The sequence below is a fragment of the Nelumbo lutea genome, chromosome 1, assembly GCF_056320005.1.
Source record: "Nelumbo lutea isolate HS-2025 chromosome 1, American lotus-T2T, whole genome shotgun sequence".
NCBI lineage: Eukaryota > Viridiplantae > Streptophyta > Magnoliopsida > Proteales > Nelumbonaceae > Nelumbo > Nelumbo lutea.
Window position 1 is genome coordinate 130446228 of NC_142684.1, and position 72089 is coordinate 130518316.

Sequence of the window (72089 nt, forward strand, 5' to 3'; positions counted from 1 at the left end):
CCATTATTTGTTTGTTGCGACTGTGGTAGGGATCCGATGTTCACCAGAATCAATTGGAAATATATTGTTCATTTTCCCCGACATTTCAATAGCAGCACTGACAATCCCCACTCCTCCGGCCACTACTTCTCCCCTTTCCCTCTTTATCTTCATCCTCCTTCCCTTTCTCTTCTTCTTCCCCTCTTTCCTTCTCACCAATGTCTGTTCCAAGATTACTTTCTACCCCTTTTATCCGACAAGGATTTGATTTTGTTGATGCATCTACTTGAGCCCATTTTCAAATGGCAAGCATCAACACAACCCTCATGTTTTAAAGCAAGAACATGTTCAAATGGCAGGCACCAACAACCCCATATTTCAAACGACAAGTGATGAGAGCGGATTTGGCCCTCCAATGACATTATGACATCTGGCACCTCAGAACAACTAGGTGACACCCGGTACCACTTTGGCAACAATTTGCCTTTGCTAAGTTGATGGTGTCCCACCGGGGGTAGCCTGTGCGCGACCTGGCATAGGCGCAGCCTGGCACAGGCGCGACCTGGTGGCCTGGAATGGCGCGACCAAGCCCTGGCACGAGCTGGTAGCCTGGCCTTGGCGCGACCTAGTGCTGGCACGAACTGGCAGCCTGGCCCTGGCATGACCTGAACCTGGCACGAGCTGGCAACTAGGCCCTGGCACGAGTTGGTAACTAGGCCTTGGCGCGACTTGACCCTGGCATGAGCTAGCGGCCTAGCCCAAGCACCGACCTGGCGGCCTGACACATGCGCCAACTTGACAACTCCGAGGAGCTCACCATTGTACCCCTCATTTTAAGGGATTGTGACTTGTAACGGCTATATTAGCTCACCCACTCCCCGAGTCAGGCGGAAATGGGCAACTTTACCAGTTGGTGGCTTTATCCCCACCTAACACGAAAGCATGCCCCATTATAGCGGGAATCCAAGAACTACTCCACCTAAACCACGAGGACTCCAGTATATAAAAACCTCAACCCCTAGGGGCGAAAAAAGGATGGGTAACATTTTCTCTCTAGCTCTCTCATTCTCTAATATCATTCTCAGCTCTCCACTAAGTGCTAACTTAGGCATCGGAGTGACCTCACCGGGATAGCCACCCTGGGTCCTCTGACATTTGGTTCCGTGCAGGCCTCTAAAAAAGCAACAAAGCTCATCAAGGTAGTTCGCCACCAGATAGCTCACCATCAAGCAGCTCGGCACCAGGCAATTTGCCACTAGGTAGCTCGCCACCAAGCAACTCGCCACCAGGGAGCTCCACTTCAGCCTTTGAGTCACAGGCCACTTGGGAGCAAACAAGATGATGAGGTACTCAGCCAAAAAATTGATACATCACGAAAAAATGATATGTGACTAGAAACCGTTACATCATTTGGCACTGTCTTTGGGAAACGCTACAAAAAGCTAAGTTCTCATCCTACAAAAAGCTAAGTCCTCTTTTCCTAAAAAGCTAAGCCCTCACTTTTTAGAAACTGAAGCTCTCGCTTTATAGTTTTCTTTTTTTTATGAACTCAAAGACTATGCAGGGAGCTAACAAACTAAGTAGCTTTACCAACTTTACTCTCAATTCAGATAAAACCTCCACTTTTTAGAAACTGGTGCGGCTTGACCGGGCCTGCGCGTGGCCTGGCGGCCTGGCAGCCTGGTACATGCGCTGACTTGGTGCGGGCGCCAACCTGGAGGCCTGGCCCATGCCCGAACTGACGAACTGATAAAGACTTTCTCATCACTTAAGACCTAGTTGCCTCTTCGGCATGGACAAAGTTCAGGAGTGGACTATGTCGCTCCCAAAGTCTAAGGGCCACAATACTACTCAAGACCCAATTGCTTTTTCAGCATGGGCAAAGGTCAGGAGTGGACAATGAGTCGCTCCCAAAGCCTAAGGTCCACAATACTATATAAGACCTAGTCGCCTCTTCGGCATTGGCAAAGTCCAGGAGTAGACTACGAGTCACTTCCAAAGCCTAAAAGGCTACAATACTGCACAAGACCTAGCTGCCTCGCCGGCATGGGCAAAATCAACAAAAGTGGACTATAAGTTGCCCCCAAAGCCTAAGGGCTACAATATTGAACTAGCAGAGACCTCGACGCCTCACAGGCAGCTCGAGATCCAGTCATCCCGACGCCTCATAGGCAGCTTGGCACCTGGTCAGCTCGACACCTCACAGGCAGCCCGACACCTAGTCAGTTCGACACCTCACAGAGACATCACTGCATAAAATCTAGTTGCCTCTTCGACATGGACAAAATCAAGGAGTTGACTGAGTCGCTCCCAGAGCCTATGGAATTGAATCAGCGCTTACGAGCTCGTCGACTTATGGGCCAAAAGGAGAAATCTACTCCCTTTGCTGAGTTACTTTCAGCTCGGGAGTGGGGGGCAAATGATGAGGGCGGATTTGGCCCTCCAATGACATTATGACACCTGGCACCTCAGAACAACTAGGTGACACCCGAGACCACTTTGGCAACAACTTGCCTTTGCTAAGTTGATGGTGTCCCACCAGGTGCGGCCTGACACAGGCGCGACCTGGTGGCCTGGCTATAGCACGAGCTGGTAGCTTGGTCCTGGCGCGACCTAGCCATGGCACGAGCTGGCGGCCTGACCCAGGCATGACCTGGCGGCTTGGCCCAGGCACCGACTTGACGGCCTGACACAAGCACCATCTTGACAACCCTGAGGAGCTTATCACCGTACCCCGCATTTTATGGGATTGTGACTTGTAACGACTATATTAGCTCACCCACTCCCCGAGTAAGGCAGAAATGGGCAACCTTACCAGTTGGTGGCTTTATCCCCACCTAACACGAAAGCAGGTCCCATAACCACGGGAATCCAGGAACTGCTCCACCTAACCTATGAGGACTCCGGTATATAAAGACCTCACCCCCTAGGGGCAAAAGAAGGATGGGTAACCTCTGCTCTCTAGCTCTCTCATTCTCTAATATCATTCTCAGCTCTCCACTAAGTGCTAATTTAGGCATCGGAGTGACCTCACCGGGTTAGCCACCCCGGGTCCTCTGACATTTGGTTCCTTGTAGGCTTCTAAAAGAGCAACAAAGCTCATCAAGGTAGTTCACCACCAAGTAGTTCGCCATTAGGTAGCTCACCACCAGGCAGCTCGCCACTAGGTAGTTCGCCATTAGGTAGCTCGCCACCAGGCAGCTCGCCACCAGGGAGCTCCACTTCAGCCTCAGAGTCACAGGCCACTTGGGAGCAGATGAGATGATGAGATATTCAACCAAAAAATTGACACATCACGAAAAAATGATACGCAAACAGAAACCATTACATCAACAAGCATCGGTGTTGGGGTGAAGACAAGGGTATTATTGTCATTTTCTTAAAATATAACAGTAACGTGGTGTGGAGGCGAGCAAGTAGTCAATTGTCAAAGTAGTAAGGGTACCTTTAAGATAATATATGAACAGGAATGATAGAGTTTGTCAATTAACTAAATAGTAAATAGTAAGGGTAATTTAAGAAATTTGCCCTTATGTTTTTTAGTTTGAAACCAAACAGTGGTAAACACTAATGCCTATATGGCACTGACGTGGTGGCATTGGTACCTTTAAGATAATATATGAACAAGAATGATAGAGTTTGTCAATTAACTAAATAGTAAATAGTAAGGGTAATTTAAGAAATTTGCCCAAACAGTGCTAAACACTAATGCCTATATGGCACTGACGTGGTGGCATTTTTTATTCGTGGCATCTTTGGTCGCTGCTCAAATAATTATCTGTGGAGATACAGGGATCAAAATTAAAAATAGAGTGAAAAATGACACGGACATGAAATTATATAGGTGGATAGCACCATGGAGTCCCTTGTGTGCCTACTCAGTCGTAGTTCCTCAAATGATGGGGAGGTTGTCCATTGAAGAGTCGATGATCGTGGAAAAGGAGTTCACGTTCTGGATGCGTGAACTCGCCAACTAGAAATGGCCACATCGTCGGGGCAAGTAAAGGGTAACGTTAACGAGACTTCACTCTATTTTTTTCATTCTCCTATGCCAATCCTAGCACAATAGCATTCACCGACGTCTTCACTCTATACTAGCATTCGTGAACGTGGAAGCCACCGACGAGAGAAATATCATTTGGCGTCCGGCGTCCAACGTCCGTTCTTAGGCTCTTCTTCTTTTGCGATTTTTCGACCTATGATATCCCTCTCACCGCCAGTGGCTTCCGTGTTTACGAACGCCAGTGTGCAGTGGGGGACACTGGTGGATGCTGCTGTATGGAGGGAGGGAACTCTAATTTTTTTTGTCTTTTTGTGTTGAGGGCCAAACTTCCCTTAACGTTACCTTTTACTCGCCCCAACGATATGGCCATTTCTGGTTGGTGGGTTCACGCATCCCATGAACCCATGGATTCATAGAATGCGATATCGTGAGAAATATTTTTTGGGAAAATTTTAATTTAGTACCCTGAACTTTGGGGTATTGTTCTCAAACTTTAAAATTATGTTACTGTCAAATATTATATGAAAAGGACAAAAATGCCCTTCACCCATCATCTAATTTTCTTTTAATTCCTATAGAATATCTAACCACCCCTCCATTTCACCACCTCTATAGTTGCAATTATTGGGTCCGGCATTGCCGGCGGTGGCACCTCCGAATTTGAGGACGAGAGAGAGCAACAGGGAGGTTTTGTAATGGAAAGCTGGCTACCGACTTTGCTGGTAAAAAACCTCAAGAACCATTAATTGTTTTCTTCTTTCTGGTAAAACTACATTTTCTTCTCTTAATTCCTATAATTAGATAATGGGTTTGCGTTGCTTTAATGCCTCTGAGCTCAGCTGAGACCCTTGGCTTCACATAATACCAATCTGCTTACCTTAGCCAGGAGGCCATAGGAAGTAACCTCTTAATAGGAGCCAACTTTGCTTCAGCTGCTCAGATGAGTTTGCTCTTAACCGATTAGAGTCCATACTGAACTTGCAAGAAGAGAGAAAAAAACAATCAATTAAACCAGATTCAGATTCGGAGTGAAGGAAAAGAAAACAGATATCTCTAACCTGACCAGGAAATAAAAATGCGCATAACGGCTTATAATCGAGAAACAAGGCGTCATCAACAGTCGCTTGGGATCCAACTGAAACTTTGGAGTAAAAGCTTGATTTTACTCTAGATTTGATGGAGTAAAATCCAACTGAAACTTTAATTCGCTGATTTTACTCTAGATTTGTCCAGATTTTTAGAGTAAAAGCTTCTAATTCCATGCCTTAAACCATAAAATCAACGAATTAAAGCTCTTCAAGGATTGACGCGTTGAGAGATATCTTCTATAGGGAAACCGATGGAAGAACAATCGAAGACATCGTTGGAGTCAAAGAAGGCGAGAGACCACAGATGCAATTGTCGTGAACTACGCAGGTTAAGCGATTGGTGCCTGGTGGAAAGAGAAAGCATGCATTTTAAAGCTTACATTCTTGTGCTCGTACAACTTTCATTGATCACCGCAATGTACGAACTTGCTCGTACAGATTTCATTTATTGTTTTCAATTCATTGGTCACCGTAGTGTACGAACTTGCTCGTACAACTTCAACGGCGGTGGCACCTCGCCATCGTTGGCTGCTCTAGTTCACTTCAACAAAGGCGTGTTCGTGGATCAAGTGTTGATGGATCCGACTTTACGTGCACCTGTGTTCATGGGTTTGAGTTCATCAATTAACGTTTTTGTTCTTTATGAAGTTAATCCAATCGTAGTTCAAGTGTTATTATGGTTCAGTTTTAAGGTAGAAGACGATGAACAGTATTTTATTTTGAAGGATAAAATTTTAAGAGTAAATTGCAAAGACCTCCCGTATTATGAGATTTGTGACAAAGACCCCCTGTACATTGTTTTGTGTACTATTACTGCGAGACAAAAACAAAATCACTGCTTCTCTCTCTCCCTCGATCTCTCTTCTTCCCCTTCCCCTTTCTCTCCTCCCCTTTCTTCTTCCCGCTTTCCCCCTTCCCCTTGCAGAGAAACATTTGCAAAAACTGTCTTCTTTGCCTCAATCGAAAAGGACTGCTACATGGTAATTGATTGCAGATGTTTTACCGAGAAAGATAAATAGAAATATTACCCTTATTCATGTGAATTAATTTTAATTAATATTTGAAATTATTTAATAAAATAAATTAATTAAAAAATAAAAGGGATCAAGACTCAGGAGGAGTTCGAGCACATGGCGAGGCAGATTAGAGTTTTAACCCATCAGACTCTTCAGAGAACATTAAGTAGGGGGTGCGTAGGTTAAGCTGTACTATTTCAAAGCTGCTCTGCTTACTTTCGCTTGATTTCAAAGCTGCTCTGATTTTGATGGGAGGCGTTATTGATCTCAACACCGTCACCGACGATGATGACAATGCTTCGGCGGTGGTCGAGTGTGGACCTGCTTCGTTTTCGTCGCCGTCGCCTTCGTCGACTTTGGCTTCCCCCGCGTCCGCTTCACTGTGCTCGTCATCTTTGTTGCCGTCGATGGCGGGGGGTGCGGTGTGTTTGGAGTTATGGCATGTTGTGCAGGGCCACTTATATCGTTGCCGGAGAAAGGGAGTATTGTCATGTACTCGCCGCAGGGGCACCTGGGTCGAAAATGACTGCTGGTAATTGCAGATGTTTCTCTCCTCCCCTTTCTTAATCCAGCTTAACCTTCCCCTTTCCTCTCTCTCTAGTATGTCGCAGCTTCTCTACTGCAAAATCTGGATTTAGCCGAGTGTGGGGAGAGAGGGATCGAGAGCGACTCATTTTCCAGAGAAAAAGCTTAATCCACCGATGACCAAATTGGAAACAGTGGCAATAATCGTTGGAGTACTGGCGGCGTTTGCTAAAGAGAAGAAAGGGAAGGTGATAAATGGATTTCTTCCGTCCTTTCATTTCGGAGAGTTGGGAGAGAGAAAGAATGAGAGAAGACGGTGAGGGGAGGAAAATAGAAGAGAAGAAAAGGAAAATAAAAGGTTTAATAGGTTTTAAGAGAAAAAGGGTAAAAATGAAAATAAAAAAATTTGATAGAGTTTTGATAATTTAATGCATTTCGTCAACTAATTAAACGGTTAAGGGGGGTCTTCGTCTCACGGTCATAGTATAGAGGGTTTTTTCGCAAAAAAAAATACAGAAGGATCCCATAATACACAGGGGTCTTTGTAATTTACCCAAATTTTAAAGGGACTAAAAAAGTTTGAATACAATAATAATACGTTTGAAAGTTTAAGTTACACCAATTTCAAAGTTCAGGGTATTAAATTGGAATTTTTTCCATATTTTTTGAGCCAGTGAGCATCAATTTGCCCAATCCTCACTTCTCTCTCTCGCTCGCCCGCTCTCGCATTTTCTCAAATGAATTGCGGGCTTGGATTGCGGGCATGGGGTCTAAGGCTGGTTTCCACCGCGGAGCGACCTCTTCCCAGATGTCCTACACTTTCGTTTTCTCGCCGTTGTACATTAGCTACCCGCTGCACTTTAGACTTGAAGCAGAAGAGGAAGAAGGAGAAGGTTCTCGTAGTCTCGGGCCCAACTGGCGCTGGAAAAAGCAGGCTCGCCTTGGAGCTTGCAAAACGCCTCAACGGAGAAATCATTAGCGCAGACTCCGTGCAGGTTTGCATTTTCTCCGCCCTCAAAAACAAGTAGCTTTTTTTTACTCTTCTATGCAGCTGGATATATAACGCATTGATTTGGTAAAGGCACGTATTTATTTATATTTAATAATTCGATGTGACATGTGGTACAGGTGTACCGCGGACTTGATATTGGTTCGGCAAAGCCTTCCTTGAGTGATAGAAAGGTTCTAAATTTCTACTCTCACAAGAATTATGTTGAATTGATGAATTCTTGATACTGTATTTTTGTTATCCATACTTCAAGTGAACCACGTATACTTATAGAATCTTCACCTTTGAACTCTGCTCTATTGTTTGCTTTTCTTTATGAACGCCTAGCATTTATTAGGAAAAATATATTTTAACACAATTTGTAGCACGGAAGTTGAGAATGGAATTTGTTAAGTGAGCAGATAGATCATGTTTCTAATGCCGACAAGAGTTCTAAGAATTTTGAGACCATTTGATTTCAAGAAAATTTCAAATTTTCAACATTTCAAATTTCTATTACTGAATTTTTATTAAATTTCGAGCTAACTGCAAAAATTAATGTTTTAATTTCATGTAGATGGGATTGAAGCTGACATTGAGATGGAAGGCCTTTGCGTAGTAGGTCTTATCATTTGTACATTTTGAAATTTTTAAAGAACAGAACATATAAACGTGAAACATTTTTAGCAATATAGTAGTTAGATTTCTGATTTATTAGAATGGATTTTCTTGTTAAAGTTTTTCTTTTCCTTTTTTTTGAATTAATAATAAGGTCAAAATGGATACTGTTAATGGAAATATAAGATATATCGCTATCCCATCATTCTAATAACTGGGGTAGGGGATAACAACCTATATGTCTGAGCATACTCAAATCGGATAAAATAGAGCCACAATACAATGATATCCTGGAACTATAGTTCCCCTGTAGAGAGATGTTCTCCCAACTCTCTCCCTAGCCACACTATAGTCTTAATCTATGGTGGGAAGAAAACTTTTATCAACTTACTTTAAAGTGTTGATCTTTAAGGAAATTACAACATATAATGTATCTATGACAAAGGTTTTGTTGTGATGTTTCTAAGTTTATTTGCTGCTCATCTATCTTTCTTGGAGTCTATGTTATCTAGAACTTAGCAGCCTCATTTGTTACACATGCTCATGTTTTTCTTTACTTTTATTTATGTTGTTTTTGCAGGAAGTTCCACACCATTTGGTTGACATATTGCATCCATCTGAAGGTATTGCCTACAATTTGGGTTTAGTTCATAAAGCCATATTAACAAGAAATTTAACATTGGCATTACCTCAACTGCATGTGCTCTATAATTCCTTTATTCTCTTTAATCAGATGAAATGGAGCTTACATTAGAGATCAGAAGATGCCTTGTCATAATTGGTGCTTTTTGTTATTTCCTTCTGATATCCATACATCAATTTGTAAAAATGCCGAAGGTAGAACTGTATCCAATCTACCCTTCCCAAGATCCCAGATGGCTGGGACCAACATTGGATAATGGCCTAATTATCAAAAAAAAAAAAAAAAAACACATTGGATAAAGGCCTTTTTTGTCCATAAATCAATCTGTCAAGATTGTGAATTTGTGATAGCTTAGAGCATTAGCATACACAATGAACTTTTTCTTGCATCTTAATTTTGCAAATCTTTGTGTGCATATATACCTGTAAGACATAATGCCTATGTTATGTAAAATACTAGCATGGGTCATCATTAATACATGTAAAACATTTTGCAAATCTCTGTTACTTGTACTAATTGGTGGTTGTATTTTGGTTGCTTACAAAATGCTTTTACTTTCTTTGATCTTATGAGGTCAACATTCTTCAATGTACTTTTATCACCTATCTGGAACATAATGTTATTTTCTCCTTCTAGAGTATTCGGTTGGACAATTCTTTGAGGATGCAAGGCAAGCTACAAGAGAAATTCTTGAAAATGGTCGTGTACCAATAGTTGTTGGTGGAACTGGATTATATTTACGATGGTATGTTTTGGCATGCCTTTCTTGTGCAAGTCAGATGCCTTATAAAATTTGCACTGCTTCTGAAACTTGGAGGCTAGTTATGTTCTTCAAATGACTAGCATACACAGAACACGATGTGCATGTGTTCCTGAAACCTGGTTGCAGGAATATTCTCCTACTGTGAGTTTGATCTTTCTGAAAAAGGGGGAAAAAGAAGGAGAGAGATTGGTAGAGAAGTCATGTGGGGATAGCATAGCCACTATCTACAATAAGCCTGATTTATAGGCATATGACTGTAATTTTTCTTACAAGGAAATCAGTGACTCCACCTCCTGTTAATTGAGGTATGGGTTGTGGCTGAAAGGTGAAGTAATGGATCTTCCTATAATCTTATCCTGGTAGTCTGGTACCTTCTTCAGACCTATACAAAATGACCTTAACGAAAGAAGAACATGCCTTTCCAATACCCTTCACAACCATAAGACATTCTCACATTACCCAGGTCCGTTGGCTGCTCTAGGAGTGCAAAAAGGAAATCATCATGTGGAATTTGAATTTCTTTATTCAGCATTCCTGTGATAAATCTCTTTGTACTTTCTCCAATTATTCATTTGCCTCTACCAGTATGTTGAAAAGAGATAAAGAGCATGATTTTTCTTTCATCTTCAATTTTAGTTACTTGTCCTCTAAGGTACTTAGTTTGGAGAACTAATTGGTTGCTGCATAATGACAATAATTTCTATTAAAATGGAAGGTATATTTACGGAAAGCCAGAAGTCCCAAAAGCATCTCCCGAGATTGCTTCTGAAGTATACTCAGAACTCATGAATTTACAGAGGGATGGGGACTGGGATGCAGCTGTGCGATTGGTTGTGGATGCAGGTGACCCTAAGGCTCAATATTTGGCTTCCAATGACTGGTATCGGCTTAGACGCAGCCTTGAGATTATCAAGGTTAATTGTTGATTTTTTCTTTCATCTTCCTGAACCTTGGAATTGTGAAAGATATGCTATGTTTTGGGTTCTTTTAAGTAAAAACTATGTTATGGGTATAATTAATTGATACTTATTTTTTTTCATTTATTTTATCAGAATGTACTTTTGTCTAGTTTGATTGTTTTCTTTTAGGGCTTGATAATTGCTTATAGAATTAGTATTGCTTTATTGGAAGAACAGGATTCTGCTGTTAGTCCACGTAGGTAGGAATGAATGATAGTGCAGATGTTTAGAAATATTTTTTGTTGAATTTTGAATAATTTGTTATTAGTATATTATTTATTTATTTTTTGCAGCATGTTTGAATGATTACTTTATACAATGTATAAGGTAATTATGTGAATCCTTTCTTTTTCTTTTCCTTTTTTGGCTCATTTCAGTCTAGCGGATCACCTCCATCTGCTTTCCAAGTACCATATGATTCTTTCAAGGAGCAGATAAATTCAAAAATGTCAGATCATGATGACTCCTTTTCTGCTGATACACTTGGAGAAAATCTTTCAGAGGATCTGGACTATGACTTCATTTGCTTTTTCCTTTCAAGCCCAAGGCTGGATCTGTATAGACTGATTGATTTGCGCTGTGAGGATATGCTTATGGGTATTCTTTGCTACTCAGCAGAACTGCAGTTGTATTCTCCTTACACTTTTCTTGTTTTATTGGAGGATCTTTTTATACATGCTTTCTTTTATGATTTGTTGTATCAGATAGATGCTTATATTCTTTATTTTATTTTTGTGCAACTGATTACTGTATTGTTTGATAAGTGATTTTGTGAAGATTCCCATTACAGAGCACTGCAGTTCAAACCATTTTTGTTAAGGCATTTGCTGTATTCTATCTTCTATTAAATGATATTTTGCATGACATTGCTTTTGGTTAGTGAGATTTGTGTTATTGGTTTTCATGGCATAACTGTTTCCTTTTTATTTTTAAACAAGGTAAGGTGTTGTTTTCTCAAGTTATAGTTAAATAGTTTAGTTTTCAGTGAACATATCTGGAAAAAGGAAGAAGCCATTACTTGGTGTAATAGTAAAACCTTGGGCTGGCAAGCTTGAGAATGTAGGTTGGAGTCCGAGATTGGCCACTTTGTGCAAAAAATGCCAGGGGTTAGGACCATATCCAGTACCCCTCCCAAGACCTCAGATAGCTGGGGCCAACATTGGGTAATGCCCTTTTTCATATCTAGAAAAAGGAGGCCACATAAAAGGTTAAATTTGTATGATAATGGCAATCAACATTCAACAAAGACACTTTGTAACTCATCACCTTTTAAGCACAAAAAGTGAGTCAAAAGTGAAATTGGGGCAATGCTCTACTTTCTGAAAGACATGTAGGTTGACAACTTAGACTAAAAGTGGAGCCAAGTCACTGCCCTCCTTAGAGCCACTTCCTTGGCATGAAAGCATTGCTCAAAGATTTAGGATTTTTTTGTCATTCCAAATGGATAATGGCCTTTTTTAACTCCAAATGGCCAAGATAACACCAAGAGGGATGATAGTCCAGGCTGCCTTTCCCCCCTTTACTAAGGTTTTGAATTGACAACCTGACCTCAAATCCACTAACGAGTTGGAAAAGCAACATTTCAGGCCAAAAGAAGGTAAGAAATGGATCAGATCGTGGGGCTTAAGCAACAAAAATAAGAGATAATTTTCTATTCTGAAATCTTGGGGGCATAGTGCATAAACTGTTGATGGAATGTGCATCCCCTTTGAGGAAGATTATCCTTTGTTAGATACTTTCTCTAGGTACATAGTATTCGCACCATGAAATTGGGATTTGAGATTAGGGTGGTTACTTAGGGTTCAAAATCTCTTTACTTGGGAAAGATCCACTACCTGAAGATTTAACAATCTAAGCAGAGGCGGTTCAGGTGTATCTCAAATACAAGTCCAATTATCAGAAGAACTGGGGGATGGATGACAGTTATTGTCTTTGGAAATTGTGAAAAACTTTGGAAAGCACTCCATGAATGTCTATTTTTATGCCAACAATTCCTCCAAAAATGTACCTGTTGGAATAATGTTAAAATAACTTAGTTGCAGTTGTTAGGGCCTGTTTGGCTAATTAAAGTGTTTTTTATTTCGTTTTTTATTTCTGTTATGTCTGTTATTGTACTCAGGGGCACAAGGGTCTTTTCCCTTGTTATTTATGTCGCCCTATATATAGTAAAATAAACACTGGCGCCGCCAGTACTGTTACATTGCAAACCTTCTCTCTTTCTCTCCTCTCTTCTCTTCTCTTCTCTTCTCTTCTCTTTTCTTCTCTCCTCTTCCACTTATCTCTGGCCGGCTACACTGTCAAGATGGTATCAGAGAGGGAATGCTGATTAAAAGAGAGCAGATCGATCAACCCTACTGTCAAGAGAAGATCGATCAACCCAAAGAACAAATCGAACAGACTAGCAGAAAGGAAATCTGATTCTGGACTACAGAATAGCTACGACTGGTACAATTCTCCCTATTTTTTCTCTTCTTTACTCTCCTTGGTCATGTGGTGAGTGAAAACCCTATGAATCTGGGGTGGCTAAATACTGTCGAACCTGTGTAACCCTAGTTTTCTTGGATCGTGTGATCCTGTTCATGTGTTAAGACAACTGTAGGTCAATGCTGACCTGTCTTCTCAATGGTTTGAGTTGACTATAAGTAAGAAGGATCTCTCCTGCCTGAAACTGCCGAATATTACCTCAATTTTGGTCAGAATTTGGTACTGTTTGTGCTCAATTTGGTTGGTAAACCCGAGTGTGTGGGTGTGAACTGGGTAGAGCATTGTTTTGTGGAATAAGGAGGGGTCCTAAGTCCAGTGTGTGGGACTGATTAACTGCTTGACCATGTTGACTGAGAATTCTGCTACTTTAGAGATCTTAGGGAGCTACAATGGAGTGAGTGGGGGAATGGATATGAGCTTTCCCATGGCTGTCATTCCCTTTGATGGTCTGAATTACCTTGAGTGGTCTAGGGGGATAAAACTCTACATCACTGCTAGGGGGCAAATAGGATACATCAATGGGAGAGTAAAGGAACCAAAGTATGGAAGTGCTGAGCATGATAGGTGGAACCAAGAGAACAGTATGGTGATGTCTTGGCTCTTGGTTTCAATGCTCCCACAAGTAAGGAAGACTTTTATGTGGGCTGAAACTGCTTGTGAGATATGGGAACAAGCGAAGTCCACTTACTCAGAACAAAGACACTATGCCAAGATATATCAACTACAAGCTGAATCTTCTACTTGCAAGCAGGGGGAGAGGAGTCTCTCAATGTACTATTCTGATTTGACATCAATATGGAAAGAACTTGATCACTATCAGAATGTGAATTGGAAGTGTGATGAAGATGCAAAGGCCTATAAGTCACTTGTATCACAGCAACGCGTGTTTGCCTTCCTCCTAGGGCTGAATCCGTCATATGAGTCCATCGGGGTACAGATCTTGGGTAGTAAAAACTTGCCATCAGTCCAAGAGGTGTATGCCTTGGTGTAGTCAAAAGAAAGCAGAAGTGTGATGAATGGTGTAGAAGGGGAGTCAGTTGCCCTAGCGGTCCGGGGAAATTCAGATACAAATGTCGGAGGTAGCTCTAAAAGCGGTGACACTCAGAAAAAATCAGAAGATAAAAGCAAGCTTTGGTGCACTCACTGCCAGAAGACACAACACACTAAAGATACATGCTGGGATCTCCATGGAAAACCTAAATGGGCACAGGATTTGGGTAAGAAGTCAGCACCGGATCAGGGCAAGAAACCAGGCCAGCAGAATCAAAAAAGGTATAACTCAGCTAATATGGCATCGACAGAGACTAGTCCTTCCGTAACTCAGGAGAGACATCCCGGTTCTGACCCTAAGGAAGATATTATCAACTCCTTCCGTGAACATTTGGAATTGTATGGTAGGACTCTCTGCCAGGTGGATTCTGGGCCTACTCCTACCTCATTTGCGTCTACATCAGGTAATGCCACAGCCTTCCATGTGTCATCTCATACTACTGATTCACCTTGGATTATTGACTCCGGAACCTCAAATCACATGACCGGTAAGTCAAATTTGTTCCAAACATATAACCTTCTCTCTGGGAGAGATAAGGTAAGACTGGCTGATGGTTCTTTTTCTACCATAGCTGGCCGAGGCACAATATCTCTCCCACTTGGCCTTGCTCTTCCTAATGTCCTGCATGTTCGAAATAACCTATTAATTTGTTGTCCATTAGTAGTATTACTCACTCTTTGAACTGCTCAGTCACATTTTTTTCGTCTTCATGTGTGTTTCAGGATCTGACCTCGGGGAAGACGATTGGTAGAGGAAGCATGGTGGATGGTCTCTACATGTTGAAGAATAATGCTGGTCTAGTGGCGACTGAGTCCACAAGTTCGTCGAGTGAGAGTCAGGCCTATTTATGGCATAGTCGTTTAGGTCATATTTCTTTTGAGTCGTTAAAAGTTATGTTCCCAAAGTTGTTTGAGTCCTTGTCAGTGAGTCAGTTACAGTGTCAAACTTGTCAGTTGAGTAAGCATTGTAGAAGTTCTTTACCGTTAAGAAATAAAAGATCTGAATTTCCATTTCATATTGTTTATTCTGATGTTTGGGGCCCTGTTACTCTACCTACTGCGGCTGGCTATAAGTATTTTGTTACTTTGATTGATGATTATTCTCGATACACTTGGGTTTACCCTATGCGATCTCGAGATGAAGTGCCACAAATTGTGAAAGATTTTCAACGCTTGGTGTTCACTCAATTCCAAATGGAAATTCATATTTTCCAGTCGGATAATGCAAAGGAATATTTCCATAGTGATCTCACGAAGTTCTTTGCTTCGAGTGGGTCACTTTAGCGAAGCTCTTGTGCCAGGACACCCCAACAAAACGGTGTGGCTAAACGAAAAAATCGTCACCTTCTTGAAGTTGCTCGTGGCTTGCTGATTCATATGAATGTGACAAAATAGTTCTGGATGGATGCAGTGTTGTGTGCGACATATATCATCAATCGCATGCCCTATCGTGGTAAACTTGACCCTCGGGCTATACCTTGTGTTTTTCTTGGTTATCCTTCATCTCAAAAGGGGTATCGTTGCTATGATCCCATTGCCCACAAGTACTATGTTTCCATTGATGTCTCATTCTTTGAGAGTCAACCGTTCTTCTCGGTTTCTCCTCAGGGGGAGAGTAAGGTTGAGGAGAAACAGGCGAAGACTCAGATTCAACTACCTCCTTTACCCGATCCTCCTCCGTTCCGGGTTTTTCATCGTCGCCATAAGAGCTAGTAGAGTTCAAGAGTCGTGGAGCCGTACACTATGCAACCAACATCATCGGATTCACCCGAGGCAGATCCATCTCATCAACCAGGTACACTTGCTCCCATTGCTCCTTTAAATGTTGATTCACCTGTCCCCAATGATCTTAATATTCCTATTGCTAAGAGAAAGGGTGTTAGATCTTGTACCACTAATCATCCTATCTCTAACTTTGTGTCCTATGAGCATGTTTCACCTTCGTACCGTGCCTTTCTCTCCTCTGTGGATGGTGTTCCCATCCCTAAGACCGTGGCAGAGGCTTTGTCAAAACCTGAATGGACAGATGCCATGCAAGAAGAAATTGATGCCTTACACAAAAATGGTACGTGGGAGTTGGTAGATCTTCCTGAGGGGAAGGAACCAGTGGGGTGCAAGTGGGTGTTCACAGTGAAACACAAAGCTGATGGAACTGTTGAAAGGTACAAGGCTAGACTGGTAGCAAGAGGCTTCACACAGGTATATGGAGTGGACTATGCAGAGACTTTTGCTCCAGTAGCGAAGATGAACTCCATCCGGATTCTCCTTTCCTTGGCAGCAAATCTTGACTGGGATCTTCACCAATTGGACATCAAGAATGCATTCTTGAATGGTGACTTGGAAGAGGAGGTGTACATGACCCAACCCCTAGGGTTCTGTGCCAAAGGCAATGAACAAAAGGTGTGTAGGTTGAAAAAGTCCCTATATGGGTTGAAACAATCACCTCGGGCTTGGTTTAGTAAGTTCCATTTAGCAGTCCAATAGATGGGATTCAAACAATGCCAGTCAGATCATACCCTGTTTGTAAAAAGAGGTGAAGGTAAAATTACAGCTCTTGTTGTGTATGTAGATGACATAGTGATCACAGGAGATTAGGAGGCTGAAATCCAGAGACTAAAAAAATTCTTAGCCACTAAATTTGAGGTGAAGGATCTAGGCCCCTTACGATACTTTCTTGGAATTGAAGTTGCCCGCTCTCACAAGGGCATCTTTATTTCCCAACGGAAGTATGTACTAGATCTACTAGAAGATACAGGCAAGTTGGGGGTAAAACCATCTGATTCACCTATTGAACCTAATCACCATCTGGGAGACAGTCAGGGAGAGTTTTTGAAAGATGTAAAGATGTTCCAAAAACTCGTGGGGAGACTTCTGTATTTGTCTATGACCAGGCCTGATATTGCCTATGCAGTGGGTGTCCTTAGTCAATTCATGCACAGCCCGATGACAACTCACTTTGAGACTGTAGAGAGGATCTTGAGATATCTCAAGAAGTTTCCTAGAGCTGGTTTGTTGTTCCTGAAACACAGTCACTTAAAAGTGGAAGTATATACTGATGCTGATTGGGCAGGAGCAGTCAATGACCGAAAGTCTACCAGTGGTTATTGTGCCTTTGTAGGAGGAAACCTTGTCACATGGAGAAGCAAAAAACAAAGTGTGGTGGCTAAATCCAGTGCTGAAGCAGAGTATAGAGCAATGACTCATGGGGTTGCGGAAATTATGTGGATAAGAAATCTGTTAGGTGAACTGGGTTTCGCAGTAAGCAATCCTACGTCACTCTACTGTGACAATAAAGCTGCCATCAATATTGCTGCTAATCCAGTTCTACATGATAGGACGAAACACATTGAAGGGGACAAGCATTTTATCAGAAAGAAACTTGAAAGTGGAGAAGTGTGCACACCATATGTCAGCTCAGAAGAGCAACTTGCAGATATCTTCACCAAAGGTCTTCATCATGTGCGGCACAAAGATTTGTGTGACAAGTTGGGTATGATTGACATCTATGCTCCAACTTGAGGGGGAGTGTTGGAATAATGTTAAAATAACTTAGTTGCAGTTGTTAGGGCCTGTTTGGCTAATTAAAGTGTTTTTTATTTCGTTTTTTATTTCTGTTATGTCTGTTATTGTACTCAGGGGCACAAGGGTCTTTTCCCTTGTTATTCCTGTCGCCCTATATATAGTAAAATAAACACTGGTGCTGCCAGTACTGTTACATTGCAAACCTTCTCTCTTTCTCTCCTCTATTCTCTTCTCTTCTCTTCTCTCCTCTTCCACTTATCTCTGGCCGGATACACTGTCAAGAGTACCCTTGAGCCATCCCCTAATTTGTTTTTGACACCTTTGAGGAAGGAAGAGTGGGTTTTCTCAGTTTCTTTCTAAAGGGAGCACTTTTCTCAGCTTATTCTTGATTGCTAATGGCTACCTAGAATTTACTTATTTTTTAGTTACACTCCCAAAATTTATGTAAACTTCAATTGGGGTGGAACCACACTTCATAAAAGATTCTGGAAACTGGTGCATCCCGCATTATCATCATCATCATCATCCAAGCCTTGTCCTAACTACATGAATCCCGTTTCACTGGTCCATTCTGTAAAATGGTGCATCCCCATCTAAACATAAAAGAGGACCATGCCAAAAACAGCAAACAGTTCAAACAACTCAATGATATTACATGGATAAAATTAGAAAGCAGCTCTAAACTCTGTGACTTTACTAGTGAGCTTCCTGAATTCCTCCTTGCAACTAAATAACTCAAAGTAACTGGAAATTACTGAAAGTTCATTACTGGAAATGGGTACTGAAACCAGTCACAGAAAACTCTTCTGAAGCCAACTAAAATTGGTTTTGAGTGGGCTGCACCTCAAAAGAGCCTTCCCCAAGGCCTCATACCACATACAAGGTTGGATAGTTCTTGTAGGTTCAGTTACATATCTGCAAGCTGCAGCAAATTAACTATGGGTATATAATTTCTTTTTTAGGAAAGAATGTCAAGCATGTGGCAACATTTTATACTTAGGAGGTTGTATGTATCATAATGTGAATTATGCAATAGATGTATTTGATATCAATTAAAGGATAGTAACTCCCATCAAAAGATTGACACATAACCAATCTAAAATTATTTCTTGATTCTGAGCATGAGTAATTGAAATTTACTGTTTGATTTACAAGTCAGGACTTTAGTGACAATACGTTTCAATTGTAGGAAGAGATGGAATCCTGGCTGAGGCCACATGGCTTCTTGATACAGGTCTTCTTCCAAATTCAAATTCTGCAACTCGAGCTATTGGCTATAGACAAGTATGTTGAAGATTATCTGAGTGTTTATTTTGTTGGCTTTTTAGAAGCTATGTGCACTGAAACCATTCTTTTTCTGTTTTGTCATTGCATTTGATGACATAACTTCAATCTAAACCATTCAGAACTTATGTATGACTACACTATTGAATTCGGTATGTATTATCTATTTACATCAGGCTATGGAGTACCTAGTAAAGTGCAGGCAGCAACAGGGCCACAGTTCTGCTCAAGATTTCTATGCCTTTCTGTCAGAATTTCAGAAATCATCTAGGTAATGCATGCTCATCTACATTTGTTACATTTTACCAGATATTTCAGTCCTATTTGTGAATTTGTGAAGCACCTATTATAACAAGAAGAGAAACCAACTTCATAGTTATAGGGGAAGCTTCATTTTATTTTGGTATTAAACATCTTCAGATGATTGAGCATGTTTGACTTGCAATGAACAGTTATGGGAGCTCCATCCTCAGATGGTCATAGGATACCCTTGTACCCCCCCCCCCCCCTCCAATTGAAACATGAAAACCAAATTGCACCCTGGGATAGAACCCAGTACTTAGCTGGAACACAGTAATTGCTTGATTCATTGATGCTGGTGATTTCTGGGCTGCTTTGGAATGAGAATCAGTGTAATGAAAGAGGTCTTCGTGGAATTTAGCGGAGGAGCTCTGGAGAGGGTGATTGGTTAGAGAAATGTCTGGTAGGGTGTTTCGTTAACTCTTAACCTGACGAGTTAGAGGTTCAGAGGTGGGTTCGATCAGAGTGGAGCTTGAAAGAAGTTCAGGTGAGAAAAATAAATGCAGGTTTCTTTCTTTTTATTTTTTGCAGTAAGGAAGAGGCAGATGAAGTTTTAGGTCGAGAATCAGTTAGTTTTAGAACGCCTGATCTCAGGTTGGGTAGATGGAATCCAGTAGTAGGGCAATACGAGAAGTGGGGCATTGGAGTCTGGTTTGTATAAACATTTTCGGGATCCCCCTTCATGTCTGGAATCTGATTACGTTCTGTGCTGTGGGAAACACCTGTGGATGTTTCAGAAGAATTGATACTAGCACATACAAGTTGAAGAATCTGGTTGCATCAAGAATCCTGGTTGAAGTTGAGGACATTCACTTGGTTCCTCTGAGTCTAGCGTTAAACTTCACTAGGGAGTGGTATGACTTGAGGGTGGTGATTGAAGGTTGCATACTGCTACAATGACTTGAGGAGGACCTAGTGGTAATGCTGAATTGAATTCAGGACTTTGTTTGTCTTGAAGAGGAAAAGGGGGAGTTGCCGTTTTAGGATACTGGGAGTTTGAAGGAAGAATACAATGGGAGGTGAAGAGACAGGGAGTTGGAGAGTCACGTGGAGGAGAAAGGAGATTCTGGAGAGGTGGGAGGGTAAGAAAGGAATTTTGGGGTAGGAGATGAAAGGGTGTTAGCCGAGTAGGGACACCTGGCAGGAGGAGGCTTTAAGAAGAAGGTAGTTCCCGAAAAGGCTGTATGAACCTTTTTGAGATTGAACTTGGAGCAAAGAAGTGTGACCCATGTGGCTAACAGAGAATTGTCATTGACTATAGGTGTCCAAGTGACAACAAAGGGGCTACCATATTTTAAAGGCAAGGCTTTTGGAGTCAAATATTTAAAATATCTTAAGAAGTATGGAGCATGTGGCAAAAGTAAAAATGTGTTGGGAGATAAAGGCATATTGGGAACTCGAAAGGGGAGTTTTAAAAAGAGAAAAAAGAGGAAGTGGTGGTTGGCTGTAAGATTTCAGCGAAAGAATGTTTTGACTATTGGCCTTTTGGAGGTTGCTGATTTTAATGTTCGAGTGAAAGGGCCTTTCTTGGAGATTAGCATAGGTGAATCATTTTTGAAGGAGCTCTTCAATGGCAAGTTGGGTGAGGTAAGGTTAGATGCCCTACAACTTGATCCAATTGAAGGTCAACTTCCCCCTTTCTTCGTTCTCTGAGTTGGGATAGGAGAGTAGGGATCTTGGAGATGGAGTCGGGAGAAGGGGATGTGAGTAGGGGTGGATTTGAGCTAAGCCGAGCCGAATATCTAGCTATTCAAGCTCGACTCACCAAAAACTGCGAGGCTCGAGCAATATTCGAGCTAGAGATATGAGCTCAAATTTGGCTCGACTCAAAAGCTCATATAATTTCAAGCTTGGCTTGGCTTGAGCTTGATTGCAAGCTAAATTTCCTATAAAAATAAAAAAAAATTATACATATAAAAAATTATTATTTTTTATTTTACATATAAAAAAATTATTATTTTTTATTTTCATATAAAAAAATTAAAAATTAAAAAACTAGTTATTATTATATATAATAAAAATATTATATATATAATATTTTTATTTATATATTATTTTTTATATGTACAATACTTTATATATATATATATATATATATATATATATATATATATATATATATATAAAAGCTTGATGCTCGAAGCTCGGTTTAGATTGAGCTTTTCACGAGCCGAGCTCAAATAGCTCGTGAAAAGCTCAATTCGTGTCCACCCCAAGATGTGAGCAAGCTTAGGGTGTTAGCGGTTGAAAAGGGGGGGGGGGGGGGAGAACACGAGACCATGGAATGGGAGGTAGAAACTCACCTGAGGTTCAACTTGAATGATGGGAGATTCACTAAAGGAATGAGACGGTGAACACGGAGAGTTGGAGAAAAGAAAAGAGAGCTTGTCTGCAACTTTTCCTTTCAATGAATGCATAACATGCTAGGGTGCGTTAATGGAACAGAACTTAGGGATTGTAGAGTTTAATTTAATTCAGTAATCTTTGTTGTGCAAAAGAGAGAGTAGAATCGGTTGAGGAGATGATGATGAGACGAACCACAATAAAGGAAGAAGAAGAAAGGTAGGTATTTCAATTTTGATGCATGGTCGTTAGTGTTAATACTTCATTGTTATTTTCCTTCATAGAAACAGAGGAAGGAATGATCTTTCTTTCCATCTGCTTTCCTGGGTCTGGTCACAAGTTTACTGTTGCCACCGGTTGCTGGGGTCTGGTCACTGACTGGTTGAGGGGTTAGTCTGGATGAGAAAGAGAATGGGGAGGGGAAGGTCAAATGAGAGACAGAGATAAGAGAATGGATTTTGCTTTTGGGATTTGGGCTTTGTGATTTAGAGCCGGTTCAATTGAGTGAACCGCCGTTAGAGGTGTGAAACCATCAGTTTGGAATTCAAATTTATTTGGATTACGTGTTTATTCCTGATTAGAGGGTACACTCTCTCTGTGAACCCAAGGGTCTACTCAATGCGATCTCCATCCCTATATGCCATTCCCCTAGATAAGCTATCTGCCAATTTGTTTGCTGATCTTGGATCCAGAGGAATGAGGTGTTCACTCTTTCTGCCAAAAACCTAGGCCTAATGTAATGCAACAACTGCTAAGAACCCTTACCACCATCTCCCATCCATTCAATGACCACCTTGGGTTGCCCTCTCCTTGCACCTGAGAGCAACCAAGAGAACACATCAACCTCAGATTCTGAAGCAAGAATACAATCTCCACTCTGGTGTAGTCCCCAGTACCTATGGCACCACAGTAAACCAATAAAATTTTGTTCTTATCATCTCCATGGTAAAATCTGCCCTTACTTCCCTTCACTGAGGGCAATCTTGTGCTTATGGCCTTGTAAGTCTCAGTGAAAAGTTGACAGACTTTTTTCATGTGATTTTTGCCAACCCTTCCCTTTTTTCTGTTTGCTCTTCAATATCTTTCAAAGCTATTCAGATATTCATCTTTCTTTCACATCTCCAGTGTTTTGTTTTTATTTAATTCTTCTAAAAGGGGCAAACATATGCCCCATGTCAGCGCTGTGCATGTTCCACCAATGCTTGCCTATGTAAGCAGCCATGTGAACCAAATAAAATATTTTGATACAAATTGATACATGGCCTTCATGAAAAGGGATATATCACTGATATATCATAAAAAACTTATAGCTGGTTGAAAATATTGTCCTTTTGGGAAATATTGAAGAATGATTTGAGAAACTGTGAAAATTTTTGAAGAACCCTCATGAAATGTTAAAATAAGAATGATTATGCACTCATATTAAAAATCTTATGAAACATATCTCTTTATAACCAGATAAAACTTGGGAATAAATTAGTCATACTGTGCACACTACCAAAAATGTAACAAATGTTGGGGGTGTTTTAAACCATAGGTTCCTCATAAGTGATAACTATTCATGACTAGTGAGAAGTAGTATTCCTGGCTAGGGAATTGGGAGTTGGGCATCTTTAATATTGGACCTATGGTAGCAGTGAAGGCAATCCAGGTCCATCTTGCATAGGAATTTTCAGCAATGAGGAGGAAAGCATCATTGCACTCTACTCAGGTCTAATTGGAGTTGGGCACTCATTCAAAGCTGAAACTATGGATGTTATGGAAGGGATTCAAAAGGCTAAAGATCTGAATATCAGGAAGTTGTTAACTGAAGGTGACTCTAAGCTTGTAATTAGCTGGCTCCAGCAAGAGGAGGAAGATGGATGGTGGTGCTACATTTTTGAGAAGAGGAAAGCGGTTAAATTGCTACAAGGGGTAGAGCTGACTTGTAATTGGGTCAAAAGAGATGCACATGCTTTTGCTCATACACTTGCTAAACAAGGGGTGGGAAGGAATAATTTAGTTTGGGCCGTATTGTAATTTTCTGTTGGGGAGGGCTAAGAGTGTTTCTCCCTCCCATAATTGATTCTGTTATTGATAAAAAAAACTATTCATGACTAGTGTGTTGATACATTTGATCTAATTTATTAGAATTCATCATATACACTTTCGGGTGTATTTCAGGCTTACTGGTCTTCTTGAAACCTTAGGAAGATCAGATTGATTACATAGTGGCATCTGAACATGGTAAGTATTGTTGTTCATCTTCAAATAATTTGTAGATTTACTTGGACATTCAATGCAGATTTTCAAGATATCCTTATGGAGTAACATATATCTTCAAGGAAATATACTCAGATGCCATCATTTTGTCTGTGCACTGTTCTTTCAATTTCTTTCTCTGCATTTCTCTACTCAAGAGGTGTTCATGGTTTGGTTAACCAAACTGTGAGCACATATTTGAAACTGAACCAATTCAGTCGTTTTTTTTTTTTTTTTTTAATTCAAACCAAATTGGAACTGAATTAATCGGTTAACTGGTTGACCAGTTTGGTTTTTTGGTTTATACACGTGTGTGCTGGTCGGTTCAGTTAATTACAGATTTTTAATAGTATCTGTTTCGTTTTTTTTTAAGTTTTCTGGTTTTTCATGAGCACCCGTACTCTACACCATAAGAAATTTAATTGCACCTTATGATAACATACTCCTTTCACTTTGTGTTGATTTTCTATGTTCTATGTCCTTGCCTCCTAATACTTTGTAAAATTTGCACTTTTGATGATACACAAAAAAAGGCAATTGTGGGAAGTGGTTTCTTGTATAGTTATAGCTCTCTACCTATGGAGGAACTGGCCTTTAATGCTTTATTTTATTTATTTTTTTATACATCCTCTAATGTAACCCTTTTTCTATATAATGAGCTACAAGGTTACTTTTCTCTCATAAATAAATAAATAGGAAACTTTAGAGATTAACTGTCATTTATCAAAAGACATTGTAGATTAACTGTCGGCATGAACTTTTCTCGCAGAAACTTTGCAAAGAGGCAAATGACATGGTTCCGTAATGAGCTTATTTATCACTGGCTTGATGCTTCACGCCCACTGGTATGTCATTTATATACAAATATCTACTTTTTTTGCCCAAAACAACACTAAGATCACTGTAAATCTAGAGAAATATCACCCCATCATCCATCTATAGATGACTTTCATGCATATTTTTCAACTATTTATCTGCATAGAAAAGCATGCAGAAATTTTGATGCATTTAAGCATGTCTTTCCTAACTGAGATATGAAAGAAGATCTAATTTTAGGTTCTGTGTGTTGGGTCTGTGTATTTACAATTACCCTTTCTCTCTCTCTCTCTCTCTCTCTCTCTCTCCCATCTCCACAAGCTGTTTGACTGCACATTGAATCTCCATAGCCATTCTCCAATGCAGTGTTCACATCTCTCACTGATCTGATCTCTAGGCCCCCATTTTCTATAGAGCTACAGATTTTCTTCCAGTTTACCAAGTGACATTTTGATTCCTCCTTCCATCCTCTTCCACAAAAAGTTTCTCATTCTCTTTTCCAATGCTGCTGCCCACTTGGCTGGGGTTGGAAATAAAAATAAATAGAATACAGGAAGGGATGACAACACACTTTTAATTAGATTGACTTTTACTCCTTTGGACAAGTACTTAGTCTCCCAAGATGCTAATTTTCTATCTACCTTCTCCAGTATGGGCTCCCAGATGGCCTTTGATTTGCAGTTTTCCTCCAAAGGCATGCCCAAATATTTGAAGGGTAGTTTCCCCACTTTACAGCCCCAGTCATCTGCCTACTCCTTCAGGTTTGTCACCTCCCCAACAGCCATCAATTCACTCTTCAAGATGTTAATTCGCAGACCTGTTACCACCTCAAACCATCTCAATATTGCCTTCACATTCCATAACTGATCCCAAGCTGCATCACAGAAGAAAAGGGTGTCATCCGCAAACTGTAGTAGTGTTACTTCCTCTTCTCCACTGCCCACTTTGAAACCTTCTAATAGCTCTCCCATCTGTTCTCTCTCTACCATCTTATAGAGAACTTCAGTCACACAAATGAATAACAGGGGAGATAGAGGGTCCCAAACTAGCAGAAGGCCAAATTACATCAGATCACCAATCAAGCAAGAAAAAACAAAAAAAGAAACTCTTTTGCACAACAAGCTTACAAATTACAACTCCCCACCAAGCCCTGCTCTGCTTTTGCCAAAGAATCAGCCAGCATATTAAAGCTTTCCTTGGCATTCAGAGTGGTGCCTAGTGATTTAGCCGGCCTCACCTGTCATAAGCCTCCTTGGTACCCACCCTCATGGGGGTGGCTTTGACAGTCACCTAGGCATTCTGCTCTCCAAGAATTTCCATTACCCACTGGCCCAGAGAAACTTAGGGTTATGTTATCCCCATGATTGCTGGCAACTCCACCTACTCCAGAAGCTCTTGGGTTCCCAAGACAGAAACCATAAAAAATTTGGCTTGACTCCTCCTGAAGGAGGGGACCACCTGCAACCCTCTTAACATATCATTGAAGGAGGCACCTTTAAAGTCTTCACACCGAACAACCCAATGAGCACTGAGCAGCCCTAATCTTTATTGGTCAAAAGCTTTCTCCACATTCCTATACTTTTCTTCGAAGATCCTTGCATTTCTTTCACCCCACAGATCCCATAGCACTGACCCGAAAGCTAGCTGTCATCCAAATCAGAATTTTTTGTTTCCTAATGCTCCTTTCTCACCAATCTGTTTTAAACAAATCAGCTACTTCAGCAGGTGCCATCCAAGTCTTTCCAAACAGCCCAAAAGCTAGTTGCCACAGCCTAGAGGTAATAGGAGCAATGCAATAGAAGGTGATTAGTATTTTGCCCCACTCTTCCAACATGTAAAGAGACTGGGCCAAATGGGCCCTAGTATCTTTTCTTTTTTTTTTTTTTTTTGATAGTTATCCCTAGTATCTTTTCTTGTAGTATGTTTTTATTTATCTGTTAGCTAATGGCTAATGGGCCTGTTATTTCTTTTTGCTAGTTCTCTTTATGTTACTGCCTAGCTGACCGCCCACTTAAGGGTATACTTGTAGTTATGCTAAGATTGAAGTTTAGTAAAAGGATTAGAGAAGGGAGGGAAGAGATACTCGAACTCTTCTTCTTCCTCTTCTTTTCTCCATCTTCTTTCTTTTGTGCTGCTGTTCTCTTCTTTTCTTCCTCTTCTCTCTCTAATTTTTCCAAGTTTACATCAGTTTTAGAGGACTGATTTACATCTCAACAAAAGATACATACAAGGAGAAAAAGCCCAGAACTTCCATCTTTGTTGAAATTTTTGATAGGATTTATAATTTGGTTGACAGGCTCCCAACAAAACATCTTCACTTACGGAGAGATAGGGTTATACCAAACCTTCTTTATAGGAAAGGGTCTGTTTTCAGTGGGTGGGTCAAAAGTCTTAAAAAAAGCACAAGTTGCCCATTGTGGTCGGTACCCAAACCCTTTCATCATTCCCCACCAGAGATGGATTAACTTCCTGAAGTAGATCCAAAAGGGGAATTAGCTTGGTTGTTTCAGGGTCCATCAAAGGTCTTCTCAAACCCAAATCCCACACCAAACCATTTCCCCCCACAGTAACCATTTCAGCAATTGCCTTGTTTTCAAGGTTGACAGATTCTAGGGAAGATCTGACACAAGAAACTATTTACCCACCCAATATCTTCGTAAAACTTCACCTCTTGTCCAAACATTGTGCCATATCTTATGTGCTGCATATAGGTAGGGAGTAAAGCCAAAATTGTCTTCCAAGGACTTCTTAAAGTTGCAACCCTAGCTGGCCTAGAGTCTAACTATTTGGGTGCAACCCATAAGTTCTCCTAAATATCAAATGCAGTAAAGCTGCTTTTCCCTTGGGAATCTCCAAAGCCACTTCCCTAACAAAGCCAAATTCCTATCCTGCTTCCCAGATCCTACCAACTTCTAACCCACACAACTCCTTTGGTTTGCACACTTCTTCCTACCTTAAAAGATGACCACTCTTATTCTCCTTTGGGTCCCATAAAAAGTTGTCAGTTATTTTTTCAATCCTCATCACAACTCTCACCAGGGCTTTAAAAACTGACATGAAATACACCGGAAGGTTGGACAAGGCAGACTTGATTAAAATGAATCTCCCTCCTTTAGAAATATAATTCTGTTTCCAGTACTCTTGTTGGATAAGAGGGAATTAACTAGTTAAGGGATAGGTCTGTATTGGCTGATAGGTTGCATTTTGCTAAGGGTCCGATATGAGGAACATATCAAATTCATATGTTCCATTTCTTTTCATCAGTATCAGGCTGATACGGGCCTGCATCAGACTGTTTTAGGTCTGTATTGGCCAATACAAGCCCGCTACAGTTCAATACGCTATATGTATCGACTGATACAATGCAAATTTAATATACTTCTCTCATTTAGGCAACTTTTGATTTTCAAATTTAATTTCCCTTTTTCTCTCTAAATTTTAGTAACTTTCCTAATTCAAACTTAATTTACATCACCTTTAATTAAGTGTTACATTGAACAACGCATCACCTTCCTAATTAAGTGTTATATTTAATGACACGTCATTAAAGGCATTATTTAATTTCCAAATTAAACTAAATAATACATTTAAGACTATTGAAGGAAAATTATCAAATTTGAATGTTACAAAATTTGTCTATTAAAAATCACAAGTAGGAGCTAAAGAGACTTGAACCCTAGTTGTTCATTTGTATTAACTACAAATCAATCACTACGCCATGCCCTTTGTGCTTGTCATGTTAACATGCATGTTAATTCTTAATTAAGCTCTCTTTTTAGTGTATGGTTGTCACTAAATTCTATTATTAGAATATATATATATATATATATATATATATATATACTAATAAATATTAATATAAATTATATTGATTTTTTAAAATTAAGGTATATATATATATACACATTTGATCTCTTCCACCATTTTTCATTGGGTTACCCTTTGTGTCACGATATCCCACACTTTATATAAACCATTAAAATATGCTTTTTTAATTACCAAAATAATAAAGTATGTTTTTTATGTTTAAATAACTTATTTATAGTCATATAAAAATCATATTTATTGTTATTAATATGGTTTTTTAGGATTTATATGAGTTTCCTAGCGTATCTTGATTTTTTGTCGGTATCCAAAGTATCTTGATACGTATCTTAAAATTGCCTTTCCGATGCACCATGCATTTCGGATACTTTGTACCTTGTTCTTGATGTTCATTATTTATTGTTTCTGCTAATGGTGCACTTGTAATTGCAAATCATGGCTGCTCAAATAAAATATTTGTTAAATGGAAATCTCATGCAAGTTTTTCTATGATAGTAAAAATAAGGAAAAATATGTAAAACTGAGAGATAAGCCATTCTGAGGAGACACAAATATGTACATAAGTTAGATCTCCGTATGATTTATACTAAAGTCAACTACAAATTTTGAAATGATTTTGAATACATTTCTATAATTTATCCCTGGTTGACACTGGGCAGGCCTTGATATCCTAAATGATATAGGAATAACTTGAAACTCATAAAATCAAGTGGGTTCCTTTTATTGCTCAACATTGGAACCTTGCTTGTAGAACAGAACCCACAGATTCTTTTTTTTATTATCCAATGACCAAACAGGAAATGTAATGGTGCCTGAATCACTTAAGTTTAAGAAAGATATATCCAGTCACAGGGAAATTTCTGAATTGAAGGCTTACCGCACTAAAAATAGGTAACAATTAGGGATACTTGTACTCTAGTTCTGATATTAGTTCAAAGTCACTCAATGGATTCCTGTGTTTTGTAGGCACTTCGTTAGGAGAGAAGATTGTTCTGTTATTTTGGATTGGATAAGAAGAACACAAACAATGGAAGTTGTTCATTAAGTTGATTGTGCTTGGTTTTTGACCCTGAGGCATGAGACACAGTTGGGGTAGGGAGCTTAACCTACTTAAAATCACTTCGAATGTGAGCTTGTGAGGTATTATTGGTTTCTTCAGTACAGGTGAAGTTCAAAGGCTTTTCATTTAGTGGGTTTCAAGTGAGAAGATGAAAGCCTTCTTTTGCAGTGGCTGATGAAGCTTCTATTTCTGAGGTAGGCACCACAAGTTAGATTGGTTTTCTTGATGACATTTTGATGCAATCGGCAGGCCTTCCCTGATATAGAAGTCTAAATGTATTGGGATGGTAATGTTAAGTTGTATTTTATATAATTATCAAAAAAAATTGTATTCTAATTTCTACATTGGTTCAATTTAGGCAAAATCTATAGTGCATTCTATGAAAATTGTTGGAACGTGCCTCAAACATGAACAAGCTAGTGATAAAGCAACCCGTCATAATGAGATCTTTAATAGTGTTAAAGTTTTTTGGTGGTAACCGGTAAGTACACCTTTTGGAACGCGAATGTACACATGAACCAATGAAATATATCATGTGATGTCTTTAACATAAATGGTTGAAATTTTTATATAACATGCAACAAACATTTGAAATGTACAATATTTAGGACTTTTCAATTATCTTTGATCATTATCGTTTTTTCAGTATTTGTTATAAAAGTTCAATTAAAACCCAAAAGGAGCAAAGTGGGAAGAATCCAAGCCCTAATGTTATAGTTTATTTATCCATTTTTATTATAAATTATTCTCTAATTAGTACATTTGAAAGAATAAGAGATCCATCATATGGATGGTCGAGCCCTGTAGGTAGGTTGGGCAAAATTTCAAAAATTTTTCTCCCATCTAGAAATCGCATTCTCTGTTTTAGAAAAATTGCATTTTTCTAGGATTAATCTTGAACCAAGAATCGAACCAAATCTGAATCAAAACAGTAAGAGAGGGATATGCCTAATACGAAAAAACAGTATCATTCAATGAAAGTGTTCATGTTCAAAGAAATCTCAAAAAACTGCTCCCACTGAAAATGACACAATGTAGGGTGGAGCAGAATCAACAGTGTTCTTCTCAAGAACCAAAATCCTTCAGCAAGAATTTGATGGAGGCTGTGAGCACGACTTCATATCAGCATTTTCTCCAAAGACTGATATCAAGAACTATTCTTGATCGCTCCTACAAAAACTGGAGATCGAATCGGCAGTAGGCGGTAACTGGAGGAGAATATAGGGAGAAGATGGCGCAATCACATTGTTGTTGTCTTATCTCTATGTGATCTAAGATCTGATGAGTGTTGGAATGACCTGAATGGTTCGCCCCCTCCTTTTATGGACTTAAAGAGATCAGCTCCTAATCCCATTACGAGTTTTCTAATTCAAATCCTTATTTGAATCTAGACTCTCTTTAAGTGATAAGGATAAATCCTTATCTTATTTGCAGATTAGATCAGCTCTCTCCTAATCTCATTAGGAGGTTTCTAGATCCAATTTGGATTTAGACTCTCTGAGTGGATAGGGTAAGACCCTATCCTATCTACTGATTCAAATCCCAGATCCGCCCCTCTTTAATTAGTCAAACTAAACCAGTTCGAAATGGGATTTAGGCCCAATAAGTCTTATGTGCTCAGTGGCCTTCCAAACTGCTGCTCAGTTGGGCTTCTTTGTATGGCGTGGAACCCAAACATTGATCTACATATCAGCCACATGGGTTCAGCTCAGTCTCTGTTATAAGGCCTGGCCGAATTCACTAAAAAGACAATGAACCCCCTGAGGCCCATTACATGAGCTCCTAATGGGCCCAACACTTACACTAAGTGGTCCCTGGGCCAAGTCACCTTATAAAAACTCAGGGACTGGGGGCAGATGCAAAATTAGCCCATCAGGTATTACTCTTAATAGTCTTACACTTAACCTCTCAGTCCATAATGATCAAACACTGCCCAACAAGAGAGGACTTCTCCCTCAGCTGCAATTAACAGTGTTGCACTCTCTACTCACATGAATCCCGAGAATTAAAACCTTTTGCAAACATTTTAAAACCATAATATATATATATATATATATATATATATATATATATATATATATATATATTCGTATATAAATATATTTTGCAAAACAAATTTCAACGATTGAAATCGGCTGCCGACAGTCTTGGTTTCCATCAGAGAGAGTGCATCCCCGATCATTACCTTTGTTCGACAAAGGGGCTGATCCTATCACTATGATCACCCAATCAGATAAATTCCCAGACTGTCCCAACATACCCATGTTTTGACCCCCTCTAAGGATCTCATAGATTGGCATATCAAAGACAGCCCAATCTGACACCTAGTGCAGTATCATAATCGAGTCTAGGGGTCAGGTGTAATATTTCAGTTTTGCCCACTAATCACCAAGGTGCATGGCAATACTGGAATTCTGGTCCGGTTCAGGGTTTCAAGTAAACCTACACTGCATGTACATCGGGTCTCACCCTAGCAGCTAAGACAGGCCACCCCAACACTTGGCGACACATCAGTGTCAGCCTTAACAGGATAAATCTGGGGAGATTTATCCAACGGCTGTGAATGTTCTAAACTAACACGAGTCTCATAAGTGTCCAGTTTAAGGGTATTACATAGAAACACACCATAATAATATGAATCAAATATGTACTTTATTAATTTATATTAAATGTCATAAGGTACATCATTCTGATTGAAGCTAAGGGCATATACTGTCTAACAACATCAGTATTATTAGAGAAAGGTTGTTCATCCAATACATCAAATATGTACTGATTTTTTATTGCTTGATTGATTAGAGCTTTGATCAACTTTCTGCAGCGATGATAGGGCTAGTGAAAAGGAGGGGTGGAATATGGTCATCCATTAAACCAGTCGCAAACTCGCAATGATTCTATAGGCTGCTTCGGTCATATGAATACCATCCCAGCTAGCATACAATGATGGGTGGTAGCAAACTTTTGCACTCGGATTGCCACACGGAACTGATGAGTTGTAATTCTATGGACCTCCACCTCCACAACAAGCTAGAAGAGCCCCCTTTAGGAAACCTGCAACGATGTGAAACCTGTGAGAATGCTTGCACGAATGCAAATAGCAAATTTCTAAGAGAAACTTGGGGGCTTTGAGATTAAGGCTCAGTTTGGAAGGAGTACAAATACAAACATGTAGATCGCAAAACTTTACACTTTGTATTATTTTGTAAGTATTTGTAATATATATATATATATGTATTTACACTCCTTCCAAACTGAGCCTAAATTCTCTGTTTTTTCTTTTCATCTCCCATTTTATGTATCATTCCATCGAGTGTTTATATATCAACCAATGTTTTCAACGAAACTGGGTCGGTTTCATTATATGCTAATCAAACTGAGTTGTTTATAATGAAACCGACTTGTTTGAAGTTAGTGATTTTTTATCCGTGGTTGAACCGTCCAATTAGACCAGTTGACCCATCACCAAGCCAGAATTTTAGATCCGTTTTATTACCAAATCGCTTATATGCAAGAAATTACTGATTTGGTCAAAAAGCTAGTGGCCCAGCTAACTGAACTGCTAAATCATTTGATCCTGTGAACAGATCTTGGGTCAAATATTAATTCTCTTTTTGATCATTTTCATGATTGTTAAGAAATAATTCTTATTAATCATAATTATTGATTGAATGTATAACATTAAAAATATTTTTATTTTTTTATAAATTTTATAATTTATTTTTGAATATTTATTAGTTAATTATGATCTTATGGATTAACCCATCATAGATGATTGAGCATTGACTTGTCACTCAAGTGAAAAAACCATTCATCTCTAGATCAGCTTTAAAAATAATATCATCATATACACAAAAAATTCTATTCATAAGGAGAAACTCTAATCTTTCTTTATTTGTTTGGTATGGTAAACTATCAGGTATTATATCACATCAATTATTATTACTTTTCTTTTTATAATTGAAAGTATTCGTTGACTAGGAATCAAAAAGATTACAGTTCAATAGCACCTAATTCTTTGAATTTAACATATCGATAGCCTTGTAAACTCATACATATCATACAATATGCTATAGGAGATATGCTACCATACGTAATAGATCTTTAAGTTGCATTTGGAAACGATGTAAATAAGTGTGAATACAAATATGTAAAGTGTAAAATGGTTTATATAAATTATAAAATTGGATTAGTTTTGACTGATAAATTTATCTTCTTACCAAACAGACTTTTAGTTGTAATGGATGCAAACATGAATTTCAATAAAGCACATTTTTTTTTTATCAAAAGCTCACTTGAATGCAAATTTACTTTTTTTTTTATTAATGTTCTTTTACATCTTATTATCAATGCAAATATGCATGCATTGATCTGTCATTTGTCAATACATAAATGTAGTGTTGCCAAAAACAAGCAAAAACGAGTGCAAATTTACCTTGGCTTTGAGGATTAAATGTAAAATTGGGTCCATGAAATTGGTCATATCAATCGGCTACTAGCTGTACTGTTATCACAGATTTTTTTTTTTTTTTTGAGTAAATTGGAATCATTTGCATATTATATCTTTTACTTTGAGGATTACATATTTTTGAAAAACTGGTATAGTGCATGTTATGCACCTGTGCAAATAGGTAATAATCATTTATGATATATGATACATTTGGATTTATGTTTTATTGGGAACTTTGGACTTATGTTTTATTTGGAAACTGTGAATAAAGATGCAAGATACAGTAATTAAATCCAAGTCCAAAGAAAAATAATAATAAATCAAGTAAGGCGTTCCATCCATCATCCTTTATTTACACTTTTTTGGGGGTATTTAGGCCCCTCGCAGGAATAGGGGTCTAGAATTAGAATCTCAATGGACTATTTTGTTTGGTTGAGTGGAACTGGAATTTCATTCTCATTCTTGCTAGAATGGTATTCTCCTATTTGAGGGAATGGCTATTTCCTGCCCCTCTGGAAATAAAATCTCATTCCTGCTCATTCTAATTTCCATTCTCATACATGTCTGAAACAAACAGATTATGGGAATAGACCATTCAAATTCTAATTGTGAAGGATTTTGGTTCTAATTTTGACTGCAAACCAAACGGACCCTTAGAGATATTCGTTCCCAAGTCCAAATAGAAAAGATAAATGACGGAAGAGCCCAAGGAAAGCAATCACAAGACATGCTTGGCCAATTCATGAGCCAAGGAGATACAGTCTCCACTAAAATGGGAAAATGAAGAATTCAGAGGCATTAAGGGGGTGTGAGAACAAGGCAGGGTTCACATGAGGTCCCATGCTCACAGAGCTGACATCCTGCAAACTTTGAATTAGGAGTGCAAGTTGGGTGGACTGGGTCAAGTTTATCATCAAACCAGGCCCAATCATAAGATTTGGGCCTAAGGTCTGAGTCCAAACCGAACCTGAGGTTAAGATCAATTTTCTCAACCTGAGCCCAGCCTGCATTGTAATTTGATGCATTTATATTGTGTTTAGGTTTAGGCCTAGGCCGGGCTCAGGTTGGTTAATAAATCTACCTAAAATTACACATTTATGTATCCATTTTGCAAAAAGACTAAAACCAGGCTTAGCCCAAAATTTAAAAAGTCCAAAATCTTGGACTCGAGCCTAGTCCAAGAATCGAAATTTCAACTCCAATCCATATAAAACTTTGGATTAGGTCGGTCCAGGCTCAGGTTAGGCCTGCCCAAATTACACCCCCTAATTCGAATTTCCTCCTTACAGCACGTTGCAGCTGTACATCAAAAACATCTCCCATTCCCATACTCATATGTTTTGATCATGGGGAGATATTCTCAATGCACGATTGCTGGTGCTGTAATCAAGGCAAATGTAAGGACCATTCCGTCAGGAGAAAATCCGGATTGAAGCCAAGTGTAATGCATGTTTTATCCTCTGCCTCTGGGATGCTGGGTGACCATCTCAACTACTTGTCATTGAGTCATTGACTATCTAAAATCCTTAAAACACCAGCTGAGTAATATAAAGAAGCCAACAAACATTTATTTTAATAGCTGAAGTGACTGCATTGAAAGACTCGTTACTTTGTCTTTATAAAAAGAGTTGGGTTGGTGAAATTTTTAGTGGCTGAATCTAAAATATAAAGAAGCCAACAAACAATAAGTTATTTTTTAAATCAATTTCAGACACTATCTAATATCCCCTAAGTGCCCATTTGGAGGCTGAAGCATAGTGGCTTCTGACATGGTTGAATCTTAGGACAATTTCTTCCATTATATTTCTCAAATTCTGGGATTTTGACGTTTTTTGGCAATTCTAGCCTTGGATATATGTACAATTTGTTGAAATTTGGTGCAGGAAATGACTGAATGTGCTTTAATTTCTGTAGATCTTGCTTTAATTTGATTATATCTTCATAGATGGGAACTACGCTCAGTGACAATGCTGTGCTTGTTGAATGTTGGTGTTGATTACCTGTCTCAATGTATGATCTCTCGGGATTCTGTAATCTCGACAACGTGATGTACTCTGAATCCGATGTCATAACTTTCTTGGAATTAGATGCCATGATCCTAAGGAAACTCTCTAATTCAGAAATGTGATTGGAAACTCCATCTTTTTTTTTTTTACTTGTTTTTTGCTTTATTTGATGTTTTTTGTTTTATGTTAAGAATGAGACAGCTAGGGGGAATGAGAAAACTATTAGGGGCTATGTAATGGGAGGTCTTACCTAAGGTCACTAAGGCAGAATATACAGAATGCTAAATGTATATGAAAACCATGCAAATGCCAACAAAACATCAAGAAAACAGCAGCAAAAACAGGCCTGCCCCTAGTTCAAAAGAAATATGCATGAAGTTGGGAGTGGACCAGCCACCTACGAAGATGGTAGGCTTCTATGAAATGGCTATCTAGTCAAAGAGTCCAAGGGTATTAATGGAAAGTTGTGTGTTAAGGAGTTGAGCGTGATGGATATTGGTTTAATAGGCTCCAGCTGCATTAGAATAGGAATGAGAAAAAATAGGGATGGTAAGGAAAATCAGTTTAGGATGATAGCGCAGGGTTGTCCTATGGCTGGAAGAGTAGCTAAAGCCTCTATAGCCGATTAGACCGAAGGAAATGCAAAATGCAGTACGATGCAAACGAAGTGGACCTCTATCATGAAAACAAGATATTGGAAAATGTTTTCAAAACACACTTAAAACTAGGAAAAATCTTGATTCAAATTAGAACACTTGCATTAAGCAATTTATTTGGATTGCCGCTAGTTTGAGAGGAAAAACTTAGATTATTATTATTATTATTATTATTATTATTTTCAATTTTGATTTTAAGAAAGAATGCAATCAATCATTAACAACTTGCACACATATTTCATCAAAGCATATAAAGGAATATTTTGTTATTTTGTTTAACCCATTTACATTTTTTTTTGATAAATACTTAAACCAATTTACATTATTTTGCTTAACCCATTTACATTACATTTCTTTGTTATTTTTTTTGCTTTCTTTTATCCTTTTTATGATTTTTATTGGTTATATTTTACACTTTTTTTACTTTTTATTATTTGTTTGTTTTTTTAACTTCTTGAAGCATTATATGAGATTTTTTTCTTGATATTTATTCCAACTTGATTGAAATTTATTGTTGTTCACTTATTCTCTTATTCATTATTTCCACTCTTTGTGCCCTTATCCTTTTCTTTTTCTCTCATTTTTGATTGATTTTTTATATTACTTTTTTTATTATTTTATTATTTTATTATTTTTATTATTTTTATTTTTTTATTTTTTTTTGTTTTATAACTTTTTATTGTATATATAAAACTTTTTTTTGTTGTTTTGTTTTTCCTTTATTTATTTATTTATTTTTGTTGTTTTTTTGTTTGCATTTTATTTTACTGTTATTATTTTTTTCATTTTCTCTTCAACACATATTGTCAACCCATGTGGGTCCCACTGGAATTCTAAATGCAGATCATGGTTGGTCGAGCTAATTGAACCTACAAGCCCATTAGGATGGATCCGATGTCTCACGATGAGACGGCAAAGACACTGGACTTCAATGAAAGTTTTCTCTCTCTTTTCTTTAGAATAGAAGACCAGCATAAGTAGTCGAATAACTTCAAATGGAGTCCTTCAAATTAAACTGCTCCTATACAAGGGTGGGTCCATCAAAACTTTATGCCTTTTTAAGTGAACATGGGACGGTACAAACACCGATCATAGGCGAGACTACACTCAACAGACCACAGCAGTGCCACAAATCAGAGATTTCTCCTTTCTCAAAGCCACTAGACTCGCACATTTTCAGCTGGATATCTGACTCGGAACTGAGCCTACAATAGGCTTCAGCAAAATGGGTTTAAAAAAAAAAAAAAAGAAAACGACTTCAAACCCCACAAACGCCCTGGGCTTGAACCTCCTCAAAATTGTTGTGGGTTGCACCGGATTTTGTCTAGCTTTTCAAAACGTATACCAGAAAAAGAAAGCTACGTACCAAGGCTATAGATAGCAAACAAAACAGACTGAATCCCTTTAAACTCCCTCTATCAACTGAAAATGCTCCATCCAAAACTGCATCTTCCCTGCTCACAGAGCCCAAGTCGGCCTTCCTCCTAGTGAAGCTGAACATGGTCCCCTTATGCCGATAGGGGGACTGCACAGGTGGACCTTGTGAAACAGGGTTAGCTTGACTAGTTGAACATCCATGCAAAGAAAACTGCAAAGCTGACTTGAGAGTGGTAAATAATGATTTAAAAGGGGAACTGGGAATTATAATATGGATAAGGAGGATCCAAACTCTTATAAGGACCACGAAAACCCCGGAACAACCGACCTTTCACCTTTGACAACATTGAAACTGGTGTGCACTATCACAGACCGGCTACATGACATGATTACTAAACTAGAGTAGCCCTTGATGGGTTTCTTTTTTTCCGAGTTAGAGAAATTCTGGGCGCAGCTCAAAGATTGGAGATCAAGAGAGGGTTTCCCTGGGTTTGAACCATTCGGAAAAGAGAGATGAAATGCTGGGAAGCCCCACAGTTCGGACTTGTTGTTGCCATCATGACGACTGATTGCAATGATTGGGGGGGAAAGTTCAAGGATCTGAGTACAATTAAGTTGGGGACTTCAGGTTTCTCCAAATCTTAAATGGTGGGTGCGTACAGCAAGGAACTAACCAGCAGAAACGGCTACCCTCCACTTGGAAACCTTAGACTTCCAAAGGAATTTTATGCAACTAGCTTAGTTTTTCACATTTAAGTCATTTCTTCTTTCTATTTTCACATTATTATTTATTTTCCTTTCTTTCAAAGTAAAACTCAATGATCTTGGGTTATGACAAGGGATTTTCATATCTTCTTGCTAACTTTTCCTACCATTTTTATTCCAATTTTTTTATGTCTTTTCTCTTTTTCTTTTTTTTTTATATTTTTTATTTACTATTATTATGTTTTTTTATTATTCACAAAGTGCTCAACATACGTGTTCTATCCTAAAATTAGGGTTGTTTATAGGTCAGGTTGGGTCGGTTTATTGGCGTTTTTCTAATCGACTCGACCTCGTCGGTTTACCTAGAAATGAAACCGAAACCGACCCAATACTAAGTAAAACTGACCTAGTCAATTTGAATCAGTTTGGTTCGGTTTGGGTCGGTTTTGTGAATGTTTCTCTTGGTGTGAACGATAAAGGATTCAAGTCTAAGAAACCAAAGGCTAGATGCCTGGAAATTAAAAATGATTTGATGAATTAAAACTGATATTTTATATATCAGAAATTTTATATATAATATGTATATTTCTGAAATAAAGCTGAAATATATATACATATATATATATATATATATATATATATTTCCACAAATATATATCTGAAATATATATTAAAACTGAAATATATCAAAATATATATATATATATATTTCCACAAATATATATTAAAACTGAAATATATCAATATATATATATATATATATATATATATATATATATAACATATATGAGATATATTATATATAATATATATCTAAGTCGGTTCGGTTTTGGTTTATTTTGGAACCGAACTATCGGTTTATATTTTTTTATAACTTGAAACCGACCGGTGCTGAAGAAAAACCGACCAACTCGGGTTGGTCAGTTTAGTCGGTTTGGGTCTTGTTATGAACAACCCTACCTAAAATTAGGGTAGGTTTCTTCCCTACGCCCTTCTAGAATTAAAATGGGTCCTAAGTGAAAATGCATGGGTTGACACGGTTATCTCTAGACACAAGGATCCAACACGATAGGCCAGCCTTCAAACCTCCACCCGCCAGACAGGCGGGCTTCTCTGGTTGGTGGCTAGTTTGTGGGTTGTAGATGTTGTCTAGATGGTCTAGCATGTACTGGCCCTCTCCTAATAGGACAAGGGATTCTAAAATCTAATGCAAATGGTGTGTGCAATTGGTGAGTGAGATCAAGCATGCAATAATGAAAGTAAAACAAGTAATCATCAAATGAGCATCATAACGAACAATTATTATCATAAAGTGCAAAAAATAACACAAAAGCATGTCTATATACAAAAGAGCAAAGCAAGCCAAATGAGCCCCATGTAGGCCCCACCTATGGTCCAAGTTAAATCCCTAATGGAGTCGCTAGTCTATGAGCGTCGGAAAAACCACTTCACTTGCCACTTGGGCTGGAAATGGAATTGCCACCCATCAGGTGTGGAAATGGAGGTGATGGGACCCCTGGAAAAGGTATTAAAATCATTTATTGTTTTGTAGTGACTCCAAAGCCCAAAGCACCGGCTAAACCATCATGGATAAGACTCAAATGGGAAAGGGAAGGGGTTAGGCACCCCTCTCCCAAGTCCAAAGGTGGGGCCCACATGGGATACTAATAACCAAGCAGAAACACAGAAAATCAATTCTTCAATAAGATAAATAGCAAAAACAATCAATAACAAACCACCAGAAGAGAAACCACACTATAATACTTTTATGTATTTGTTTATTTTATTTTATTTATTTATTTCTTTTTTATTTGAATGCTCTTGTTTGTTTTATGTGGTTATTTTTGTTATTTTTATTATTTTTTGTTTTGTTTTATTTTTATTTTTTTAATCTTTCATGTTTTTATGTTTTTTTATATTTCATTTATTATTTTTTTTACTTCCTCATTTTTTATTACCCTTTCTACTAAATTATTCTCTCTTGAAAACGCATCCTATCAGTTAAGCTAGCATACCCGGATCTATTGATCATAGTTGTTATCATAAATTTTCACTTTTATTATATTTTTATTTTTGGCGCAACTTTTATTGTTATTATTTTTTTATTAGTATCCCCTTTTGTTTCAACTTTGTTTTGTTCTCTTGCAACTAATACCCCTTGACAGATCGATTTTTGCGTGATGGCCAATTTTTTGTGCTAAGTACCTCGTAATTTGGTCTACTTCCAAGTGGCCGATGACTCAGAAACCGAAGTGGAGAACTTTTGATGGATGAGGACCTGGATGCCGAGCTGACCAGTTCGAACTTCCTGTGAGGTGCCAAGCTGCCTGTGAGATGCTGGGCTGACCAGGTGCCGAGCTGCCTATGAGATGTCGAGCTGCCTTGAGGTGCCGAGCTGCCTTGAGGTGTCGAGCTGCCTGTGAGGTGCTGGGTTGACTAGGTGCCGAGCGGCCTATGAGGTGCCAGGCTGACCAGGTGGTGAGCTGCCTATGAGGCGCCGGGCTGACCAGGTGCAGGGCTGCCTGTGAGGTGCCAGGCTGACTAGGTGGCGAGCTGCCTATGAGGTGTCGAGCTGACCAGGTGCAGGGCTGCCTGTGAGGTGCCGAGCTGCTCGTAAGGTGCCAGGCTGACTAGGTGGCAAGTAGCCTGTGAGGCATCGGGCTGACCAGGTGTAAGGCTGGATTGATGAGCTTCGTTGCTCTTTAGAGACATGCAAGGAACCAAATGTCAGAGGACCCCGGGTGGCTAACCAGAAGAGGTCACTCCGATGCTTAAGTAAGTACTTTCATAGTAGACTACGAGCTAAAAATCACAAAGTATGAGAGCTAGAATTTGCTTACTTGCTTACTTTTTTACTCGCTCCCTTGCCATTGGGGCTGGTGCATTTATATAGGCATTGTTTGGCATGGGTTTCACGCACCATATCTGAGATTTTTGCGAGGTCGTCTAAGTATTTCGATATTACTGGAGGTAACCGCCATGCAGGTTGACCACCCTCCGGATGGTTCGGCACGTAGGCCAACTTCCAAGGATTGTGGGAGTGTTTGGATATTAATGTCGAATTCATTGGCGAGCACGTCTTGCAAGTCACCAGGTTGGCGCATGTTCCAGGTCACCAGGTTGCGCCTGTGCCAGGCTACCAGGTCGCGCCTGAGCCAGGTCACCAGGCCGGTGCCTGTTCCAGGCCACCAGGTCGCACCTGTGCCAGGCCGCTAGGTCGCACCTGGGCCAGGTTGCCAGGTCGGTGCATGTGCAAGGCCGCCTAGTCGTGCCTATGCTAGGTTGCTAGCTTGCGCCAGGCCACTAGGTCGCGCCAGGTCCAGGCTGCCAGGCCGCGCTTGGGCCGCCAGGTGGGACACCATCAACTTGGCTAAGGCAAGTTGTTGCCAAAGTAGTTCCGGGTGTCACCTAGTTGTTTTGAGGTGTCATGTGTCACAATATCATTGGAGGGCCAAATCTGCCCTCATCATTTGCCTCCCCCTCATTCCTGAGATGAAAGTAACTCGGCGAAGGGAGTAAATTTCTCCTTTTGGCCCGGAATGAATAATTCGATGAGCTCGTAAGCGTCATTTCAATTCCTTAGGCTCTGGGAGTGACTCACTGTCCGCTCCTTGATTTTGCTCATGCCGAAGAGGCGACTGGGTCTTATATGGTGAGGAGGTCTTCGCTAGTTTAGTATTTTGGCCCTTAGGCTCTGGGAGTAACTCGTAGTCCACTCTCCTTGATCTTGTCCATGCTGAAGAGGTGACTGAGTCTTATGTGGTATTTTAGCCCTTAGGCTATGGGAGCAACTCGTAGTCCACTCTCCTTGAACTTTGATTTTTCCCATGCCAAAGAGGCAACTAGAACTTGTATGCCCATGCCGAGGAGGCGACTGGTACTTGTATGCGCATTCCAAGGAGAAGACTGAGACTTATCATAGTGCCAAGGTCTTTTATCAGTTCGCCAGTTCGCGCCTGGGCTAGGCCGCCAGGTCGCACCAGGGCCAGGCCACCAAGCCGCACCAGGTCGGCTCCTTAGAGATATGGCTGCGCTGCATCAGCCTCGTTAGTGACGTCGATTACCCACTCCTACTAGGAGCTCGACTTACGGGGGCAGCACTACTGACTTTAGGTCACCAGCTCGCATGAGAGCCTTGGAAGACTCGACCGGTAGAGGCGTCCATGCAATCTGTTGGCCTTCTACTCTGGAGGAAGCCACAAAGAGCTCATCTTTGTAGAGGGTACCTCGCGAAGAGGACTGATGACGCTTATCCAAGTTGAAATAAAGTCGGTAGAGCTGCTTAGTCTATTGGCCATCAACTTCCTGCATAGTCTTTTGAGTTCATAAAAAATGGAAACTAGAAAGTGAAAGCTTTTAGTTTCTAAAAGGTGAGAACTTAGCTTTCTGAAAGAAGAGGAGTTGGCCTTTCGGAGGATGAGAACTTAGCTTTTTGTAGCATTTCCCATAGACGGAAGCAATTGATGGATCGATTTTTGCATGATGGCCAATTTTTTGTACTAAGTACCTCGTCATTTGGTCTGCTTCCATGTGACCGATGACTTAGAGGCCGAAGTGGAGAACTTTTGTTGGATGAGGACCTAGATGCCAAGCTGACCTGGCCGAACTGCCTGTGAGGTGTCGGGCTAACCAGGTGCCGAGCTACCTGTGAGGTGTTGGGCTGACCAGGTGTCGATTTGCCTGTGAGATGTCGAGCTGCCTGTGAGGTGCTGAGCTGACCAGGTGCCAAGCTGCCTGTGAGGTGTTGGGCTGACCAGGGGGCGAGCTGCCTGTGAGGCGCCGGGCTAACCAAGTGCAGGGCTGCCTATGAGGTGCTGAGCTACCTGTGAGGTGCCAGGCTGACCAGGTGGCAAGCTTCCTATGAGGCACCGGGCTTACCAGGTGCAGGGCTGCATGTGAGGTGCCAGGCTGACCAAGTAGCGAGCTACCTGTGAGGCGCCGGGCTTACCAGGTGCAGGGCTAGATTGATGAGCTTCGTTGCTCTTTAGAGACCTGCAAGGAACCAAATGTCAGAGCACCCGGGGTGGCTAAGCCGACGAGGTCGCTCCGATGCTTAAGTCAGTATTCTCATAGTTGACTGCGAGCTAAAAATCACAAAGTATGAGAGATAGAATTTGCTTACTTGCTTACTTTTTTACTCTTTCCCTTGCCATTGGGGTTGGTACCTTTATATAGGCATTGTTTGGCGTGGGCTTCACGCACCATATTTGATATTTCTGTGAGGTCATCTAAGTGGTTCGAGATTAATGGAGGTAACCGCCATGCACATTGACCACCCTCCAGATCGTTCGGCACGTAGGCCAACTTCCAAGGATCATGGGAGTGTTTGGATATGCATGCCGAATTCGTCGGCAAGAACGTCTTGCAAGTCACCAGGTCGGCGCATGTGCTAGGTCGCCAGGTTGTGCCTGTGGCAGGCTTCCAGGTCACGCTTGGGCCAAGCCGCCAGGTCAGTGCCTTTGCTAGGCTGCCAGGTTGCGCCTGGGCTAAGCCACCAGGTCGGTTCCTGTGCCAGGCCGCCAGGTTGGTGTCTGTGCAAGGCCGCAAGGTCGTGCCTGTGCTAGGTTGCCAGCTCGTGCAAGACCGCCAGGTCGCGCTAGGGCCAGGTCACGCCAGGACCAGGCCGCCAGGTGGGACACCATCAACTTGGCTAAGGCAAGTTGTTGCCAAAGTGGCTTCGGGTGTCACCTAGTTGTTTCGAGGTGCCATGTGTCACAATATCATTGGAGGGCCAAATCCGCCCTCATCACCCCTCTTCATTCTAACCTAAGAATACTACTCATTCCCTGGATCTGTTAACCCATCTCTTCCCTAGTCTCTCTCTTTATTTATTCTTTTCTTATTTTTGGGATGTAGGATTTATGTATGGGTTTCTATCATATAAGGGAAACTTTTGTGATTTAATATCAATAAAAGTAATATAATTAAAAACATTTCAAAAATAGGTTAACTTTTTAAAAATAATATCAATAAATGGCAAAAATATTGTGCATCTTCTTCTTCTTTCCCTTTGTTCATCAAAGTCGTTGCCTCCACCCACCTCCGCCTCTGCCTCTGACAACGTTGCTAGAGGTGGCCGGAGGCAGAGGTGGCGGCGGCGACGCTGGTGGTTTCTCTATCCAATGCCACCACCTCTGTCCACCTCTGCCTCCGCCTCCAGTAACAATGTCGGAGATGGGTGGAGACAGAGGTGGCAACGACGACGGGCAGAGGAATGACCACCAATGCTATCGCGGCCACCTCTATCTCCAGCCACCTTCGGTAATGTTGCCGAAGGCGGAGGCAGAGGCAGAGGCAGAGGTGGGCGTAGGTGGCGGCGGGTGGCAGAGGACGGCAGGGAACGGCGGCTCTAGTGAACAAATGGCAAGAAGAAAAAGATGAACAATGTTTTTGACCTTTATTGATATTATTTGTAAAAAGTTAATCTATTTTTAAAATTTTTTTAAATATATTACTTTTATTGATATTTAACCCTAAAAGTTACCTTACATGCAATTACCCCTTTATGTATTCACAAATTATTATTTATTTATTTTTATTTTTTATAACAATAAATCTTTGCGGGAGAAATCGAGTAGGTCGTCTTCTCCTACTTCAGCATCAAAGATATTGGAGGATAAAGTATAGGGGATGGGGGTCTTCGGTCTTGAACTCTGGAGACACAATTCAACGTTTGTTCAGTTCAAACTCAGGAAATATGAAGAGAAGAACAAAACCAATAGCTGCCTAACAAACAAATGCTTCGTTATTGAAGAAACTTATCAATGAAAGACTTCAGCAGCAGACTTGGGGGAGACTTGGGTTCATGACTACCAATCCCTAACAACAAACGAAGGATATCAACATTAGAAAATATGCAATGAACATTAAACAAACAACACAACTAGCCAACAGCATGAGTGCCCATACCGAGGGGGGCAAGACTAAGGCTAGCCCACACCAAGACCTCCTCCAACACTAAGGGCCTAGCATGAATCATCTCAGTCATCTGAATCCAATTCATCACAGACAACTCATCATGCCCGATCCTCTCAACCAATGAGTCCAGTGTTCCCTATTCAGACCGGAAGGATCATCTTTGTGGATGACTAATGAAGAAAAACTTCTTCTTCCAGTTGTGGACAGATGACAGGTTGTCTACTACCCTACCCCGTTAGCCTTGGAAGTACAATAGGCATTGCCCATCAAGATGCTTCCTTAATGTGAACAGACCTGAAAGAATTTCAAGGTCACAGACACATCTTGGAGGCGAGCCATCATCAACGCAACCACAATGGTCCTAATGGCATTCGGAGCAAGCTGGCTAAGGGAAATGTTATGGTAGTTAAGGATTTTTGGTACAAGAAGAGGCAAGGGAAAACGAAGGCTGAAGTGGAGGTAGTGCTCATGCACACACACCTCCCCCTCGGTGGGCTACCACGACCTATCACCTACGTAGGGGACTCTAACCCTATAGCCAACCAAAATATGATACATCTCAGACAAAGCCCTCACTTGCTTTTTGTCGAGCTCACTGTTGAAGTCGGAGCAGGGTGACATATCAATGTCACACCTCAGCATCCGGTTTGGGCCTGCTCCTTGAGTGTAGGCTCTTTAGCCTCCTTCGGCTCCACCACTTCAGAATGCACAAGGAAATTCCCTGTGGCATTGGCCCTCAGCCTCGTGGGGCCAGTACTTTCATCAGGAGAGTTTACACCCCATTGGTCTTGCTCAGCTCCCCGTAGGGCAGTGCTTTCCCTCAATACCTAGATGTTGGACATCCGAGAGGAGCTCTTGGAGTCACTGTTGCTGGTCCCACTACTAGTCGAGGTGGAAGGAGAATTGCTAAGGTCACTCTAGTAGGGAAGGGCATAGCACTCAAGTCTAGAGTCTGAGCCCGACATGTTGAAGACGGGAGTCCTTTACCTAAAGCGTGTTCGAAGGAAGAAAACTTAGGGAATCGGTTGTCAATAGTCAAGGTCTCTATAGTTGTGGATGAAGACTCAAGGTTCGAGCAAATGGTGAAGACTCACCCAACCAACTTCCCTATTTAAAGGAAAATGCACGACTCAAATCTCTTTGATCCAACGGCCGCGGATTAGCCGACCTAATAGCCCAAACTGATGAGCTACATGTGGCATCGACATCGGGAAGACGAAATGATGTCGAAGGATGAGTCGGTTCACCTGATAGCTCCAGATCAAGAATGACCCAAACCGGATGCTCCTCCACACTACATATAGCCACGACCGATCAACATCAATGCTCATTCTATGTACGGACCTTCACCGGATGACATAAACACCTGTACGAGGCATGGTTGATGAATGTGGACATCCCACACCCATGCTGGCTACGGTCACGCATTCTTAACCCATAACGATCCTCCACTGAGACGGAGAACGAACAGAAATGCAGTCGCCACAAAGCTGCTAAGGAGAACCAACCCTCTTCAGTCGAGGCCGACGCCTCCAAGCAACTCCATAGTACTCTCTTTGGCCAAATCCGAGGTCTCCGCACAGCACGCCATCCGACATTGACCACCACAGCCTCGAGAGTGTGGGGCAAGTGATATAGGGATACTTGGCAGGCCTCAAATTGTGCCACGTGGCATCGGTTAGATCAAATCCTGGCCGCACATCACCAATTGTTTCCAACCACTCCTAAGGCAAGGTTAGCTACAAAAGGGGGTGCTCATCTCAAGGTAAGCATATTCAAAATCTCAAGAGAATCATTCTTGGCTATTAAGGACTAAGCTTTGAGCCCTCGTCTCTTGCCTGGTCCGACCCCTCTTAAGTGCTCAGCTAACTTGATCACTGGAGCCTCCTTGTTGCCCTTGGCCTCATATTTGGCAGCAACACTTTGTCACACATATTTTTCTTTAGTATGGTTTATTAATATAAAATATTAAAGATATGCACAAATGTTTTCTACATAATTTATATATTTTTGTTTTTATGTTTCTTAACTTTTTTTATTTAGGTGTGACATCACGGGTTGACACATTTGACCTAAAAGGTTGAATTGTTGATCTACCACTAAATAGGAAAATAATTTTACTTTCGTGTTAGTATTAAATTTTGTATTTTCTTTTCATCATCAATAAAAAGTTAAAAATCATTCTTGTTTATCATGTCTAGTTTCCCATATGATTAGTATAAAGTATTAGAGATATGTCTTAAATATTTTCTATAGAATTTCTATATCTTCATATTTTTTGGGTAAATTACAAAGACCCCCTGTACTATGGGGTCAATGACAAAGTCCCCTTATACTTTTTTTTTGCGACTAATACCCCCTAAACTTTATTCGTTATACAAAGACCCCCTTGACCGTTAAGTTAGATAATGGAAAGAGTTAAATTACAAAAATACCCCACTAAACTTTTTCTATTTTCTTTTTCTTGCCCTTTTTCTCTTAAAACCTATTTAACCTATTGTTTTCCTTCTTTTTGAGTTTCACTTCACATACCATGATGTAAAAACAAGCCGCCACCAACCCATCTCTTCCATGTTTGTCTTCATCCTCACTTCATCTCCAACTGAACCACCAAGTGTAGGGGGTTCTTTGTCAAGATGAGGCTCTTAAACAAGCATAGAAAACATGGTAAGAGCTTCTACTACAGATATTTCAGATGGGTTCTATGGGTTCTCTTGAAAAAGCATAGACTCCTAACTTCAATGGACAAGACAATGAATAGTATAAAAGGGTAGTTTGGACATTTAAAAAATTTTAAACAGTCGGATGAATTTTTTTCGAAGTTAACTAACAGACCATTAATGGAAGGGGGTCTTTGTAATTTACCCTATTTTTTTGTATATATATATATATATAATTTTTATTATTTAATTAAGAAATCAAGGGTTGACACATATAACCTAAAAGGTTGAATTGTTGATTCACCAGTAGAAAAACAATTTCATTTCTAAGTTGTTTTTAAATTTTATACTTTATTTCCAACATTAATAAAACAACTATTATTTATCACACTTATTTTTAATTGATATGATTAATATAAAATATTTGATAAATGCCCAAATGTTTTTTTACAAATTTTTATATTATTACATAATATTCTTGCTTTTTTATGTTTTTAATTTTTATTTAATTATGATATCAAGGGTTGATACATTTGACTCAAAAGGTTGATTTGTTTACCCACCACCACAAATTGGTTTTAAATGTATATCTCATTCTAGCATCAATAAGAATTATTATTGTTTATTACACTTATTTTTCTTTAATATGATGAATATAAAATATTAGAGATGTGCCCATTTTTCTATATTTTATTTTTGTATTTATTTTTATTTTAAAAGTTTTTTTATTTCATTATGACATCATGGATTGACCCATTTGACTCGAGTGGTTGAATTGCTTACTTGCCACAATGATGGAAGAACAATTTCATTTCTAGGTCAATTTTAAATTCTTGTATTTAATATCATTAAAAGTATTGGATATGGATTTAATTAATAGAACGCATTGGTAAAAAATAGCTTAAACATAAGATTCAATGAAATAATGGGAGTTAATACCTTAAATAGAAGACTTAATGATAGGGAACTGAGTGAGGAGAAATGTAATAATTGAAATTACATTTTGTGCTCGTCTTATTCACAATGATATTTTGAGCCTGAGATGGTGAGGGAGAGCTATGTATGCTTGGGTTATGGGGCAATCCGGGCTAAGTAATACCTTAAAGTTTGGAGTTAAAAAAAAAGGGTATTCTAGTGAAAAATAGGATGGAATGAATGATAATGGAAATTAATACCTTAAATATAAGATTTAATGAGAGGGATTTGAATGGAAAGAAAATAATTGTTCAAATTACATTTCTATCCTTACAATTAAAGAGTAACCAAATTAAAAAATTAGAGCATTTTAGTCAAACAAAAGTTCCACTCTTATTCACACTTTCAATAGTATATAGATAGCTTTGAAAAAACTTATGATGTCAAAAAGATATGATACTGAAATGGTTTCACCAATCACAACTTCAGTTGATATTCATCAAAATTCACCCGAGGAGGTTGATTGTTTTTCCGATAGCATACCCTTGCAATGAGAACAACCAACATTGGAAATAAAAAATAATAATAATAAAATGGAAAGAAAAAGTTAAGTTTGGCACATAGAATATATGATTTACTTTTCTAATTAAAAAATTATTTATTAACATGGTCCCCAAAATGGATCAAATTATGGTTGGGTTGGGAAATGTAAATATACAAAAAAAAAAAAAGATATCTTTCATTCATTTGTTTTTCGGAGAAGTACGGATAGGCCCAATGCAGATTTCTGATTTTCACTACAAAGCTATAAACATTCAAAATGGCAACAACCACACTCTATGCACCAACACCCACCCGTGAATTGGCATCAATTCCAAGCTGGCACCTACCCCAACAGTACTTTGTGCCTATAAATTCTGACCCTGGGCTGAACCGTCTTTCCCCCTTTCTTTTTTGTAATAAATATAGGCACCTATTACCTAGTACTTTCTTTGTTGGGGGTGTAATGACTTATGCTGTGTTTTGGTTTGAAGAAAAAAGTAGGGAAAGGAATAAAAATGTAGAGAAACATTTATAAACCTTATATAGGTTTTTCTACGTTTCCCCTCTATTTCCCTACCTTTTCCTTCAAACCAAACATAGCCTTAAAGGTTTAGGCTTTTATTTTAATTGCTCAGATCTTGGTTATTATTTGAGTGGCTCATATTATTTAGAAAATTTGGTCTTGCATCAGCCGTTCCATTCATCAACTTCAAATACCCAGTTTCAGGATTAGGGGCGACTTGGATCTCTTGTCTGTTATCCCCACTCTTGAGTAGTTTGGTAGCATAGTTATTTATTTAATAAACGTTTTTTTACAGCTAGACCGTAGATACCATTAGGCACCACATAAGCTGAATACATATTAAATAAACCGCTAAGTGTTTATGGAAACATTAAAAATAATGTTTCCTCAAAGATTGACTCTCATACAAACTAAGAAAACACATTTTTCTATTTCTTTTTTTTTTTTAATAAAACCAGAGTACTACAACAAACGAGGGGTAGTGTGCCCCCAGAAGTCAGCAAAGCAAATAGAAAGAAGAGAATGGGGGAAGAGAAGAAAAGTTAAAAGAAAAAAACTCTGGAGTAGCAATCTGAGCTTCACGAGCTATCCAATCTGCGGCCTGGTTCGCTTCTCTGTAAACATGGTGAAAAATAAGTCTTCTAGTAAAGGTGAAAAATAAGTCTTGATAGTGTTCCTCATCTTCCAATGGGGCTTCATCTTCTGGTTGAGGCACGAAATCACCAACTTTGAATAACCTTCAATAGTGATTGGGAATTGATGGAATTTCAGGGCCATTTTAATGGCTTCCTAGGCAGCCCACGCTTCGGCTTGATTAATAGTACAGAATCCAATCTTAACAGCTTTGGCATCCAAGACACGACCAAGATGATTACGGGCATAAAATTGATTTTTATGCTATCTTGAGACGGAGCAGACCACACAATGGACTTCCAAGTCTTGTGAAAAGATTATATGGATGCACCTTTTTCTAATTCTAGGATTTCCATGAAAGAATGAAGGGCTCGATCAATAATTGTTTGAGGTGTTATTAAAAATTTTCTGAATAGCCCACAAAATGAAAGCAGTTTTTTCTTTAACAATGAGCTTTTTGTTTTTCTCTCTTTTTTATTTATTTTATTTTTTGACGGGTCACTAAGGATAGACCAAATTTGACAAGAAAGGGACAATATTTTGAAAATATGATCCAAGTCTTCCTCATCACCGCAAAAGTTGCAAGATCCATCAATATCAAAACCTCTTTTCCTCGGATGCATTTTTGAAGGGAGCTTATTTTGGAAGAGAAGGAAAAGAAAAGTTTTGACCTTTGAAGGGCTCTTAATGCTCCAAATGATGTCAAGCCAATTTATAGAGTTATTTACCCCTATGATTGATGAACATTTCAGCAAATAGGCTGATTTAATAGTAAAAGTTCCTGTAGAGTTCTCCCATATAAATCTATCTTCAAAATGGCTAAGAGAGATAAATATGAATTTGATTTTTTCCCTAAAAACATTAGGAACAACTGCTCAAATTCTAGGTTCATCCCAACACTCCCCTTCTAAGTTGATCAAATCTTATTGTAAATGTGTTGGTAACCCATTTGTCATGCCAAAAACTAATTGTTCGGCCATTACCAACTTGGCATTTAATGTCTTTTTTCAGAAGATCTCTACAATGGAGGATACCTCTCTATGCCTACAAGGTAACATTTATTGGATTAATATCCCAAAAAGAATTTCCTTTCAACCAACTAAACAGTCACATAGCCAAACACCATGTAGGTTGTTAGTTGATCTAGTTTTAACGAATTTATATTAACAAATAAAAAGAACCGACGCCCTCTCTCCATTCCTGCTTCATATTACAAGGTTGGCCCAGTGTCAGAAATTTTCATCCACTGAAAGAAGCTCAGATATATAGGGGCGAAGAAACAAAGGGATGAACAGCCTGCATTAGGACTTGAGAGAAAAAATTAAACAAGAAGCCTTGATATTATTTGGGAACCACTTCCATGGCAAACCCTTGGAACTATTTATTAACACAATCTCAAGTCCCACATCGCCTAATCCTCAGCAGCCAACTGCGGGAGCACCATTTCCAGTAGGCAACAAAATGTCAAAAAAAGAAGAATTGGTGAAAGCTTGAACGCTAATACAGAATACAGATGCAAAATTTTGTCTGTCCTTATTAGGGCTCTCATAACCCCCCATTAACCTGTATAGCCTAGTTAATTAACTATTTCTCGCTGGCAAACTTGATTCCCTTCTCAATCGACGCTTTTAGCTCAGGCTTGAGACTTTCCAGGCCTTGTTTCTCGTAGTCAGAGAGGGGACCCAACCCCAGAACTTCCTCTACACCATTCTTTCCAAGCTTCACCTGCCAAGCATTGCGACTTCCAACTTAGAAACGGAACCCAGAATAAAGCATTAACATAATACTCTAGGTCGATATATTAGCTAGACAGAGAAACTTTTGCACATTACATTATAAGATAATCAAAATGCTCAGAGAATGGGGTGGGGAATTTCTAAATTCAAAGTCTTTTGGAAATACAAATCCTATTATCAATCATTCAAATAAGACCATAGCCAGTGTTTTAAAAGGCAGGAGCTGTACAACTGGAGGCGAGGCACTCCAAAACACCCTGAGGCATATGCCAAAGGCATTGACACCTCTGAGGCATACGCCTCATGCACATTTTTCATGACGCGTGCTACAGGCTTACACCTCATGCACATCTTATATAAAAAAAACAGAAAAAAAAAAAGGAAAGGAAGGGAAAATCACCACACATGGAGCCAAATCCCAAATCAAATCTAAAATTTTTCCTACCAAATGGTCAAATCAACATTGACGAAAAGGTTTTTGCCAAAATTGCCAATAATTTTGTCGTGTGGAATGCTTAACCACTCTAATTCAACCTTTGTCATGCTATTGCCACCTAACAGGGGAACCGTTAAAAAAAATGAAACAATCACACAAGCAACCAATAGGAGGCTTTGCATTGAGGTAAGTAGAAAGCCCAAGGTCCTACACATTTCCCTTTCATTAATCTATTACTTCAGAGTGCTTAGAAACAATTGAACTCTTTTGAAAAGATAGTAGATGTTTACTGTAATGTAATAAAAAACAATGCAAAGAAGTTTGGTAATAATAGATGTTTATTATGTTCATTAACAAGGGCCAAAAATGTATGTTTTGTGGCCTAGCATCACTATCATATAAGGGACAACAATTTTATGTATGTTATAGCTAACAATTAACAAGGGACAAAAGATGCGTGAATGTCATAGGCTCATAGCCAACAATGCAAAGATGTATAGAAGACGGTGGCCATCTAACATCACTATCATATAATGCCGTGGCAACTAAATGTATAAAATTGTTTTTTTTTTTTTTTGAGCAAAAGGTAAAGCATTGTATTGTAATAGAGTGCAAACGCCATGTAAAAAAATCATGTATAGTACTTGGACATGGATACAAGGAGTCACATGACAAGACTTGAAAGAAGGTGACAGGAATACCAAATTTTTTCATGAGATGATGAATGGAAGAAGGAAAAAACCTGGTGACTAAACTTGAAGTGGATGGTGTGGAGTTGGAATCTCAAGAGGAAATAGCCAATTGTTTTGTAGCCCACTTCAAATCTATCCTAAGGAAACCTCTAGCTAGTCGAGTGGAATTGGCTGGATTGGTTTGGCCTACACTTTCTAAAGAAATTAAATTGTGGTTGGAAAGGAATTTTGAGGAAGAAAATCCGATAAGCAATTTTTTCAATGGGTAGACCTAAGGCACCAGGGCCTAATGACTTTACTATGGCTTGCTTTCAAGACTGTAGGAACATAATCAAAAGAAACTTGCTAGAAGTTTTCAAAGAATTTGAGGAATAGTCTGTCATTAGACGTGGAGTAAATGCCACTTTCCTAGCCTTGGTCCTAAAGAAGAAAGAGGCCAAACAACCCAAAGACTTTAGGCCAATCAGTTTGGTAACAAGCATCTATAAAATACTGACTAAGGTCTTATCTTTGAGGATAAAAAAAGGCTCAACCCCCCCCCTTCATAAGTCAAGCTCAAGGTGCCTTTGTTCATGGTAGACAAATAGTTGACAAAATTTGAATAACAAATAAAAGTGTGGAAGAGATGAGAAGATTGGATAGGCAAGGTTTTGTTTGCAAATTAGATCTTGAGAAGGCCTATGATTTAGTGGATTGGTATTTTCTGCTAGAGGTTCTCAAAAATGTGGTTTTCGGGACAGATGGTGCAAGTCGATAGGTGGTTGTATAATGTTTTGCCATTACTCAATTCTAGTAAATGGGGTAGTAAAGGACTTTTTCCCAACATGTAGGGGCTTGAGAGAAAGTGATCCGTTGTCCCCTTTCCTTTTCACATTGGTTCCTGATGTTTTTAGTAGACTTGTTAGAAGTAGACAGGGCTGGATTGAAGAAATCAAGTTCCAGTAACCCACCTTCAGTTTGCAGAAGATATCATAATTTTGGGCGAGGGATGTGATTTGTTGAGGGAAAGGAATCTGATAACTCTACTGACCCTCTTTGAGAATGTCTCAAAGTAGAAAATAAATATTGAGAAGAGCTATGTGGTGGGTCTAAATGTGGAGGGAAGGGAGTTGAAGTCTATTGCTGCTTGCATAGAATGCCCTATTTCTGCTTGGCCCTTGACCTATCTACAACTTCCCCTTGCCCTATTTCCAAAACCCAAAGGAAAGTTGGTTTTGGAACCCATTGGTAGAAAAGTTTGGAAAAAGGCTGGTGACCTGGAAAAAGAACAATATCTCTCTGGATCTTCTCAAATTCAATGCTCTTGCCCACTACACACCCTATAAAAAGCCATAATTTCTGACCTTTGGAGAGCCTCCTATTCAAATTGGGCCCAATTACATTGCGATAACATGGCCTTCATTTCTAAACACACCTCCCAACAAAATTAAGATTTATGAATCCCTTAACCTGTGGAAAGCAGCTTTTATGAATTATCATCTTCTGTGTAGTTTTGTATTGAGAACCCTAATTTGCCCAATATCCATCTTGTGCATCATCCCTTTGTAAAAATTCTCTCATTAATACAATTAACCATCATTTTGCTTTAAGCCACACAACCAATCAGAGAAAAAAACAAAAATGGCTACTGCTTTTGCAGACCCATTTACTAGTAGGATGTGGGATGCCTTCAATCCCTGAAACAAATACTTTGCCCCCAAAAGTAAAATAAAGATCATATATCACATTTCACAAGTATGATTGTTGAATGATGAATCCTATGGCCAGTGGTCATCTTTGACAAATTAGCAGAGAACCGACACACAAATATTCTCCAATGGTATGGATAATATAATGGTAAAATTAAAATGGCTCCATGCTAAAACTAGAAACAAAAAAGCACCTCAACATACATGACAGTTTTTCATGGATTACACTTATCTGTGATGACAATGAGACTGAGATTCCAAACAAAAATCCTTGCAAAATAATTTGCTTAAGAGTTAAGACCAAGGTTGACATTATGTAAATCAACAAATGGCTACTATGAAATCTAGAAAATGTAGAGACCAGACAACAAAGGAATTCTGATCAACTAGCAGTTACAAGCGTAACCATTACTAAGGTATTCCAACCAATAAACATGATGATGAACAACTTCAGCACAAGCTAAGCATGCACTTACTGGAAAAAGAAAGTCATCTCAATCCAAAAGCACATAAAACCACTAAATGGGTTTAATGAAAAGGAGGCAGTTACACAAATGATAAGTATACACATAATTTCTAATTCCAATTTATTTATCAATTTTACACATGCATATTACAAAGACAAACAACATGTACAAATAACTAAACAATTCAAATTCAAAAAAAATACAAAAAGTTGAAAAACAGTGCCTCTGAAGTTAGTAATATTGACATTAAAAGGACAAGGATAAATGCTCCATACAAAATTTTAAGGCTAAGTCAAATTCAATCACCTTAGAAGCAAAGAAAGGAAGTTCAGTGATGTTAGATTGCACAAAGGAACATTCTACAACATCTGGAACCCCATTAAGTCCCTTGAGGCAAGCATCCGCAAAAATGGCTCCAGCATAGCTGCAGAAACGTGATAGGTTAGTATCACCTGGTTTACATAATCAACTTCAGGGATCAAGAACGAAAGAAAATATAAAGCATTCGTTGCATAGTAATATAAAAACATTGAGTTATTTTACCACATAAAACAAGGTTCATTAACCTTCGTTTTTTTGAAAAGATAAAAGGAAAACAAGGATTTTTTTTATATAAATGAAAACAAGGGTTCTTTAACCCACTGTTTTCAAAACCGGACTGGACCAGATGGTCGGACCGGAAAAACTGGAAATCGGTCACCTGACCGGTTCCGTTTTCCTCCAAAACCGCTTTTTCCCCTAAAACCATTGATTTGGTCAGCAAACCACTGAACCGGCCGATTAACTGTTCGAACCGTTCGAATGGTTTTGACCGTTTTCCAATTTTTTTAATTTTTTTATTTTTTGTCAAAACAGGTCGTTTGGGTCGAATGGTCGGACCGTTTGAACCAATAGCTAGACCCCTGACCGGTTCATTTTTAAAAACCATGCTTTAACCAACTGAATTTCCCATTTAGGAGTAGAGAGAGCAACTAAAGGAAGATGGCAAAAAAATTGACAGTCTGGACCTCATGCAAGGAATTACTAATCGTCGCTAGTCACCAGCTTCTATAAGGGAAATCAAGACCTGATTTGGTTTGAAAACTTTTTTTATCAATAATTCGGTTTGAAAACTTTGGAAATACAAAATGAGATAAATAAGTGCACACAGTAGGCAGCTTGTACTTGTCTCGATTATGTAAAGCTCCTCTCCCTAAGGTTTATCTTACGCTCCAATAGGCCTGAGTAAAAATCAATGGCTCAAATAAACGGGCATTGGTTGTATAGGTTAACGTTACCAAATAGCCTAAATAAGGCTCCAGTTCAAATTTTCCAATGTTAAAATTCACCTTAGGCTTAATTCTATCCGGAAGAATTTATATGTAGAACATATAAATGTAGTGATTTAAAAGGTGCGCCTGAGGCGCTCAGGTGAGGTGCATTTTAGGGTAGGCGCCTCACCCAGGTCCTAGGTGCAGCCCATTCAAAAGGCGCACGCCTGGTGTGCCTTGCGCCTTAGCCCAGGTGTGCGCCTTTTGAAAATCTGCCGTTTTTTCCTTTTTTTTTAGTCTGGCCAGGGGGTCCGGGGGTGGCCCTGCTATGCCCCTCGAGGCAAGCCCAAACAAGTCCATGTTAGGGTCTTAAATTCTTAGATTTCACACAAAAAATAATAATTTTATAGTTTTAATTGCTTTTAAGATATTTTATTAAGATGAATGAATGGACAACATAACCAAATAGGGGATTCTCAAAGCTTCGCTAAGAATTTAAGACCCTAACATGAACTTGTTTGGGCTTGCTTCGAGGGGCATAGCACAAAGGCAGCTCGTAGAATTAGGAATGTAATATGTCACATTAGCTACTTGATGCAATTGAGAAAAAAAAAAAAAGAGAGATTGTGGGTTTTATATGCTTGAAAATGTTTTATATGTTTGATTTCATTTTTAAATTCTCATTTGAATATGCTTTACATATTATATTTATGTATTTTAATTTTAGATAATAGGTTTTTTAAACATTTATTTTAAAACTTAAGTTAATATTTTTATTAATATTATATTTTATAATTTTTTTATTATTTTTTTTGGAATTTTTAGCTTTTTTTTTAAATTGTGTGCCTTGCCTCAAAAGGGCATGCGCCTTGTGCCTCAGGCGCAAAATGGCCCTTGGGCCTTTTTTGTGCCTTGCGCTTTTAAAACACTGTATAAATATAGAGATTTATCCAGGCAAACTTCCAAGTTATCAGACTAGAAAACTGTTCTCAATATCCAAAACATGAAAACTTCAACACAGAAATAACCATTGAAATTCCTGTGTCCAACAGTCCAAGACTTACGCCATTGATAATGTTGCAGAACCCTTTCCAGCCTTTGCTTCCACAACCTCCGTCCCTCCATCTTGTGTTCTCTTAGTAAGAGCCTTAATCTCATCATCCGACAAGTTGTTGGATTTTGGCGTGGCCTATTAGTCATTATAAACACAAGCATAAAGATTAAGATCAGCAAGTGATTATTAATTCCTACACTTAATTTTAATGAAACATAAGGCACGGATCCAAACAGCGAAAATAGAAGTACCTGAGAGAAGAGAGGGAGAATGGTTATTCCAGCGTGACCACCAACTACAGGAACATTAACCTCTGCAGATCAGGCAAACAAAATTCATAAAAATCAAGCATAAAACGCGGCGTTTCTGCACCTGAAAACTCCTTTGAGAAACTCTTTTAAAAGGAAAAGAAAAGAAAATAGAATCTTTCTGCCAAATGAAGCATACCGGCAACCGGAACCTTGGCCTTTCCGGCGTAGAAGGTTTTAGCCCTAACAACATCAAGGGTAGTCACACCAAAAAGCTTCCTCTCATCGTAAGTCCCCGCCTTTTTGAAAACTTCGGCAGCAATGGGCACCGTCGAGTTAACGGGGTTGCTAATCATGTTAACCAGTGCCTGGTTCCATCAATTTTAATTGTATTCAGAAAACCAGAGATATAAAAGCATGTTAAAATGCCTTGCAGCAAAAAGAAAGAGAAGGAAGGAAGGAAGCTTACATTAGGGCAGTACTTGGCGATAGCGGTACAGAGAGATTTGACAATGCCGGCATTAATATTGAAGAGATCATCACGGGTCATGCCGGGCTTCCTGGGAACACCGGCGGGAATGATGACAATATCAGATCCCTCCAGGGCCTGGCCGAGCTGATCTTCGCCCATGTAGCCAGCAACCTCAGATCTGGTGTTGATGTGGCTGACATCGGCGGCGACACCAGGAGTCCCGGCGATATCGTAGAGGGCGAGCTTTGAGACTAAGGGATTGAGCTTCATGAGGAGGGCGAGAGGCTGGCCGATCCCACCGGCCGCACCCAAGACGGCGACCTTGCGCTCGGGGGCCGACTCAGACGAGTAGCATCGGCGGAGGAGATGAGAAGAAGAAGGGCCTCCTCCTCTTCTAAGAGCTGCTTCCGCAACCGATCTTAGCATCGATGTCCTCATCTTCGATCTTTCCTTCTCTTCTCCGTCTGCAGAGAAAGAGACTACCGATAATACAGTGGAGAGAAAAAAGGGGTAGGCGCCTTTTCGTAAACGAAAAATCAATGTTGAGAGAATCGGACCGAATATTGAACCGAAAACCGAAAAGAGGAGAGGTTCACGGGTAGAGGTTCAATTTCGGATAAATTGTATAAAAAAAACTAATATATGCATTACATATTCATAAATGAGCATAAATAAATAAATGGATTAATGATAATTAATAACTCAATATACATGAAAAAAAATTATGGGTTCAACTCTTATTTACATTCTGAAAATTTCTATACATTTGAGATGCGAGTGATTTTAAGAAATCGGGACCAATTCATCAGTTTTTCAGTTAAATCGATTAATCATCCGGTTAGGGGTGATCATGGGCCAGGTCGGGCTTTTCACTTATGATAAGAGTTATAATTTAGGCCCGGGCCCGGCCAGGACCAAGGTTCAAGGCCTGAAACATAAGTCTTAGCCCAGGTATACACGGGCTCAGGTCGGATCGGACTTGACTTTGGGCCAATGTCTTTCATATATAAATATTATATATCTATAATATTTTATATTAAATGACATGACATGCATATAAACTTATTTTATACATTATATAATATAAAATATTACATATAATATAAATTATACATGTCATGTTATATATTTATATATAATATATATATATATGTATACATTATACAAAAAATGTGTAAGTTCAAATATATGCAGACCGGGCCGAGCCGGGCTTTAAGTATTAAGCCCAAGTCCAACCCTAAGATTTACGGGCCTGATGCGGGCCCGAGCCCGAGCTGGGCCTGAACACAAAGCCCAGGCCCAAGCCCAGAATTTCCAAGCTAGTTTTGTGCGGGCTAGGTCGGGCTGAAATGATCACCCCTACATCCAGTATGTGCTTGGTTCTGTTTATGTTTTTTCATTCAACGTTTCTGTTTTATTTGTTGAGAAAACCGAGAAATATAATAATTACAACCGTTTATGAAAATTAGGTGCCATTAGACTCCACATTAGCGTAATAGTGAAAAAACATCTAACTGTTTATGGAAGCTTTAAAAAATAACTTTCCCAAATGGTAGGCATGCACAAAAATCGAAGTCCACTTTTGTCATTCTCGATGTGTACGGAAGAGTATGAGAGAAGAACTGCACTTAGGTGGTAGCGATTATTGAATAAACGCCCATAGAAACAAACACCCTTCTAGTTTTAAGTGGTTTTCTATATAGTTCGATTTTTAAGATACAAGCAAACCGGATATAAGTCTGGTCATGACCCAACCGATTCGATCGACTGATTTGGTTTGGTTTTCTAAACATCAAAAAAAATCAAACAGATGCTCCTTAGAACCTTAGGAATATTATACAAGATTGCTCGCAGATCAAAGAGTTGCTAGGTGGAGGGGCATCAAAGAGCTGCTGGATGGAGGGGTGAGCTACAGGCATGTTTATAGAGAGGCTAATCAGGTTGCAGATTGGATGGCTAATGAGGCTTAAGATAGTTTCAGTTGTTTTTTGAATCTTTGCAATCTTCTGAGTGCCTTAATATCTATTGGTAATTAAGCACATACATTGCACGTGAGTTTTTTTTTTTTTATATTAATTATTTGAATTTTAGATATATCATAGTTGACTCCAGAACCTTACCCACATCTACCCACAACACACTACCCCTATGTCACGGGATTAATTGTTGAGGCCACATATGCATTAGGAATATCTCGTGCATAAAACTATATAGGGAGTATGAGATGTTCTCCATGTGTGGATGCGATGTTATGTGTGTAAACATGGGTAGAGTTCTTGTGGGTAGGAGATTTGGACTCATCATAGTTAATATAGAAAACGAAAATTAACAAAAGTAACAATATGATTAAAAATAAACTTAAACGCTTATAGTAAATGTGCATGTGCATTGCATGTGGAAATTTTAAATTATGATAACAATTATTATTATTATTATTATTATTATTATTATTATTATTATTATTATTATTATTATTATTATTCCATTTCTATTACAAATAAAAGTAATTTTTATTTAATATGATAAGTATATAACATTAGAAATGTTCCCAAATGTTTTTGGCACAATTCTTTACTTTATCATTTTCTGTTCAATTTTTTTAAAATATTTATTATTCAATTATGACATCATGAGTTTTTTTTTTTTTGAAAAGTTGGACCATTTACCCACCATCTAGATAAGAAAAAGTTTTGCTTTCAGATTAGTTTTAAGTTATGTATTCCATCTACATTATATATATATATATATATATATATATATATATATATATATATAGTGTTTTATTACATTTTAAATATTTATTATTTAACTATTCTATCATCGATTTTTCCATCTGACCCAAACCACTAAACCACCACCCAAAAAGAAAAATGTTTGATTTGTTGGGTATCATCGATTTTTATAAATTTATAATGGCATATATGTGCCCAAAATTTTATCTATTTTTTACTTTTTGTGGTTCTTTGTATTTTCTATTTTTACAAATTTTATTGTTTGACAATGACATCATTTTATTTCTAGGTTGATTTTAAATTTAGCATTCCATTTTCACCATTAATAAAGATAATTATTACATTCTATATTTATTTTTGTTTTATATAATGAATATACAATATTAGAGATATGCCCAATTCATTTTATTTTTGTATTATATATTTTATTTATTTTAAAATTTTATTATTCAATCATGACATTATTCATTAACCCATTTAACCCCGAATGGTTGAATTGCTTACCCATCACTAGAAGGGAAGAAAATGGTTTTGTTTTCGAATTACTTTTCAAAATGTTTATTTTTGTACTATTGAGATTAATGTTGTGGATTTAATTAATATAATTTAATGATGATATAAATATATCTTAAAAATAGGATTTAATGAGAGAATATGCCTTAGATATGAGACTTAATGAGAGAGAATAGGAAAATAATTTTATTTCCAATTGGTTCTAAATTTTACATTCAATCCCCATTATTAATAAAAACACTTATTATTTATCCTACTTATTATTGTTTAATATGTTGAATATATGATGTTAAAAATGTTTCAGTTTTTAAATTTCTATATATTTTTATATTTTATCTATTTTTTAATTTTATTGTTTAATTGTGGCAACATGGATTGGCCCATTTGACCCAAAATGGTTTAATTTCTTACCTTGACCTAGATGAAAACACTATTTTTAGGTAGATTTTAAAAGTATAATTTTTTATGCTATTAGAATTATTAATTTATTATGTATGAATTTAATTAATAGAATTTAATATTGAGAAAAAAATGCCATAAATATATCATTGAATGAAGGTAAATGCAACTTAATATCTTAAATATTGGATTTAATGAAAGGGAATTGAATGCATTGAATATCTTAAAATGACCTCTTTTCAACTCATTTAATATCAATAACCAATTACCCTATTTACCCTCATTTTTATCAATAAATTTAAATATATAAGGGCAGATTTTGTCCTAAAAAACTTTCAGAAATATTCTTGAGGCTATTCATGCTTTTTAAAGTAGTATAGATTTGTAAGTGTGGCTTGTGGGGACATGCTACTCCTAGACTTGAGTAACACCTCTTGGATTTATCAAACAAAAAGAAAAAAGTTAAAAGAAGCTAAAGCAAGGCTATAAGAAATTTTGGAGAAGTCCTACTCCTTGTCCTTTGTCCTAACAAAATTACTTTCCCATGTCTCACGTACACACAATGGAAATATGTTGGCTCACTCCAACTGTGTAATTTGGAATGGACGATTTGGATGTTGAACTAGAAACCGAATCCTCTTTGTGAATACAAATTTGGAAGATAGTGGCAAGGTTCAAAATTTCAACATGCCCCTATGTATCGATACTTGAAATGGCATGCTTTTATACCTTTGTAGTTTTTTTTCAAAATTTTGTTTTTAAGCTTATTTTTAACTACTTTTGCATTAAACATAGGTTAAAGTGCTCAATATTATACGATACGCTCGATATAGGGCATATCGTATCAAAATTTTGAACCTTGGATAGTGGGAATCATAATAAACCAAGTGAGCTTGGTTTACTTGTTGATTATTGAACCCTTGGTCCTAATTCAACTCTTTTTTTTTTTTTTTTTCAGGTTAGGTTCAATTGGGCTTATTTCATCACTCTATTTTTGGTTTGGGTCAGGTATTGGTCTGAACCTGATAAAGAAATGTGCAAACCAGACCTTAACGATGCCTTAGTAGATAAATAACCAAACCAATTATTAAGTGAGCCTACATTTTTATTTTTAAGCCTATTTTTAACTACTTTTGCATTAAACATAGGTTAAAGTGCTCAATATTATACGATACGCTCGATACAGGGCATATCGTATCAAAATTTTGAACCTTGGATAGTGGGAATCATAATAAACCAAGTGAGCTTGGTTTACTTGTTGATTATTGAACCCTTGGTCCTAATTCAACTTTTTTTTTTTTTCAGGTTAGGTTCAATTGGGCCTTATTTCATCACTCTATTTTTGGTTTGGGTCAGGTATTGGTCTGAACCTGATAAAGAAATGTGCAAACCAGACCTTAACGATGCCTTAGTAGATAAATAACCAAACCAATTATTAAGTGAGCCTACATTTTTATTTTTTTTTAAAACGCGATAAAGAAATGTGCAAACCAGACCTTAACGATGCCTTAGTAGATAAATAACCAAACCAATTATTAAGTGAGCCTACATTTTTTTTTTTTTTGAAAACGCCCTTAAGCAAATCCACTCAACAAATTACTTAGTTACATCAGATTCCAGAATAGGAATCAGGAAGCCAAGAGGTAAAGACCAAGTTACAAAGGAAGAACAGAAAAGAGCATACTTGGCAAGACGATGTGCAACTCGATTACAAGATTGAGGAACAAAAGTAACTGAGTAAGAGGAAAGGTGAAGAAGATATCTCTTGCAATTCATAATGAGAGTGTGGATACTCCATGGAGGTGTAGATGAATCCTCCAACAAGAGATGAATAACAGATATCACATCACCTTCAAAACTTAGGGAGGTTAAACCAAGAGAAATGGAAAATTTGATGTTGCAACCTTAGTAAGCAAAGCCAAAGAAGCTTCCAAGGGAATAGCATGAGTAAAGAGAAAAACACCATTTGCATCCCAAATCACAATACTAGTTCCTTTGAAGCATTATATGAAATTGCTCCAATAAGATTTTTTAATCTGAGTCATAACAGTAGCATGAGATGCTTGAGGAGCATAGATTTGGGAAGCAGCTTATCCATTGGGCGTGAGATTTGTGGAGACTTGATTTTGAAAAATGAGAACATTACGGACAAGCTATATGTGCCACATTATAATGAAGAATTTGGTGCATAGAGGGAGGTGGTTGTCATTGGAGTCTCGATGTCGAGAAATCCATTCATTAACACTTTGATGAGGATAGGAGTCAGGCCTGAAAGTGAGGTCCGATCCAAACCACACTGAGTAGTTGGACAATGTAGGAATAGATGCTCCTTGGTCTCCTCTAATTGCTCACAAAATGGGCATAAGTTGTCAATATTGCCGCAAAGCCTTACTGAGTCTAGTTCTGATTGGAAGAACATCTTATATATAACAAATGCTAGATAAAAAGCAAAAGTTTAGGGCTCATGATGTTAAGACTCCAAAACATCTTCCATGGCACTTAACTAGCAATGTTATTGTGAATAGACCTATTCATGGGTCGGGTAGCCCGACGGGCCAGGCTCGGGATTTGTCAAAAAATCCTTAAATTCCTTCTATCTTCTCACTTATCTTCTCATTCTCAGTTTCTCACTCTCTGACTCTCAGAACTGACAAACCCAGTTACACCATTTTCACTCTACAAACTTGGGCATCGGTGGTCGGCGCCACCAGAACTAGGTCGTCTCTCTCTTCGGTGGTGAGCTCTCTCTCTCTCTCTCTCTCTCTCTCTCTCTCTCTCTCTCTCCAGTCGACACTGTTTACATCTTCTATCTTCTCACTTTTCTTCTCATTCTCAGTTTCTCACTCTCAGACTCTTAGAACCGTGAACCCAGGTGCACCGTTTCACTCTACGAACTCAAGCATTGGCGGCTGGCACCACCAGAACTAGGTCGTCTCTCTCTGATGGTGAGCGCTCTCTCTCTTTATCTCCGGTGGACACCGTTTTCATCTTCTATCTTCTCACTTTCTCAATTTTCATTCTCACTCTCAAACTCCCAGGAACCGGTGAACTTAGGCACCGACGCTCAGACTCCCAGGTTGGGCTTTGAGCTTTTTATGAGGGTCGGGCTCGAGCACAAGTTGTAGGCCCATTGGTCGGGTTGGGCTTGGGCTCAGGCCTAAAAAATTTCTGTTAATGAAGAGCAAAAGCCCGGCCCGAGCCTATGAACAAGTCTAATTGTGAAGTAAAAGTGCTAGCTTGGTCATCTTTAATTAGAGGTACCCAGAAGATGAGGTGTACCTACCACGTGGAGTAGTTAAGTGAGTCTACTAGACCTACTAGCTGATAAGACTTTATTATATAATTGACACCTATATTTCTAATTTCTAATTTTGATTTTTGGCAATACACCTACTTATTTATCAAATTGAGACATTTTGATATCAAATTATAATAATTTTAGGGCTTTTTACAACAAAAAAGATTAATTAATTTATAAAACCAGGTATGGTTTGGAACAAATTGAAACAACAAAAGAAAATAGGACAAAAGGCGAAATTGCCTTTCAGCCTTGCAATCCGCAACTCTTTACTCCTTTGGTCAATCAATTCCCTCTATAAAGCGCATAATGCATCTCTCTCTCTCACATACACACACAAAGGATCCTAAGAAATGAATTCATTTTTTGTATAGAGTTCCTCTCCTAATTTTGCAATTTCAAAGGTGTTCTTTTTCTTATACATCTTATTCTTCATTTTTTTTTCTTTTCTTTAATGAATTTCTTGGTTTCCTATTTAGATCATACACTATGACCTAGCCAAGTGAGCCAACCCATCTTAAATTCAACCCATTTCTTGGTGGTGGAAAACCATATGATGATATCATATCCTGCTAAACAACTGAGAGAAACCAATGAAGATAAGGCCACATAAGTTCAAGTGGATTCTCTATTATCAATTGGATGATCAAATTAACAAAGTATAATCAATACTCAGAACAAGTAGTTTCTTATCCTTCCAGCATGGATCAAGGGGTTCAATCTTACATTTACTAATATCAAGAAATTCTTGCCCAAACTCGAAATCATCATTGCTTGCATTAATCTGATCCATGTATGTTTCATCTTCAAAAATATGAACCACAACAATCTTGATTGAGGATTTAAGGCCTCGAGGGAAAGTTCGGAGAAAAGCATGGAATCATTCACTAGTTTGGAACTGAATTTTGAATTCACATCGATCTACACCCCATAGAGGGTGCCCCACAAATGCCCCACAACACACACCCCAACCGTGTATTGGGAGCATCTCCCACTGACAACTTTGGGAAATGTTCCCAATGCACGTTGAGATGTGCATGTGAGGTGTTTGCAGGGCGTAGATGTGATCTCTTGAATTTTGAGTTGAAAATATTTTGGTGCTTTGAGGCCATGTTCATGAGTTCACAAATGTGTCACTTCAACTTTCTAGCACTATTGTCTCCACAAACTCTCACTATGTATTCCTTCCCATTCCATCGCACCATCAAAGTTAGCTCCTCATTTGACGATGATAACACTACCATTAATATGTTCGTTATTCTTCCTCTCTTCATTCAAGGTTTTAGATTCTCAGAATGCCAACACTTTAGCCTACTAGTAGCTCTTCTCGGTTCTTGAATTTTCAACCCTTGAGTTAATGTTGGGGCTAACGTTCTCAATAAGAGATTCAACACCCAAACCTCTTGATTTTCAATGGAGGATGGAGATAGAGGAAAATGATATGCAAGTCAAATGTCTCCCATTTTCACTTTTTAATTACTTTAACGGGCATCTTTTTTCTAGATTTTGAGAGGGGAGAAGTTGGTCAATGGGATTTTGATTCCCATTGACGAAGAATTCCATGTTCTTGTTTCAAATTTATGTGGGGACCAGGGAAAGCTTATTTTCCTAGAATGATACTCATCTCCTAGGTGGGTAATAACTTTCCCACCTGGGGGAAAGTTGCCAACACATGAATGGGACAAAAATGCCCTTGTTAATGATGGATTTTTATGGCTAAAATGGTCATTACCTTATTTACATGGGAAATAAAAGAACATGGGTAAATGCACGTACCTGGGCCGAGTAAGTGCATTTACCTGCATAAATAACTTATCAAAAAGCGAACGAGGCCTAAAGGTAATATTGTTTAGGAAAATACTATTTCATTTCCACTCACCTATCAACATTATTTTGTAAATGGCACTCATTTTGTCAATTTAGAAAACTTTATTACTTTTTTTTTTTTTGCAAAAAGTCCATAATATTACAAGTAAATCATGAAAAAACCGTAGATATTAGGGGTATCTTTTGTTTAATTTTGTTTTTTTTTTACTTGGTTTGGCCCAACCCAGTCCATTCTTTGTTAAGCTTGGATATGATTTTAGGCATGTAGGCTTGGGCTCAAGCCCAAATCGACTATTTTTCTAGGCCGGGATTTGACTATCTCAAAAAAGCCTGACCATAATATTTTATAGGGTAAATTATAAAGACTCCCTATACTATGGGGTCAATGATAAATACCTCCTGAACTTTCACTTTGCGTCTTTGCGACAAATATCCCCCTCCGTTAGAGCTCCCTTAATTAACTTTGAAAAAGATTCTCATTCAATTGTTTTTTTTTTTTAATCCTAAAACCACCTTTTTCTTATTTATTTGAATGATTTATGATTTGATTAGTTTTTTGGATTCAATACTGAAGCTCTCTTGGTTGCTCCAATATATAAATCTTTGTAGATTTCTAGTTGGATTCAATATTTAAGTGAAATGGTAGAGGTTTCTTTCTAATAAATATCAATTTATGGTGTCGTTTGGTTTTTCTTGAATTATTGGAGAAAGGAGTAGATAATTTGTATATTTTAAGATGAAGAGAAACATTCATGTGAGTGAAATGAATCGAGAATTTAATAAAACTTTATTTTCTATGCTAGTGAAATTATTCTTGTTTTTTTAGATGGTTTCATTGGAGAAAATGAAGGTATTTTTGGTCAGTTGGGGTTTAAGAGAAAAGGGCAAAACAAGAAAATAAGAAAATTTTAGGTGGGTCTTTTGGTAATTTAACACATTCAGTCATCCGACTTAATGGTCTAGAGTTTATGTGCTTTGACCTTCATCGGATTGCCAACTTCCTTTGCACGATGATGGACTTCTTGTAGTTCATGCAAAGTGATGATCGTTGTCTTCTTAGTTGGATTACCAGTGACCTTTTAGGATGTGTGAAGCTTTACCTTGGTAGGTAATCAATGTCTTAAATCTTTATTAGTTGTAATTAACTATATTTTGCATGATGCACATGTGTACTACCATCCGTTTGCTCATAGATTTGATGGCTCAAAGCCCTACCCTCACTAGTGATGAGAAATCTGATAGTTGGGGCTATGATTAATGTCCTACCGTCACTTGCGACCATGTTTGGGTTTTGATATTTATTTATTTTGCACCTTTTATCTAGTATAATAATTATCAAGCACATGAAGTGTATAAGACTACATGTAATTAATAAGTGTCAATCTATCTATTCATATTTATTTTTCACTTTTAACTGGTATTTCTCAGTATTTTTTTACACCACTAAGTTCTTTCTTTCATCATTTCTTTATATTACATCCTACATATATGGACTTCTTGGTTTGATCTTGCTATCTAGCATAACCATCATTCTATCTTTTACTCTTCTAGTATTGTATTCCTCTCACTCCCTTCTTATTATTTGGGTTCTTCCTCTCATTCACTTCTTGCTTTCATGTTTTATTACCCTTATTACTATTGTTCAATGCTCTATCATGTTGTTGTCATTGTACTATTCCTTTAATCTTTTATTCCGTTGTAATATAAATGATATTAGATCTGCATGTTATTAGATAAAAAAATAGCAAAATACCATTAACATGGTTTATGCTTTTTGATACTTACATAATCCTTTTGTGTTTATTTTTTTCAGCTAATTTTGTTTCATGTACTAATACTTCATTAAACGAAAAAAAAATGCCTATAGAAAAACGTGTTTTCTTAGAAATATTAATTATAATGACTTGCATAACTTCCACGTTTTTCCTTGAATTGCATCAAGGAAACCAACAAGGGACAGAACTGATAGAAGTACTTCTCAAGAGTTGATACATTGTAGGTTGTAGTAAATTTTACATGTAACATGTACAAGTGCATCCATGTGTGGTTTTTGCCATTCACCGGGGCTTTAGTGTGCAATTGTTCCTACAATAAAATTTGTGGTTGTGCATGTTGTATCTCACCTTGGTTAGACAAATGGTTAGGGCAATCTCTTTAGTTAATTTTTATTTTCTTGTTTGTGTGCTCCTCTTCCTCTCCATATAGGATTAGGAATGAGTTTGCTAATGCATTACATGTGGGAGATTTCATGAATCTTACGAGTAATAGCTTAGGCAACAACTAGAGCTTAAAGAATGATAAGTGTGCTTCAACCAATCACCAAGTATTTTAAACTTGGATTGCCTTCAGTTATCACTACTCATTCCAAAGGGCCAAGAGTAGTCCCTTTGGCAGCCAATTGAAGAAAGGGTTTCCCCAATACCACTTTTTTCATGGGTTTAGGGATCAACAAATTGCTTTGCCAATATTCTAACCAGGCAAGGAGTGAATAGGGAGCAATTATTTTGGTCTTTCACATGTAAAATGAATGTAAAAGAAAAAAGGGTTAAGTGGTTGTGTTTCAGCTTATTTGACTAAGGAATGTTGGGCATGCTATACATACTCATTGTTTGTGAAACAAATTCCAAATAAATAAAGACATGCTTTTACTATTGTTCTATTGGTCCATAGAACTTCTCGTAAATGGTTTATATTTGTTTATGTGTTGCGTATTTTACAAGATTCTCTAATTACCTAAAATATTATAGGTTCTATACTTGTATAGAACCAATAATTTCACCCTGATATGTTGAGAAAACAAAGACAAATAATTTGCATGTCAGACAAAAAACGATGAAGAATAAATTGAGGAAAGAAATTTGGGAGAGAGTGGGGAGTTCCCAAAAGCTTAATTAGTCAAAAACTTTAGGTTTCTTTTCTTTTCTTGCATCTTATGGTCTGTACAATATTTATAGCTGTCATGCACATAAAGGGAACATCTTTTGAACCAATTGTATCAACTCCTTGAAATTTGTTTTCATATTAAAATACTATATGTGCTCTTAAAAGTACTCTAGTTCTGAATTGATGCCTGTCCTCCTACAGTTATTCTAATGTGCTTTATCTTTCCCATGTCACCTGCAGTATCAAACCATGCACTTAATAGATTGTGAATAGATGTGGGTGTTTAATTTATCCTCATGGAAATTTGTTTTATTGTTATATTATTTTTCCTTGGGTTGAATGCTCATGTCTTTTATCCTCATGTTTGCTTTATTGTTATATTGTTTTATTTACCGAATATATTATAATTTCATTTTGAGTTGTTACACATACAAATATGAATGCATAGGAGATTTATTAGATATGACTATATTATGTTTAGAAAATAGGGATCAATGATTTGCATGTCAGACAAAAAATGATAAAAAAAAACTAGGAATCAATAATTTTCAATACGCATTATGTAACTCTTAAGAGAGGCCAACTTGGAATCACTAAAAATAATTGAAAATTGACCAACACAGATTAAGTCGAGTTGGGTTGGTGGTTTAATCAGTCTTATGAACAACCCTAGTGGCATTGTTGGGGTTGTCTAGAATAGTTATAAAATAGAATTAAAATCCATCTTGCATGTTCTTGTACCCTCTTCCACAAGTATTTATAATTTTCTTGGTTAAAATTCCTCTACAAAATCAATATAGGTTTCCTTTTAAACCTATCATGTACAATACAATATCTATATTCAAGAACCCTTTTGATGCAACACAATTTGGGCATTCCTAGTTGGCTGAGAGTTGGTTCCTAGTTGTGATGGACGGTACCTAAGAGGAAGAAGAAGGTGAAGGGTTCCCAGGGAGCTCTCTCGGAGGGAACACTCAAATTGCTAAGTTAGAACTCTGAGGAAAACTCAAAGAAGACATAGAGTTAAGAGTGCTGAAAGTGCTAGCTTCAATACCTTTGCTTCGTGAGGGTTGAGATCCTTTTATACCGGAGCTCAGTCACATCAGGCGTAACCGCCACTGCCCTAGCCGTTACAGCCAGGGTAGGGTGGCAGGTGCAGGCTGCTGCCATAGGCTACTACTGCAAGGTATGGACTTGACACGCGTGCCATGCTTTTCAGAGACGGCAGGCAGAACGCCGCCTGGCAAGGGATCCGAGCACTGCTGCCCGATCTGGTTGGTACGGACGTCAGGCAGGTACGAATGTCAGGCAGATCTCCCTGTAGCTTGCCGATCTACCGTACTTCGAACCACCTGGGGTAGATTTGCCTTGCACCGAGGTGCCGAGGTACACCGAGGTGCCGAGGTACACCGAGGTGCCCGCACTAGAGGCGGACCTTAAGCAAGTTCGAATAGGAGTCTCGATGGTGCTGTCCTGAGGTGTTTCTCCCTCAGGACACTTAGCC

The 72089-nt window shown here is 38.6% G+C and overlaps 2 protein-coding genes across 2 annotated transcripts; one reads left to right on the forward strand and one right to left on the reverse strand.

Moving 5' to 3' along the window:
* Positions 1 to 7196: 7196 nt before the first annotated feature.
* IPT9 (isopentenyltransferase 9) lies at positions 7197 to 29893 on the forward strand. The gene is made up of 11 exons (XM_088942160.1): positions 7197 to 7606; positions 7740 to 7793; positions 8798 to 8840; positions 9497 to 9605; positions 10339 to 10537; positions 10960 to 11179; positions 18828 to 18922; positions 19099 to 19193; positions 24576 to 24651; positions 29199 to 29338; positions 29414 to 29893. The coding sequence occupies exons 1-11, from the start codon at positions 7349 to 7351 to the stop codon at positions 29490 to 29492; spliced, it is 1368 nt and encodes a 455-aa protein (XP_088798286.1). The 5' UTR covers positions 7197 to 7348; the 3' UTR covers positions 29493 to 29893.
* Positions 29894 to 52211: 22318 nt separating this feature from the next.
* LOC148877565 (malate dehydrogenase, mitochondrial-like) lies at positions 52212 to 59522 on the reverse strand. The gene is made up of 6 exons (XM_088942165.1): positions 58931 to 59522; positions 58661 to 58829; positions 58465 to 58526; positions 58224 to 58348; positions 56216 to 56333; positions 52212 to 52615 (listed from the first exon to the last, which is right to left on the reverse strand). The coding sequence occupies exons 1-6, from the start codon at positions 59369 to 59371 to the stop codon at positions 52475 to 52477; spliced, it is 1056 nt and encodes a 351-aa protein (XP_088798291.1). The 5' UTR covers positions 59372 to 59522; the 3' UTR covers positions 52212 to 52474.
* Between the last annotated feature and the right edge of the window lie 12567 nt (positions 59523 to 72089).

Excerpts from the sequence above, each read along its gene's own strand:
- LOC148877565 (XM_088942165.1), bottom strand. The coding sequence starts at position 59,371 with ATGAGGACATCGATGCTAAGATCGGTTGCGGAAGCAGCTCTTAGAAGA. Across the intron at positions 58,830-58,930 it reads TCGCCAAGTACTGCCCTAAT|GCACTGGTTAACATGATTAG; the intron begins GTAAGCTTCCTT and ends TGATGGAACCAG. Across the intron at positions 58,349-58,464 it reads TTCTCCCTCTCTTCTCTCAG|GCCACGCCAAAATCCAACAA; the intron begins GTACTTCTATTT and ends AATGACTAATAG.
- IPT9 (XM_088942160.1), top strand. The coding sequence starts at position 7,349 with ATGAATTGCGGGCTTGGATTGCGGGCATGGGGTCTAAGGCTGGTTTCC. Across the intron at positions 10,538-10,959 it reads GCAGCCTTGAGATTATCAAG|TCTAGCGGATCACCTCCATC; the intron begins GTTAATTGTTGA and ends GGCTCATTTCAG. Across the intron at positions 19,194-24,575 it reads GAATTTCAGAAATCATCTAG|AAACTTTGCAAAGAGGCAAA; the intron begins GTAATGCATGCT and ends CTTTTCTCGCAG.